The sequence below is a fragment of the Ranitomeya variabilis genome, chromosome 3 (assembly GCF_051348905.1).
Source record: "Ranitomeya variabilis isolate aRanVar5 chromosome 3, aRanVar5.hap1, whole genome shotgun sequence".
Lineage (NCBI taxonomy): Eukaryota > Metazoa > Chordata > Amphibia > Anura > Dendrobatidae > Ranitomeya > Ranitomeya variabilis.
In genome coordinates this window covers 67,295,488-67,367,576 of record NC_135234.1, presented here as the reverse complement: position 1 = coordinate 67,367,576, position 72,089 = coordinate 67,295,488, and positions in this window count along the sequence as shown.

Below are 72,089 nucleotides of genomic sequence, written 5' to 3'. Positions count from 1 at the left end.
GTGATGGCAGTATCTTCTCTTTTAATATACAGCAGTCTATCTGAGAATTCAATGATACCATCAACGAAATGAAGCTCCATGACACCGACAGCACTCACGCAGCCACACATCAGCACACTGCCATCACAATGTGTCACTGTATGCATGGTGCCTAAAGTGACACGTGGTGGTGATTGTGTCATTATGTGGAGTTGCATGAGAGCTCCAGGTTTTGTGTTGTGACTTCACTCCCACATTCCAACCCCTTCCCACCCCAGCTTTGCCCATTTTGGCAAAACTAACATGAAAACTTTGCTAAATGTTTGCATAACCACAAGTTAAGTAAAAAAAAAATCAACTTATTAAAGTGCTTTGTGACTGATTTGTGGCCAGGTGAAATCTTGGTAATCAATGTATGCTTAAATAAAAAAATCATTGCACTTCAAATTGCATATACAGCTCTGGCAAAAATTAAGAGACCACTGTAAAATGTCCAGTTTGTCTGATTTTTTTTTATAGGTATATTTTTGAGTAAAATGTAAATTGTTCATTTATTCTATAATCTTCTGGCAAAATGTCTCCGAATTTCCAAGCAATACATTTTGTATTTTTTCTGAAAAGGAGAAATGGTCAAAATAAAAAAAAAAACAGTGCTTTCAGACCTCAAATAATGCAAAGAAAACAAGTTTATAATAATTTAGAAACAAAAATACTAATGTTTTAACTCAGAAATCAATATTTTATGGAATAACCATGATTTTTAATCACAACTTTCATGCGTCTTGGCATGCTTTCCACAAGTCTTTCACACTGAATCTGGTGCAAAAATGTAAGCAGTTCTTCCTTGTTTGATGGCCTGTGACTATCCATCTTCCTCTTGATTACATTCCAGAGGTTTTCATTGGGGTTCAGGTCTGGAGATTGGGCTATATACAGTGAGGGAAAAAAGTATTTGATCCCTTACTGATTTTGTAAGTTTGCCCACTGACAATGACATGAACAGTCTATATTTTTAAGGGTAGGTTAATCTTAACATTGAGAGATAGAATATCAAAAATAAAATCCACAAAATCACATTGTATAAATTATATAAATGTATTTGCATTTTGCAGTGAGAAATACTGTAAGTAGTTGATACCCCACCAAACATTAAGAATCCTAGCTCCTACAGACCAGTTAGACGCTCCTAATCAACTCGTTACCTGCATTAAAGTCAGCTGTCTTACATGGTCACCTTTATAAAAGACCCCTGTTCACAGAATCAATTAATCAGCCAGATTCTAAACTCTACAACATGGGCAAGACCAAAGAGCTTTATAAGGATGTCAGGGCCAAGATCATAGACCTGCACAAAGCTGGAATGGGCTACAAAACCAAAGGTAAGATGCTGGACGAGAAAGAGACAAAAAAAGGTGTAATAATAAGAAAATGGAAGAAATACAAAATGACTGTCAATCGACATTGATCTGGGGCACCATGCAAAATCTCACCTCGTGGGGTATGCTTGATCATAAGGAAGGTGAGAGATAAGCCTAAAACTACACCGGGGTACTTGTTAATGATCTCAAGGCATCTGGGACCACAGTCACCAAGAAAACCATTGGTAACTAGTGTTGAGCGATACCGTCCGATACTTGAAAGTATCGGTATCGGAAAGTATCGGCCGATACCGGCAAAATATCGGATCCAATCCGATACCGATACCCGATACCAATACAAGTCAATGGGACTCATGTATCGGACGGTATCCCTGATGGTTCTCAGGGTCTGAAGGAGAGGAAACTCTCCTTCAGGCCCTGGGAACCATATAAATGTGTAAAAGAAAGAATTAAAATAAAAAATATCGCTATACTTTACCTCTCCGACGCAGCCGGGACTTCAGCGCAGGAACCGGCAGCGTTGTTTGTTTAAAATTCCCGCTTTTACATGGTTACGCGAAGTCCCGGCTTGTGATTGGTCAGGGCGGCCATGTTGCCGGGCCGCGGACCAATCACAGCAAGCCGTGACGAAAATACGTCACGGCTTGCTGTGATTGGTCCGCGTCGCGGCAACATGGCCGCCATTAACCAATCACAAGCCGTGACGTCACGGGAGGCTGGACACGCGCTCATTTTAAAAAGGGCGCGTGTCCAGCCTCCCGTGACATCACGGCTTGTGATTGGTTGCGCCGCGATCAACCAATCACAAGCCGGGAGGCTGGACGCGCTCATTTTGAAATGGGCGCGTGTCCAGCCTCCCGTGACGTCACGGCTTGTGATTGGTTGCGCCGCGATCAACCAATCACAAGCCGGGAGGCTGGACGCGCTCATTTTGAAATGGGCGCGTGTCCAGCCTCCCGTGACGTCACGGCTTGTGATTGGTTGCGCCGCGATCAACCAATCACAAGCCGGGAGGCTGGACGCGCTCATTTTGAAATGGGCGCGTGTCCAGCCTCCCGGCTTGTGATTGGTTGACCGCGACGCAACCAATCACAAGCCGTGACGTCACGGGAGGCTGGACACGCGCCCTTTTTAAAATGAGCGCGTGTCCAGCCTCCCGTGACGTCACGGCTTGTGATTGGTTAATGGCGGCCATGTTGCCGGGACGCGGACCAATCACAGCAAGCCGTGACGTATTTTCGTCACGGCTTGCTGTGATTGGTCCGCGGCCCGGCAACATGGCCGCCCTGACCAATCACAAGCCGGGACTTCGCGTAACCATGTAAAAGCGGGAATTTTAAACAAACAACGCTGCCGGTTCCTGCGCTGAGGTCCCGGCTGCGTCGGAGAGGTAAAGTATAGCGATATTTTTTATTTTAATTCTCTCTTTTACACATTTTAACATTAATGTTGTTGCGATACCCGATATCCGATACCACAAGAGTATCGGAATCCCGGTATCGGAATTCCGATACAGCAAGTATCGGCCGATACCCGATACTTGCAGCATCGGAATGCTCAACACTATTGGTAACACATCACGCCGTAAAGGTTTAAAATCCTGCAGTGCCCACAAGGTCCCCCTGCTCAAGAAGGCACATGTGCAGGCCTATCTGAAGTTTGTGGATGACCACCTGGATGATTCTTTTAGTGATTGGGAGAAGATGCTGTGGTCAGATGAGACAAAAATTGAGGTCTTTGGCATTATCTCAACTCGCCTTGTTTGGAGGAAGAGAAATGCCTCTGATCCAAAGAACACCATCCCCACTATCAAGCATGGAAGTGGAAACATTATGTTGTGGGCGTGTTTCTCTGCTAAGGGCACAGGACTACTTTACCACATCAATGGGAGAATGGATGGAGCCATGTACCATAAAATCCTGAGTGACAACCTCCTTCCCTCTGCCAGGACATTAAAAATGGGTCATGGCTGGGTCTTTCAGCAAGACAATGACAAAGATACAGCCAGATCATCTCTAAATCATTAAGATTTTGAGGCTGTTGCTTGGCACCTTGGAACGTCAATTCCCTCCATAAGTTTTCTATGGGATTAAGGTCTGGAGACTGACTAGGCCACTCCATGACCTTAATGTGCTTCTTTTTTTGCAAAGAGGAGAGGATCAAAATTCTTCCTGACATGTGCGCAAACCTCATCATCACCTACAAAAAAACATCTGACTGCTGTGCTTGCCAACAAAGATTTTGCCACCAAGTATTAAGTCTTGTTTTCCAGAGGGATCAAATACTTATTTCTCACTGCAAAATGCAAATAAATTTATACAATTTATACAATGTGATTTTCTGGATTTTATTTTTGATATTCTATCTCTCAATGTTAAAATTAACCTACCCTTAAAATTATAGACTGTTCATGTCTTTGTCAGTGGGCAAACTTACAGAATCAGCAAGGGATCAAATACTTATTTCCCCCACTGTATATATCCATAGAGTCTGTGAATCCCTTGACAGGAGCTGATGACAGGTGATGCCCCAGGGAGAAGCAATCGTAAAGAAACGCGCGTCGTGGTTTGCGGAACACATCATGCCTGATCTGTCATCAGTAGTGTTGAGCATTCCGATACTGCAAGTATCGGGTATCGGCCGATACTTGCTGTATCGGAATTCCGATACCGAGATCCGATATTTTTGTGATATCGGGTATCGGTATCGAAACAACATTAATGTAAAAATGTGTAAAAGAGAGAATCAAAATAAAAAATATTGCTATACTCACCTCTCCGACGCAGCCTGCACCTTACCGAGGGAAGTGGCAGCGTTCTTTGTTTAAAATTCGCGCTTTTCTTTCCTTTACGTGAGTCCCGGCTTGTGATTGGTTGCGTGCCGCCCATGTGACCGGGACGCAACCAATCACAGCAAGCCGTGACGTAATTTCAGGTCCTTCAGGATTTTAAAATTACGTTCCGGCGTTGTGATTGGTTGCGTCGCAGTCACATGGGCGACGCAACCAATCACAGCAAGCCGTGACGTAATTTCAGGTCCTTAAGGATTTTAAAATTACGTCCCGGCTTTGTGATTGGTTGCGTCGCAGTCACATGGGAGACGCAACCAATCACAAGCCGTGACGTCACGGGAGGCTGGACACGCGCGCATTTTAAAATGGGCGCGTGTCCAGCCTCCCGTGACGTCCCGGCTTGTGATTGGTTGCGCCGCGATCAACCAATCACAAGCCGGGAGGCTGGACACGCGCGCATTTTAAAATTTTAAAATGCGCGCGTGTCCAGCCTCCCGGCTTGTGATTGGTTGACCGCGGCGCAACCAATCACAAGCCGGGACGTCACGGGAGGCTGGACACGCGCCCATTTTAAAAAGCGCGCGTGTCCAGCCTCCCGTGACGTCACGGCTTGTGATTGGTTAATGGCGGCCATGTTGCCGGGACGCGGACCAATCACAGCAAGCCGTGACGTAATTTCGTCACGGCTTGCTGTGATTGGTCCGCGTCCCGGCAACATGGCGCCGTGACCAATCATAAGCCGGGACGTCACTGGAGGCTGGACACGCGCCCATTTTAAAAAGCGCGCGTGTCCAGCCTCCCGTGACGTCACGGCTTGTGATTGGTTAATGGCGGCCATGTTGCCGGGACGCGGACCAATCACAGCAAGCCGTGACGTAATTTCGTCACGGCTTGCTGTGATTGGTCCGCGTCCCGGCAACATGGCCGCCCTGACCAATCACAAGCCGGGACTTCACGTAACCAAGTAAAAGCGCAAATTTTAAACAAACAACGCTGCCGGTTCCCTCGCTGAGGTCCAGGCTGCGTCGGACAGGTGAGTATAGCGATATTTTTTATTTTAATTCTTTCTTTTACACATTTATATGGATCCCAGGGCCTGAAGGAGAGTTTCCTCTCCTTCAGACCCTGGGAACCATCAGGAATACCGTCCGATACTTGAGTCCCATTGACTTGTATTGGTATCGGGTATCGGTATCGGATTGGATCCGATACTTTGCCGGTATCGGCCGATACTTTCCGATACCGATACTTTCAAGTATCGGACGGTATCGCTCAACACTAGTCATCAGCTCCATGGAGACATTCACCTTTAAGCATGCGAGGTGATACTATGTACAATTTTATTTGAAAGCAAAAACATACACATCTGACAAGTGATCATATTTCATAAAAGAATTATCTGGACCATTTAGAACATATAAGTGTTTATACACAAGTCTAGCACTGAACTCGTCTATATATGGCTATGAACATGAAGTCTAGTATATTTTAGATTTGGCTTTGAAAGTGATGGCTAATCATAAGAACGTATTATGATGCATTGACAGCTGTAGTGAAATGGGTAGATATACATACACTGTACATTGCTTGTTTCATATGTATAGCATTAATTCCCATATCTATAGGAAAATAAGCATATGTAACCTTACTAAGTCAGTCTTATAGATTTTTTGGTCTTATAGATATTCTGGTCTGTTATGTCCCTTGAGGTATTCCTTGTTAAATGACATTTGGTGTTCAAGCATTTTATGTGAATTTTTTCAATAAACGTTTGAAGTTTTCATGGCATAGATCTCTTTTTTGTGCGTCCTGCCCCTTAGTTCACAGACTCAGTGGGTATACAGGTGACATCTTGGTGTTCTTTTCTACCACTTTTCTTATGGAAAAAAAATGCTGGACAATATTCACATATAAATTATGTCTCATGACTATGTATGACTCCGTGCCCTCTTCTGTCAACTCTTTCCATTTGTAGGATAATGTGTACACCTTAAAGATAATCTGGCATCAGGTTTTTGCTACTTTTCTGGGAGTAGCATAATGTAGAGAAAGAGATTCTAGTATATTACTTACTGGGCTACTTGCTGTAGTTTTTTTAATCACTATTTTTTCAGCAGGAGATAATTACTACCTCTGCCCATAACATTGATTGTCAGCTTCCTGCCTATGTACAATCAACACAGAAAGCTGTCAATCAGTGATGTGGGCAAAGTTATCCAGAGCTCAGCGTTCTGAGAACTGTTAGATCTGCAGAAGATAAAGAAACAGTGATTTTATTAAAATGACAGCATGCAGACCAGTAAGTGACGCACCGTTGGAGTCTCTATCCCTATATTATGTTGCTCTCAGATGGGGTGGCAAAAATCTAGTGGCACAGTCCCTTAAAGTAAGGCCTGAATGTTCTTTTTTTAAATGTACGTATTTCAAAAAGCTAAATAAATGCATTGAAAAATCAGTCCCAATGTTGTTTAGCAAGTTATCTCACTCATATGCTGGTGTTCTTATAGACAGATTATAAATTATATAAAAAAAATCTCAATTCTGACATTTTATTCATTCCACTGGTATTGTGTTTTGTATATACTTTACTTAATTATATTATTATATTAAATGTGTTGTAAATATTTAAACATCAAAAATATTCATTATATTAGTTTAGTCTCCTAGAAAGAAATTTCCATCAGAGAAGAACAATAATATTGAAAAAGTAATCGTGATTATTCAACATCTTAAATATTAATATGTTTCATATTACTCCATTATTTCTCTATTTGGACACTGGCTTTTTTAGTCAATAGAGGATATCTTCCTGATAAAACAATGTATGCGCAAAAGATAAATAATTTAATGTAAATTCAGAATAAAATAAGAGGGAAATGAAAAAATGAAGAGCAGAACATTTATTGCCATTGTTTGTATCATTTGCTTGCCCTGTACATTAGATACTAGAATTTAAGTGCTGATAACAGGAGGGTACTCATAAATCTACATATATACTTCAATTTTACAAACAGAGTTTTCTAAAAAAAAAAAATAGCCTTTCTCTCTTAAAACCAAATAAGAATTTAAGTAGCTATACCCTGCGGTGAGATCACAGCCATCTGTCACCTAAAATATTCACAGAAAGGAAATATCTCTTACTTTTAGTGGTTTACTTTTATGGATCATCTCAGGGGCCGGCTAACTTTGAGCCTTCGGGACCAAGCAATTTTGTTATTGACTCATTTCAAAAGTCTTAACTTTTACATTTTCCATTCTTAGAAGGTAAAATATACAATTATTGTTTAACTGAATGTCACAACGGTAAATACATTATTTATTAGCATCACATCTATAAGGCAACACCTTTAATGAGAGTGTAATCTATTGCCTATCATCACATTGGGCTACAATATAATTAAGAAGCATATCTATCTGACTATAGATATATTTTTAAAGGGAACCTGCCACCTCGGAAAACACTATTTACCTACATTTATTGGGATAATCTGCAGGGACAAAGCGTTGCAAGTACAGAAACCAGAGGAAAATGAGCTTACTGTATTTCCTACTAGGAGCCAATGACTTTTAGAAATTAGGGTGGGCTCCCTATAGCATGAGCGGCAACGGTAAACATTCTCCGACAGCTCACAATGCAGTACATCTTTGCAGAAGGAGCTGTCAATCTAAGTGCTGGGGTGTGCGTACAACAGCCGTTCACAGTATAGTGAGTGGTGCTGTGAGCGGTGACTGTAGCCGCTCTGTGTCCACCCCATGACTAACAGCTGGTGCCTCCCGGGAGTTAATACGTTCACGACGGTGAAACGCACGTCGAGGCCTCTCCCTGCTGCCAGCACGCTGACATTTTCTGACAACATGTCCCAAGGTAATTTTGGACCTTTATGATCGGCGCACACACATATTATAGCCGCCTGGGTTTGCTATGAGTGTCTGGTCTCTCTGTTTAAGATTTAGGGATTATTCCCCATTTATTGACCAAACTCTTATGGATTGATCTTGTACCTTGTTATATATTTTTCATTTATAGTATCCTTATTCAGTTATGATCAATCCCGTTATGACCCCATAGCATCTGCCGGTGTGCTGTTTCAGTAGGGTCTCTTTTCGGATTTGTTTGTGTCCTGTTCCAGTATCACTTCCACCATCTGTATATGCTGGATGTCTTTCGGTTGTTTTTCTCTACCCACTATTATGTGTCTATATATTTTGTATATGCATTATTTTTGATATGTATTCGATATTCCAATAAATTGTACTTATATTTTCTTGATACGTCTGTTTGTTGGCGTTTGTTTTTTTGGTCATAATTTATCTTCTGGATATTTGTTATTACTCCATAGCCACATGCTGTCGTATAGGTTCATATGTTTAGGCCTAGAGGTACACCCTCTGGTGGCCGAGAGGGTATTTTTTGCATAGGTGTTGTAGCCATCCTTTCAGGAAGGCAGTTGAAAATCATTGTAATGCTATTTACCTTCAAATTATCCCTATATCTGCAGGAAAATAGCATTTTTCGAGGTGACAGGTTTCCTTCAATATAATTAGAATTATTCCCTTGTTTTGCTATGGTGAGATCAACATTTACTTTTGTCCTGCTGGCTTCTTCCTTTAGAAATAAAATTTAGTTTCATCTGAATACAGATAATATTTTCATTAGAGAGGACAATGCGAGATGCACATTAACAAAAAAAACAGCTCTTGGTTGGTTGCTTAAATACTTCTAACCAATGGATAAAGATTTAAGAGTCCATTAGATAAGATCTACATCTCATTCAGACATCCATTTTTCATGTATTCAGGTGTTCTATTGGTTTAATTCAAGCTTCAAAGACGTAGACAATATGGTCTATGTGGTTGTTCATGTTTGTGTTTTTTTGTGAACCACTCACACTATTGCTCTATTCTCACAGTAGACATTGGACCCATTTCCTTGATACCATTTATTGCCTTAGTGGTTGAACCTCCAGAGATCATACATTTATAACCTACCCTGTGTATTAAATTGTTGGTACCTTTCTGTTAAAGTAAGAAAAACCCACAAAGGTTACTGAAACAGCTTGAAACTGAACAAGCAATTTTCAATTTAAATTTACTGAATATCAGCTACTGAGAATCAGACATTGTTTCTGCATTAAGGTTCAACAGAAACATTTAAACAATTATGAAAATGGCCTAGACAAAAATTATGGTAACTCTAGAAAAGATTGAAAATAGTTTGACCATAGAGGAAAACTAAGGTTTGTCCTGTAAATAATATCACATGTGTCTACAAACATATAATTAGTCAGTTTGCCTATGTAGAGGGTAAAAAGTAGTGTCTGTGCTGTTTGGTATCATGGTGTGTACCACACTGAATATGGACCAAAAAAGTCAAGGAGAGAGTTGTAACAGGAGACTAGATAGACAATTCTAGACAAACATGTTAAAGGTAAAGGCTACAAGATAATCTCCTGTTCCTGTTGCTAAAGTTGCACATATTATTCAGAAGATTAAAGGCAATGTGTCATCTGAAATAATGCTATTAACCTGCAGGTAAGGGGATAATCTGTAGTTTAATAGCATTTTTAAGCTATGCAGCCGCCGCACTGCAAGACTTACTGCCCGTATAGTTGCAGTCACTAGTGATGAGCGAATATACTCGTTACTCGAGATTTCCCGAGCCCGCCTGGGTGACGTATTTTTTAGTGCTCGGAGATTTAGTTTTCATCGCCGCAGCTGAATGATTTACATCTGTTAGCCAGCATAAGTACATGTGGGGGTTGCCTGGTTGCTAGGGAATCCCCACATGTAATCAAGCTGGCTAATAGCCATAAATCATTCAGCTGAGGTGAGGAAAACTAAATCTCCGAGCACTAACAAATACTCGGAGGACACCCGAGTGTGCTCAAGAAATCTCGAGTGACGAGTATATTCACTCATCACTAGCAGTCACCACTCATTATGCTGCGCCTCTATGACTGAAAGCCCAATGCTGCCAGAAGGAATAAAGTTTATTTTCTCCCAGTAGCCGTAGTTTCAGAATGCAATTAACCTGCAGATTAAGAAAGTGTGATAAAAAACAACTTTTATTCTACCTGCCTTAAAATTATGCTCTACAGACATATATTTTACATACTATTAAAATCCATCAATTTAGTTAGCCAGCAATCTAATGTTAATAGAGCACCTAGCGTTTTAAATCTGTCACTGCTGGGATAACAAAGAGAGATATAGCATATTGTGAAGAGGAAAGAGAAAACTCATAACATCTTAGTCATATTAAAGGTTAAGGGAACAATCTAAAAAAAGTCGATGAAGATTCCTATGGTTTGCTCAGAAGTCATGCCTCATATACAGTGGGGAAAATAAGTATTTGATACACTGCCGATTTTGCAAGTTTTCCCACCTACAAAAATGGAGAGGTCTGTAATTTTTTTCATAGGTACACTTCAACTGTGAGAGACAAAATATTAAAAAAATCCAAAAAATCACATTGTATGATTTTTACATAATTTATTTGCATTTTCTTGCATGAAATAAGTATTTGATTCAATAGAAAAACAGAACTTAATATTTGGTACAGAAACCTTACACAGAGATCAGACATTTCCTGTAGTTCTTGACCAAGTTTGCACATACTGCAGCAGGGATTTAGCCCACTCCTCAATAGAGATATTTTAGGGGCTGTTGCTGGGTAACATTGCTTTTTAGCTCCCGCTGAAGATTTTCTATTGGGTTCAGGTCTGGAGACTGGTTAGGCCACTCAAGAAACTTGAAATGCTTCTTACAGAGCCACTCCTTAGTTGCCCTGACTGTGTGTTTTGGGTCAGTATCATGCTGGAAGACCCAGCCATGACCCATCTGCAACGCTCTTACTGAAGGAAGCAGTTTGTTTGCAAAAATCTCACGATACATTATTCCATCCATCCTCCCTTCAATATGGTGCAGTCGTCCTATCCCCTTTGCAGAAAAGCACCCAGAAAGTATGATGTTTCCCCCACCATGCTTCATGGTTGGTACGGTATTTTTGGGCTTGAACTCATCTTTCTTCTTCCTCCACACACGTCGAGTGAAGTTAATATAATAAAGTTCTATTTTAGTCTCATCTGACCACATGAACTTCTCCCATGCCTCTTCTGCATCATCCAGATGGTCATTGGAGAACTTCAAATGAGCATGGATATGTGCTGGCGTGAGCAGGGGGACCTTTCGTGCCCTATAGGATTTTAATCCATGGCGGCGTAGTGTGTTTATAATGGTAATTTTTGAGGCTGTCATCCCAGATCTCTTCATGGCATTGTGCAGGTCCTCCCGTCTAGTTGTGGGCTGATTCCTGATCTTTCTCAGAATCATCCTTACCCCACAAGACCAGATCTTGAAAAAAGCCCCAGACCGAGGAAGATTGACAGATTGACAGTCATCTTGTGTTTCTTACAATTTGTAATAATTGTGCCAACAGTTGTTGCCTTCTCACCAAAAGGCTTACCTATTGTCCTGTAGCCCATCTCAGTCTTGTGCAGGTCTACAATTTTGTCCCTGGTGTGCTTAGACAGCTCTTTAGTGTTGGCTATGGTGGAGAGGTTGGAGTGTAATTAATTGATTGTGTGGACAGGTGTCTTTTATACAGGTAATGATTTCTAACAGGTGCAATTAATACAGGTAATGAGCGCAGAGTAGGAGGGCTTCTTAAAGAAAAACTAACAGGTCTGTGAGAGCCAGACTTCTTGCTGGTTGGTACGTTATCAAATACTTATTTCATGCAATAAAATGCAATTTAATTATTTAAAAATCATACAATGTAATTTTCTGTTGGGTTTTTTTAGATTCTGTTTCTCACAGTTGAAATGTAGCTATGATAAAAATTACAGATCTCTCCATTCTTTGTAGGTGGGAAAACTTGCAAAATCGGCAGTATATCAAATAGTTATTTTCCCCACTGTAATTGGGGAAGGTGGAGGTCAATTGTCACATGTCCACAGTACACTTTCAACCAGGAGCCAAGTGCCACATATATATGGGGGTATTGTGAAATTGCGGAATTGAAGCATTTTCTTCTGCAGCAAAAAACATAGAGATGACAGGAAAATAATACATTATTTTTTGTTACTTTTTTATGCGCATTTTTTGCACAGACCATTTACTTGCATTTTTCACCCTTTCATTTAAATGGGCGAAAGGAGCTGCACAAATGCTGAAAAGATTAACATGCTTTGTCTTTGCAAAAATGCAGCAGAGGTCAAAATATGTGTTAAAAAAGCAATAAGAGTACATAATTTCAGAAATCTCACTAATTAAGTGGGTACTATTAAACACTTTGTATTTTTCATACCAAATATACTGCATAAAATACATAGCAATGATTATGCAAAAACTACATGTGTGATCATATCCAAAGTGTTACGTTTGTTTATATGAAAAATTAAGTATTAGCATTGCCTACTGTAATCAGTGGGATGTCCAAGTATGTATCAGGCAAGACCAGTGCCTGACTGGGGTGCCAAGGGCCCACCAGTAACCAATTCTAGAGCAACACTTACAGCTAAATGCAAATGTGACATTATCCTCAATTAGAAATTTATATAACAATGAGCTGGGCAGATTGTTACATGAATAAGATGCAGCCTTTGTCTGAACATAGTGATTCAAGTATATTGTGCTAAGAAATGCTCATATAAGAGGCTTGTGGCCCACTCCTTCACAGGAGCCCACCAGAGGATTCTCCTGCTCTCATGTGGGCCAGTCCAAGCCTAGATAAGACAGAGTGAAGGAAAACAGTTTAAATTAATTACTAATTTTCTCCAAGGGTATTTGAAATATTGTTTTTATAAACCAAACAATCATATGAATCATCTGAAAATCATAGGATCCAATTGTGAGTAGCGTAAATCAGTGGTGGATTATACTATGAGAAATAGTGAATAAATGATGGAATGAGATGAGACTTTTTAAAAAAATTATGGGTAGATAGATATATATTGTGAGTCAGTGAGGGGGCTCATATGCAAGGGTCAATATGTATCCCCCAGGATGCAGACGGAGTCCTATTAAGCCTGCTGGAGTGCCTTATGTTCACAGAAAAGCAGCTGTGAGTCACAAGGCAAAATAAAAGAAAGAGTGGATTGGGTCCAAGTAGTGACTCAATCAGTTTGTTAGGAAAACCCGTTAAAGGCTTTTATTTTAAGAGGGATTTGCAGGTTTGGTAGTGGGGTGGGTCTTTTTCCACGCTGGGTTTTGGAAGTGGCTCTATGGCCACAATTCCATTTAAATCTGTCAGTTTTTTGCTTTGGGTGTTTCAGTTTGGAGTTTGCAACCTGCAGAGTAGGTATCTCTGTGCAACCCAGGACTGTGTGAAGCTAACACAGAGCCAAGGACTTCCAGGTGGTTAACGCACCCGAAGGACATGGCGACCGCACCACCGGCCCCAATACATTCGGAGGCCTGGTACAAAGTTTGTTCAGCACTGTGAAAGATGGGTCCTGAGGACTATATGAAAGCTTTCCTCACCATGTTTGAGCGCACTGCAGAGTGGGAGAGCTTGCCATATTCCCAGTGTGCTGAAGTGGTGGTCCTCTTCCTGACGGCATATGCCCAGAAGGCCTAATTTGACCTCAATCGGGACGATGTCCTGAAATATAGGAAATTGAGAGGTGAGATCCTTGCCCAACTGGGGGTTAATTCATATGTGTAGGCCCAATGGATGTTTCAGTGGTCCTTTGTGGAGTCTCTCTCCACCAGGTCTCAGGCATATGACTTGCTACAGCTGGTAAAAATGGTTTCAGCCTGAGACCTTAACCCCTTACCAGATGGTGGAGAGGGTGGTGGTCGACCGGCTAGTAAGAACTCTGCCAGCAGCTATTCAGCTTTGGGTGGATGAGCTGATCGAGTGACTAGGGCAGACCCAGTACTTTACCATGCTCAATCAGACCAAGGGTTACTGGCAGGTAACTCTCTCAGAGTCAGCAAAGGAGAAGACTGCCTTCATAATATCAGAGTGTCTGTACTACTATATTGTCTTGCCCTTTGGACTACATGGGGCACCAGCCACATTCCAGAGACTGATGGACATAGTCCTAGAACACAATCAAATGTATGCGTCAGCGTACTTTGATGACATCATCATCTTTAGTACTGACTGGCATACCCACTTGTCCCAGGTACAAGCAGTAGGTCCAAGTAGTGACTCTGTCAGTTTATTAGGAAAACCAGTTAAGGGCTTTTATTTTTAGAGGGATTTGCAGGTTTGGTAGTGGGGCGAATCTCTCGCTACACGCCGGGTTTTGGAAGTGGCTATATGGCCATGATTCCATTTAAATCTGTCAGTTTTTTGCTTTGGGTGTGTTGGTTTGGAGTTTTCAAGTTGTAGAGCAGGTGTCTCTGTGTAACCCAGGTCTCTGTGTAGCTAACACAGTGCCAGGGACTTCCAGGTGGCTGATGCACCCAAAGGACACACTGGTGCCATTGTCCATGGCAACAGGTTCTGAGTTCTGGACCGTGTTTACAGAAACCCGGCTGCGATACGGAGGACATCATTCCTTTGTGTGAGTTTTTTGGAAATTAAAGACATTTGTTTTGAATTTTCCTGTTGTCTCTGCCTATCTGTCACACTGCACCTACTCCATCGCACTACAATATATATATATATATATATATATATATATATATATATATATATATATATATATAGTGCCTACAAGTAGTATTCAACCCCCTGCAGATTTAGCAGGTTTACACATTTGGAATTAACTTGGCATTGTGACATTTGGACTGTAGATCAGCCTGGAAGTGTGGAATGCACTGCAGCAAAAAAGAATATTTCTTTGTTTATTTTTTTTTAAATTGGGAAAAGTTTTTTCAGAGGGTCATTTATTATTCAACCCCTCAACCCACCAGAATTCTGTTTGGTTCCCCTAAAGTATTAATAAGTAGTTCAGGCACAAAGAACAATGAGCTTCACATGTTTGGATTAATTATCTCTTTTTCCAGTCTTTTCTGACTATTTAAGACCCTCCCCAAACTTGTGAACAGCACTCAAACATGGTCAACATGGGAAAGACAAAGGAGCATTCCAAGGCCATCAGAGACAAGATCGTGGAGGGTCACAAGGCTGGCAAGGGGTACAAAACCCTTTCCAAGGAGTTGGGCCTACCTGTCTCCACTGTTGGGAGCATCATCCGGAAGTGGAAGGCTTATGGAACTACTGTTAGCCTTCCACGGCCTGGACAGCCTTTGAAAGTTTCCTCCCGTGCCGAGGCCAGGCTTGTCCGAAGCATCAAGGCTAACCCAAGGACAACAAGGAAGGAGCTCCGGGAAGATCTCATGGCAGTGGGGACATTGGTTTCAGTCAATACCATAAGTAACGTACTCCACCGCAATGGTCTCCGTTCCAGACGAGCCCGTAAGGTACCTTTACTTTCAAAGTGTCATGTCAAGGCTCGTCTACAGTTTGCTCATGATCACTTGGAGGACTCTGAGACTGACTGGTTCAAGGTTCTCTGGTCTGATGAGACCAAGATCGAGATCTTTGGTGCCAACCACACACGTGACGTTTGGAGACTGGATGGCACTGCATACGACCCCAAGAATACCATCCCTACAGTCAAGCATGGTGGTGGCAGCATCATGCTGTGGGGCTGTTTCTCAGCCAAGGGGCCTGGCCATCTGGTCCGCATCCATGGGAAGATGGATAGCACGGCCTACCTGGAGATTTTGGCCAAGAACCTCCGCTCCTCCATCAAGGATCTTAAGATGGGTCGTCATTTCATCTTCCAACAAGACAACGACCCAAAGCACACAGCCAAGAAAACCAAGGCCTGGTTCAAGAGGCAAAAAATCAAGGTGTTGCAGTGGCTTAGTCAGTCTCCTGACCTTAACCCAATTGAAAACTTGTGGAAGGAGCTCAAGATTAAAGTCCACATGAGACACCCAAAGAACCTAGATAACTTGGAGAAGATCTGCATGGAGGAGTGGGCCAAGATAACTCCAGAGACCTGTGCCGGCCTGATCAGGTCTTATAAAAGACGATTATTAGCTATAATTGCAAACAAAGATTATTCCACAAAATATTAAACCTAGGGGTTGAATAATAATTGACCCACACTTTTATGTTTAAAATTTATAAAAATTTAACTGAGCAACAAAACTTTTTGGTTTGTAAGATTTATGCATCTGTTAATAAATCCTGCTCTTGTTTGAAGTTTGAAGGCTCTAACTTATTTGCATCTTATTAAACCTGCTAAATCTGCAGAGGGTTGAATACTACTTGTAGGCACTGTATATATCTCAAGCAGGAACATTGACTTTTTTTCTTTTCTACAGAATTTAATTTGTAATATTCTTTTTATGGCGCTGAATTTTAATGGCATGCACATCCTGTGAAACGTTAACAAATTCATTTAAAATCTAATTATAGCTCTCAGTAATGTCTTATCTGGTAATGAAGTTTAATTTAAGGCCACACATATCACCTATTGTATTAAACATGGAGTCAGCTTCTAGCTGATGTATGGCTGTCGCATTAACACTCTGTTAAATAGGTAATTTGATGATGGAATAGAAAAATGAATGACTTCTTAATGTTATTGAGAAATACAGAAACAATATGTGAATTGGGTTAGAGAAATGATTTAATCAAAATGTAACAGAGCTGAAACAGATGAGGAAATTATATAAAAATATAACATCCCTCAATAATAAATTACATAACTTACATAGACTTAAAAGGGGTTTATGGGTTTCCAGGAAAGGTCCTCAATATTATGTGTGGGGTGTGGTCTAACAACTGGCACCCACCCATCAACTGTTATCTGCTTTTTAGTTAGACACCTATACTATTGATAGGTCATCAATATGTAAGTCTCTGACAAACTCTTTAAAGCATACTCAAAGTCTTCTGTTACACCACATTTTTACCATCTCTCATTTACTTTTTAAACTAAACAATTTGTACACTTCAATTTTTTTATGAGTTTACATAAATGTCTCTATTTACAATGGCTAACTATTGCTGATAAACTTACATTGATCAGCTATCCATTAGCCAATTGGCAGTGGTTTAAAGGGGTTGTCCAGTCTAACATCAAAACTCTGCAGTCACTGTGTGACTGCAGACTGATGAATCCTCCACAGTGCTTGCACTGTGCGCTGCAGGAATTCGCCAGCTTCTTTGCCAGAAATGGTGGTGATGTATGCATTTTGCATACTCCTTACCAGAACCGCTTGTATTGACCGAGGCCACTCCCTCTCTGGTGATATGGCCATCCAGTGGGCGTAGCTCTCTAGTGGGTGTAGCCTTTCTAATTATAAGTGTATGGAGTGAAGCCGCGCTCACTAGTTGCGTTCTGGCCAGGAGTATATATAATGAATAAGTCATCACGGTTCAGAAACTGGTGAATGCTCGCAGAACACAGTGCGTATGTTGCAGGAATTCATAAGTCTGCAGTTACACAGAGTGACTGCAGACTTATCATTTTAGACCAGACAACCCCTTTAACATCCTGTGTAGACAGGTCAACCTCACTTCCATGCACACAGAAGGATCCTTAATATGCAGTTTGGACGTTATATCTCATATATGGATCGTGAAAATGGATATCTAAACTTGATAATATGAGAGGCAATATTCTAAAATTGTTATTTTAAGGCAGATTCAAGTCATTATTACTAAAACCAACATGTTAAGGCCACATTTACACGTTCAGTATTTGGTGAGTTTTTTACCTCAGCATTTGTAAGACAAAACCAGGAGTGGAACAAGCAGAGGAAAAGTATAATAGAAACATGTCACCCTCACCACTTCTGCATTTATCACCCACTTCTCATTTTGGCTTACAAATACTGACATAAAATACTGACTTGTGATGAATGGATACATTCGGCACTATTCACTGCTTGCACGAATAGTACGCTATTTGGGCTATTCGTTACTTGGCAAGTAATTTGGTATTAGCCTCGGTATATTAGGGTGACCTGCCCAGCATGTTTGGTGCTATATTTGCTTGTCAATCATGGTAATGCCGGCACCATCTTTGGTGTGGCACTACTATGATTGGCTGCCTGAATATTAGGTGTTTGTGGCGCTGTCATATGCATGACAGCACGGCAAACAACGCTTCTGAATGGCGGAGAAATCATCCCAGCCAATCAGACAACTGCGGTTCCCTCACTGTCAAAAGACAGAGTGAGCACACTGCTGTGATCGGAGGTATAAAGTTTTCCTCCAGTCATTTGGTGGCAGATGTTGGGACTACAGCTCCATTCAGCCGAAACCTGCTGCCGCTAATAACAATAAGAGCAGGAGCGGCCGATGGTTGTATTCAATAGCCGACTCCTGCACTGTAAATAAATAATAATTAAAAAATGCATAGGTCTCCCTGTATTTTTTATAACCAGCCAGGCAAAATTTACAGCTGGGGGCAACCCTCAGCTGTCAGCTTCTGCAAGGCTGGTTATCAAGAATAGAAGGGTCCCTATGCCATATTTTTTAATTATTTAGCAACTTACCTTGCTAAAGCAGACAACTGGGGGCTGGTATTCTCAGGCTGGTAAGGGGCCATGGATTCCCCCCCCCCCAGCCAACAAATAGCAGCTTGCAGTCACCCAGGAAAGGCACATCTATTAGATGCACCATTTCTGGTGCTTTGCCCAGCTTTTCCCACTTGCCCAGTAGCAGTGGCAAGTGGGGTTCATATTTGTGGGGTTGATGTCAACTTTGTATTGTCAGGTGACATCGAGCGCATGGCTTAGTAATAGAGAGGTGTATATAAGCGCCTGTTTTTATATGGTAAATAGCGTTAAAACGTGAGACAGAATGATGGAGAGGCAAGAGATATTGTTGCTTTTTATTTTTTTTCTTACAGGAGACGAGGGATTCAGCGGAATTATGCATTAGTTGAGTATAACTTCGCTTGTTATTTTTAAATAAAACTGGAAAAGTGTGTTTTTTGTTTTATTTCTAATAAAAGACTATATTCTTGCTGTGTCTTTATTTACCATATAACTATAGGATTAGTAATGGATGTCACCTGACAATACAAAGGTGACATAAACTCCATAAATATGAACCCCATTTGCCACTGCTAGAGGGCAAGTGGGAAGAGCCAGGCAAAGCACCAGAATTGGTGCATCTAATAGATGTGACTTTTCTGGGCAGCTGCAGGCTGCTATTTTTAGGCTCAGGAGGCCAATATCTGTGGCCCCTTACCAGCCTGAGAATTACATACCCCAGCTGTCTGCTTTAGCAAGGCTGGTTGTCAAAATGGGGGGACCAAAGCTGTTTTTAAAATTATTTATTTAAATAATTAAAAAATTCAGCATGGGGACCCCTCTATTCTTGATAACCAGTCTTGCTAACACTGACAGCAGAGGATTGCAGCCCCTGCTGTCAGTTTTGCCTGGCTGGTTATATAAAATACAGGGGAACCCACGCTGCTTTTTTAATTCATTTACCGTATATACTCGAGTATAAGCCAACCTGAGTATAAGCCTAGGGTGGAAAATGCAGCAGCTACCGGTGAATTTCAAAAATAAAAATAGATGCTCCATACCATTCATTATGGCCCCATAGATGCTCCATATAAAGCTGTGCCACATATAATGCTCTGCACCATTCATTATGGCCCCATAGATGCTCCACATAAAGCTATACCACATATAATGCTCTGCACCGTTCATTATGGCCCCATAGATGCTCCATATAAAGCTGTGCCACATATAATGCTCTGCACTGTTCATTATGGCCCCATAGATGCTCCATAGAAAGCTGTGCCATATATAATGCTCTGCACCGTTCATTATGGCCCCATAGATGTGCCATAGAAAGCTGTGCCCCATATACAATGCTCTGCACCATTCATTGTTGCCCCATAGATGTGCCATAGAAAGCTGTGCCCCATATACAATGCTCTGCACCATTCATTGTTGCCCCATAGATGTGCCATAGAAAGCTGTGCCCCATATACAATGCTCTGCACCATTCATTGTTGCCCCATAGATGTGCCATAGAAAGCTGTGCCCCATATACAATGCTCTGCACCATTCATTGTTACCCCATAGATGTGCCATAGAAAGCTGTGCCCCATATACAATGCTCTGCACCGTTCATTATTGCCCCATAGATGTGCCATAGAAAGCTGTGCCCCATCTATAATGCTGCTGCTGCAATAAAAAAAAAAAAACAACATACTCACCTCTCTTGCTTGCAGCTCCTCAGCGTCCCGTCTCGGCGTCTCTCTGCGCTGACTGTTCAGGCAGAGGGCGGCGCGCAGATTAGTACGTCATCGCGCCCTCTGACCTGAACAGTCAGAGCAAGAGGACGGGAAGACGGAGCCGCGTCCAGCGTGTGGAACGGGGACAGGTAACTATGTAATACTCACCTGCTCCTGGCGTCCCTGGCTCCTTATCCTGGACAGCTGGTCTCCGGGTGCCACAGCCTCTTCCTCTGTCAGCGGTCACCATTACCGCTGATTAGAGGAATGAATATGCGGCTCCACCCCTATGGGAGTGGAGTCCATATTCATAACTTTAATGAGCGGTCCCACGTGACCGCTGAACAGGGGACGAGCTGCGGCACCGAAGACCGTGGGACAGGCAGGGGGAGTGCCGGGACTAGGTGAGTCCTCTATCCCCCTCACCCACCGACCTCACCGCCGATCATGACTCGAGTATAAGCCGAGAGGGGCACTTTCAGCCCAAAAATTTGGGCTGAAAATCTCGGCTTATACTCGAGTATATATGGTATTTATTTATAGAGCAGGCGGCGGCTGATGAATACTCCCATACTCCAAGTAATAGTCCCATCAGCCACCACCTGCTCTCATTATGCTCACTTGAATACAACTGTCATCATTCTTCCCTGCTCGTGCTGATTGTTGTTTTTAGCACCGTGCAGCAGGAAAAATGCTTACTGTACCACTGCTTCCCTGGTGCCAGCCCAGTGGTACTGATGTGGCACACGGTTGCCATATATGTGCCAAACATATTACACACACGGACACTGACATCTCTGGTACACATTTGATGTTAGCGCCATATGAAAATATCTAATGGCGCACGCGCTACAATCAGAAAGATGAAGTGAGTTCATTGGCTGTGAACTCCCAAGACCTTTCTGATTTCACCGAGTGTTTTGAGAACTTTCTCACGCTCATGGTGACATCAGACAGGTCTTACCAGATCACCGCAAGACACTGGGAAGCAAGGAAGCAAACGCTGCTCAGTGTCTCTGCTGCATGGCAGGCTGCATGTTCACATCATGTAACCATGCCGCCTGCCATCTAGATGGAGCAGAGCTAGACCCATCGTTAGACAAAGGGATTATAATCTTCACTGCTGAAAGGTGAGGAATGTTGATTTTTAATTTAACTCTTTTATAGAAGACAATGGTGTCAGTAGAATGCGCAATGCGGTAAGTATGATTTAATTAAGATTTATTAAAGGAGTCTGCGCCATTCTTTCAATTAAAAAACATAGAAATACACCTTTTCTGGAGCGGCTGAGAGCTGATGTTTTGAGACCGGGGGGCCAGTATTCGTGGCCCATTCCTAGGTAATTAATATCAGCCCACAGATGTCTGTGTAGCCTATGCTGGTTATGAATTATAGGGGGACCATATGCCATATTTTTGAGGGTCCGCATTTTAATAGCCAGTAAAGGCTATGTATACAGCTGTGAGCTGAAATTAATAGAATGGGAAGCTCCATGGGTATTACCCCCTTCCCAGACTGTAAACTCTGCTCCTAGCCATTGTCTTTCCCTCTGCTGGTCAAGAAAGTTATGCGGGAGCCAACGCAATTTTTTCCTAAAAAATTAATCTTTTAATAATTAAGTACATGTATGCAGCGCCCCAGAGTCCTGGTCGTTGCAGTACTGATGCTCCACCGCTAGTGTTGAGCGATACCGTCCGATACTTGAAAGTATCGGTATCAGAAAGTATCGGCCGATACCGGCAAAGTATCGGATCTAATCCGATACCGATACCCGATACCAATACAAGTCAATGGGACACCAAGTATCGGACGGTATCCTGTATGGTTCCCAGGGTCTGAAGGAGAGGAAACTCTCCTTCAGGCCCTGGGATCCATATCAATGTGTAAAAGAAAGAATTAAAATAAAAAATAGGGATATACTCACCCTCTGACGCGCCCTGGACTTTACCGCCGTAACCGGGAGCCGTTGTACCTAAGAATGCGCGCTTGAAGGGCCTTAGATGACATCACGGCGCTCTGATTGGTCCGTAGCGGTCGCGTGACCGCTACGCGACCAATCACAAAGCCGTGACGTCACCTAAGGTCTTTCAAGCGCTTGAAAGACCTTAGGTGACGTCACGGCTTTATGATTGGTCGTGTAGCGGTCACGCGACCGCTACGGACAAATCAGAGCGCCGTGACGTCATCTAAGGCCCTTCAAGCGCGCATTCTTAGGTACAACAGCTCCCGGTTATGGCGGTAAAGTCCAGGGGCCACAGGAGAGGTGTGTATATCCCTATTTTTTATTTTAATTCTTTCTTTTACACATTGATATTAATCCCGATACCGATTCCCGATACCACAAAAGTATCGGATCTCGGTATCGGAATTCCGATACCGCAAGTATCGGCCGATACCCGATACTTGTGGTATCGGAATGCTCAACACTAGACCACCGCTAAGGGGAGTGTTGCTACGTCTGATGGCACTGAAGGAGTTCACCTGACCAGGTATCACAGACACCAATACACTTCATAGTCTGGCCTCCAGGGGGAGCTAAGGGTGCTATGTATTAGGCCACTCCTCACAGTCTGGTAAAACTTGGGGTTAGATAGGAAGTTAGATAGAAGCTGACTGGGTTGGAACCAGGCAACATCCTGTGGCAGAGGGTGTTGCAGGGGAAGATTCAAGGGGGTCCCTGTCAGGGGTGGGATCCTGACAGAGGCCTAGTGAACAGAAAGAACGTTACGGGACCGTGCCTGCACTTCATTGCGGCGGTACCCCAAGAGAGGACAAGAAGCGAAGTTTATTGTGAAGAGTGAGAAACGAGATCAACGCAACAAGGAGATAACACCAGTAGGAGTCGTGCTGTAAGACCGAGGCAACATCCTACTGAGGCGAGTAGCCGGTGGCCGGAAACGCCGAGGAAGTATTGAGCTCCAAGCCTTACTTCAAACCAACGGCAGGACAGTCAGTTATAGGCGGGCTGTCTCACCTAAATCACCTAAGCAGACATAGGGGGCAACAGTTGGAGAGGGGCGACACTAGGGTCCCGGAAGAACTCCAGGCCTACCCGTCATATGGGTGCGTCCTAGCCATATCATCTGGGGGGACGGAGAAGAACATCAGAATCAGTTGTGAGGGAACTTCAGAAACAGACACAACAGTTGTGAGGACTATCCCGTGGTGCTCAGCAGGGAAGGACTACAACACACAAGCGCTAGAAGGAAGGCACAGATTTCCACCTGCAAAGGGAACTCTGGAGGTGCCATCGGACCGGCCGGTCTCAGACAGCCCAGTTAACCGTACTCCGGATTGAGGATCCTGAAGCCTTCAGTAAAGAGGTAAAGAGACTGCAACCTGGTGTTCTCGTTATTCATCGCACCCTGCACCACACATCATCACTCTCAACTTTCATTGGACGCCCCTTAGCAGGGTCACGGACCGGGTCTAGCCACCGTGACAATCCCAGAACCGAGACAGAGAGGCCCGGTACCGGGTACCCCTCGGCCCTGCGACAGTGGGGGTGCTCCAACTTGGCGTCATGAACAGGATTCCACTCAAGCCTGAAGAATCAGGTCATGTGTGCCTTGGAACTGTGATTTATTGTGCTTGGACTGTGACTTATTGCAAAGACTGTGTATTGCCACTTGCCGCCAAAACCACTGCCATTACAGCCTTGCCGCCAAAACCACCGCCATTACAGCGCTAAGGAGAGCGCAGGAGAAGAAGAAGGGCGTGGAGTTGGCGCAGCTAAGCTGAAGAGTGCAAAAGGCAATCGCCGCCCAGTCTATATATCTCTGTATCCTGAGGACGTGCCCGTCAGCAGCTGAGGTCCACCTTCTCTTCCTATTTGGAGGGTGGAGACCATGGAGATGGGGCCGCCCACGAAAGAGAGCGCAGGAAGAAGATACCGAGGAGGAGGCAAAGATGGCGACGTCGGAAGCACCACATTGGGACGACCCGACCCAGCATGAGGCTGCACTACCTGTCACAGCCCCAGACTCGCCATTGTTGCAGGGGCTGGCCCTCACAGAGATACCGCCGGGCAGACCCAACTGGCCGCCGTCTGAGGAGTGTGTGGCTACAGCTGAGGCCCGGCAGATAGCACGGCACCGGGAGCCGACGCTCGTGTGACCACTCGGCTGGGTCAGCCTACGGAGGTCCGCCTAACTCCGGTGTCCCCTGCTTCCTCCATCCCGGCCACGGCAGAGTGTGAGCTGCAGGCAAAGGGCCTGAGGATCCTGCCGGAGGCAGAACACTTGCGGCGCCTGATGACGGCATGGCGGAGCAGACCCCAACCTGCGGCCCAGGTCGACCTGACGGGCGTTGAGGAGGTTCCGCCATCACAATGGGGTGTGGTGGTGTTCTTCAACTCCCGGGAAGGAAGGGGAGTCATCCAAGAAATTGGAGAGCCACTGCAGGTCCGTGTTGACCGGAAAGAAGTGGAGCCCTGCGGAGGAAGGTATGACCACGACCTGGAGCCCGGAGATGCAGTAACCTACACTGTTGTGAACTCTATTTCTGGGCTCCCTCTTGTGGTCACAAGTGGTACTGTGTGAGTGCTGTCTTTCTGCAGGTTTGTGACTGGCATCAGCTGTCTCGCTATCTGTGGGCTGGTTTTCTATTTAAGCTCACTTGGACTCTCAGTCTATGCCTGCTGTCAATGTATTCAGTGCTATTCTGATTCCTTCTGACTACCTTGCTCCCAGTCTCTTCAAGATAAGCTAAGTTTCCGTTTTGTTCATTTTTTGATCATCAGTGTTCTAAATGTTTCTTGTCCAGCTTGCTAATACGTGATTTCCCAGCTTGCTGGTAGCTCTGGGGGGCTGAGTTTCTCCCCCCACACCGTTAGTTGGTGTGGGGGTTCTTGATTTCTCAGCGTGGATATTTTGGTAGGGTTTTTTACTGACCGCACAGTTCGCTATCTCTGTCTTCTGCTATCTAGTATTAGCGGGCCTCATTTGCTGAATCTGTTTTCATTCCTACGTGTGTCTTTTCTCCTTACCTCACCGTTATTATTTGTTGGGGGCTTCCTATATCTTTGGGGTTATTTCTCTTGAGGCAAGTGAGGTCTTGCTTTCTCTTTAGGGGTAGTCAGTTTCTCAGGCTGCGTCGAGACGTCCAGGATTTTAGGCACGTTCACCGGCTACCTTTAGTGTGTTTGGATAGGATCAGGTTTTGCAGTCAGTCCAGTTACCACCTCCCTAGAGCTCGTGTCTATGTTTAGTTTCTTAGCTAGTATTTCCTGTGATCCCCAGCCACTGGGATCATAACAGTACAGTAGGCCAAAAAAGTGTTTAATGCATCACATGAAGTGGGATAAAAGAAGTCCTGAGTACAATTTTTTTTTTCCTCCTTTGCTGCAGTCTGTCTAGCTTCTCTCATCCCCTTAATCTCTGGGTGGTTTTGAGCTCAGCTGCAGACATGGATATTCAGAGTCTGACTTCTAGTGTGGATCATCTTGCTGTAAAGGTGCAAAATATTCAGGATTTTGTTGTTCATAGCCCTATGTCTGAGCTAAAGATACCTATTCCTGAGTTGTTTTCTGGAGAGAGATCTAGGTTTCTGAATTTTAGGAATAATTGTAAATTGTTTCTATCTTTGAGACCTCGTTCCTCTGGTGATTCCGCTCAGCAAGTTAAAATTGTTATCTCCTTGTTACGCGGCGACCCTCAAGATTGGGCTTTCTCTCTGGCGCCAGGAGATCCTGCATTGCTGAATGTGGATGCGTTTTTTCTGGCGCTTGGACTGCTTTATGAGGAACCTAATCTTGAGAACCAGGCAGAAAAGGCTTTGCTGGCTATCTCTCAAGGTCAGGATGAAGCTGAGGTGTACTGTCAAAAATTTCGGAAATGGTCAGTGCTTACTCAATGGAATGAGTGTGCCCTGGCTGCAAATTTCAGAGAGGGTCTTTCTGAAGCCATTAAGAATGTTATGGTGGGGTTCCCCACACCTGCAAGTCTGAGTGATTCAATGGCTTTGGCCATTCAGATTGATCGGCGTTTGCGGGAGCGCAAATCTGCGCATCCTCTGGCCGTGTTCTCTGAACAGAGACCTGAGTCAATGCAATGTGACAGAATTCTGACTAGAATTGAGCGACAAAGTCATAGACGTCAAAATGGGTTGTGCTTTTACTGTGGTGATTCTACGCATGTTATCTCAGCATGCTCTAAGCGCTTAAAAAAATCGCTAAACCTGTCACCATTGGTACTATACAGCCTAAGTTCATTTTGTCTGTTACTTTAATATGTTCTTTGTCATCCTTCTCGGTTATGGCTTTTGTGGATTCAAGTGCTGCCCTGAATCTTATGGATTTGTCGTTTGCCAAGCGCTGTGGTTTTGTTCTGGAGCCTTTGGAATTTCCTATTCCACTGAGGGGAATAGATGCTACGCCATTGGCTGAGAATAAGCCTCAGTATTGGACTCAAGTGACCATGTGCATGACTCCTGTACATCAGGAGGTGATTCGCTTTCTTGTGCTGCATAATTTGCATGATGTTGTAGTTTTGGGTCTGCCATGTGTTATGACCCCAATGGCAGAGGGTCTCAAAAGTACATACCAAGTCTGCAAACACAAAAAAAACAGCTCTTAGGGCAGTGGTAACTGGGCTGACCATATATCTAATCCTAGCACCACAAATAGCAGCAGCCGGGGAACGTGCCTACGTTGGTTCTAGACGTCTCGCGCCAGCCGGAGAACTAACTAACCCTAGAAGGGAAAAGATAGACCTTTCTTGCCTCCAGAGAAAAGACCCCAAAAGTTGGATACAAGCACCCAACAAATAATAACGGTGAGGTAAGGAGAAAAGACAAACGTAAGAATGAACTAGATATTTAGCAAAGAGAGGCCCACTGACTAATAGCAGAATATAGTAAGATGACTCATACGGTCAGCAAAAACCCTATCAAAATTTCCACGCTCGATATTCAAGAACCCCCGAACCGTCTAACGGCCCGGGGGGAGAACACCAGCCCCCTAGAGCTTCCAGCAAAATTAGGAATCACATTTAGTACAAGCTGGACAAAAAATAAGAGCTATGCAAAACCAAAAAACAAGGAAGCAGGACTTAGCTTAATTTTGCAAGATCCAGGACCAGCAGACAGGAGCAAACAGAAAGGAACTGATTACAATGATGCCAGGCACAGGACTGAGAATCCAGGAAGTTTATATAGCAACACCCCTGGACTAACGACCCAGGTGGGTGCCAAACTGAGGAAAGACAATCCCAGAGTCATATCACTAGTGACCACAAGAGGGAGTTAAAAAAGTCTAATTCACAACAGTACCCCCCCTTTAAGGAGGGGTCACTGAACCCTCACCAAGACCACCAGGGCGATCAGGATGAGCAGCGTGAAAGGCACGAACTAAATCGGCCGCATGCACATCAGAGGCAACCACCCAGGAATTATCCTCCTGACCATAGCCCTTCCACTTGACCAGATACTGAAGCCTCCGCCTGGAGAGACGAGAATCCAAGATCTTCTCCACCACGTACTCCAACTCGCCCTCAACCAACACCGGAGCAGGAGGCTCAACAGAAGGAACCACAGGTACAACGTACCGCCGCTACAAAGACCTATGGAACACGTTGTGAATGGCAAACGACACCGGAAGATCCAAGCGAAAGGACACAGGATTAAAGATTTCCAATATCTTGTAAGGACCGATGAAGCGAGGCTTAAATTTAGGAGAGGAGACCTTCATAGGAACAAATCGAGAAGACAGCCATACCAAATCCCCAACACGAAGTCGGGGACCCACACCGCGGCGGCGGTTGGCAAAACGCTGAGCCTTCTCCTGTGACAACTTTAAGTTGTCCACCACATGATTCCAGATCTGCTGCAACCTATCCACCACGGAATCTACCCCAGGACAGTCAGAAGGCTCCACATGTCCCGAGGAAAAACGAGGATGGAAACCAGAGTTGCAATAAAATGGCGAAACCAAAGTAGCGGAACTAGCCCGATTATTAAGGGCAAACTCAGCCAACGTCAAGAAGGTCACCCAATCATCCTGATCTGCAGAAACAAAACACCTCAAATAAGCCTCCAGAGTCTGATTAGTTCGCTCCGTTTGTCCATTAGTCTGAGGATGAAAGGCAGACGAAAACGACAAATTAATGCCCATCTTAGCACAAAAGGATCGCCAGAACCTGGAAACAAACTGGGATCCTCTGTCAGACACAATTTTCTCAGGAATGCCGTGTAAACGAACCACATTCTGAAAGAACAAAGGAACCAGATCGGAAGAGCAAGGCAGCTTAGGCAAAGATACCAAATGGACCATCTTGGAAAAGCGATCACATACCACCCAGATGACAGACATGCCCTGAGACACCGGAAGATCTGAAATGAAATCCATGGAAATGTGTGTCCAAGGCCTCTTTGGGACAGGCAAGGGCAAGAGCAACCCGCTGGCACGAGAACAGCAAGGCTTAGCTCGAGCACAAGTCCCACAGGACTGCACAAATGACCGCATATCCCGTGACAAGGAAGGCCACCAAAAGGACCTAGCCACCAGATCTCTGGTGCCAAAAATTCCCGGATGCCCTGCCAACACCGAGGAATGAACCTCGGAAATGACTCTGCTGGTCCACTTATCAGGAACAAACAGTCTGTCAGGTGGACAAGAGTCAGGTCTACCAGCCTGAAATCTCTGCAACACATGTCGCAAATCCGGAGAAATGGCTGACAGGATAACTCCCTCTTTGAGAATACCAACTGGTTCTGCGACTCCAGGAGAGTCAGGCACAAAGCTCCTTGAAAGAGCATCAGCCTTCACATTCTTTGAACCTGGTAAATACGAGACCACAAAGTCAAAACGGGAGAAAAACAATGACCAGCGGGCCTGTCTAGGATTCAGGCGTTTAGCAGACTCGAGATACATCAGATTTTTGTGATCAGTCAAGACCACCACACGATGCTTAGCACCCTCGAGCCAATGACGCCACTCCTCAAATGCCCACTTCATGGCTAACAACTCCCGATTGCCAACATCATAATTCCGCTCAGCAGGCGAAAACTTCCTAGAGAAAAAAGCACATGGTTTCATTACAGAGCAACCAGGGCCTCTCTGCGACAAAACGGCCCCAGCCCCAATCTCAGAAGCATCCACTTCAACCTGAAAGGGAAGTGAGACATCAGGCTGGCACAAAACAGGCGCCGAAGTAAACCGGCGCTTCAACTCTTGAAAAGCTTCCACGGCTGCAGGAGCCCAGTTAGCAACATCAGAACCTTTCTTGGTCATATCCGTCAAAGGTTTAACAACGCTAGAAAAATTAGCGATAAAACGACGGTAGAAGTTAGCAAAACCCAAGAACTTCTGAAGACTCTTAACTGACGTGGTTGGAGTCCAATCATGAATAGCTCGGACCTTGACTGGGTCCATCTCCACCGCAGAAGGGGAAAAAATAAACCCCAAAAAGGGAACCTTCTGTACTCCAAAGAGACACTTTGAGCCCTTAACAAACAAAGCATTCTCACGCAAAACCTGAAACACCATCCTGACCTGCTCTACATGCGAGTCCCAATCATCAGAAAAAAACAGAATATCATCCAGATAAACAATCATAAATTTATCCAGATACTTCCGGAAAATATCATGCATAAAGGACTGAAACACTGAAGGAGCATTAGAGAGCCCGAAAGGCATCACCAAGTACTCAAAATGACCTTCGGGCGTATTAAATGCAGTTTTCCATTCATCTCCTTGCTTAATGCGCACAAGGTTGTACGCACCACGAAGATCTATCTTGGTGAACCACTTGGCACCTTTAATCCGGGCAAACAAGTCCGACAACAGAGGCAAAGGATACTGAAATTTAACAGTGATTTTATTCAGAAGCCGATAGTCAATACAAGGTCTCAAAGATCCGTCCTTCTTGGCCACAAAAAAAAATCCCGCACCAAGAGGGGAAGAGGATGGACGGATATGCCCCTTCTCCAGAGATTCCTTTATATACGAACGCATTGCGGTATGCTCAGGTACAGACAGATTAAATAATCTTCCCTTAGGAAATTTACTACCTGGAATCAAATCTATAGCGCAGTCACAGTCCCTATGAGGAGGAAGAGCACTGGACCTGGACTCGCTGAATACATCCTGGTAATCAGACAAATACTCAGGAACTTCCGAAGGAGTAGAGGAAGCAATAGACACCGGCGGGGAATGACCATGAATTCCCTGACAGCCCCAACTTGACACAGACATTGCCTTCCAATCCAAGACTGGATTATGGGTTTGTAACCATGGCAGACCCAAAAGGACCAAATCATGCATTTTATGCAGAACAAGAAAACGAATCACCTCCCGATGTTCAGGAGTCATGCACATGGTTACCTGTGTCCAAAACTGCGGTTTATTTTCCGCCAATGGCGTAGCATCAATACCTCTAAGAGGGATAGGATTTACCAACGGCTCAAGAACAAAACCACAGCGCTTGGCAAACGACAGATCCATAAGACTCAGGGCAGCACCTGAATCCACAAACGCCATAACAGGGTAGGAGGACAATGAGCAAATTAAACACAGACAAAATAAATTTAGGTTGCAAATTACCAATGGCGACAGGACTAACAACCCAACCCTAGTTAGGCGTTTAGAGCATGCTGATATAACATGTGTAGAATCACCACAGTAAAAACACAACCCATTCCGACGTCTATGATTTTTCCGTTCATTTCTAGTCTGAATTCTACCACATTGCATTAAATCAGGTGTTTGTTCAGACAACACCACCAGAGGATTCGCGGCTTTGCGCTCCCACAAACGCCGGTCAATTTGAATAGCCAGCGCCATGGAATCATTCAGACCTGTAGGAATGGAGAAACCCACCATCACATTCTTAATGGCTTCAGAAAGGCCATTTCTGAAATTCGCGGCCAGAGCACACTCATTCCACTGAGTAAGCACGGACCATTTCCGAAATTTTTGGCAATACACTTCAGCTTCATCCTGACCCTGAGAAATAGCCAGCAAGGCTTTTTCTGCCTGAATTTCAAGATTGGGTTCCTCGTAAAGCAATCCGAGCGCCAGAAAAAACGCATCAATATTTGCCAATGCCGGATCTCCTGGCGCTAGCGAGAAGGCCCAATCCTGAGGGTCGCCCCGTAAGAAAGAGATAACAATTTTTACTTGCTGAGCTGAGTCTCCAGATGAACGGGGTCTCAGAGACAGAAACAATTTACAATTATTCCTGAAATTCCTAAACTTAAATCGGTCTCCAGAGAACAGTTCAGGAATAGGTATTTTAGGTTCAGACATTGGACTACTGGTAACAAAATCTTGTATGCCCTGCACACGAGCAGCAAGCTGATCCACACTTGTAATCAAAGTCTGGACATTCATGTCTGCAGCAAGCACAAGCCACTCAGAGGTAAAGGGGAGGAAAAAAGAGAGGAAAAAAAAAAAAAAACTCAGACTTTCCTTTCTTGTAATCCCACTTCTGCAATGCATTAAACATTCAACCTTGGCCTGGCATACTGTTATGACCCCAATGGCAGAGGGTCTCAAAAGTACATACCAAGTCTGCAAACACAAAAAAACCAGCTCTTAGGGCAGTGGTAACTGGGCTGACCATATATCTAATCCTAGCACCACAAATAGCAGCAGCCGGGGAACGTGCCTACGTTGGTTCTAGACGTCTCGCGCCAGCCGGAGAACTAACTAACCCTAGAAGGGAAAAGATAGACCTTTCTTGCCTCCAGAGAAAAGACCCCAAAAGTTGGATACAAGCCCCCAACAAATAATAACGGTGAGGTAAGGAGAAAAGACAAACGTAAGAATGAACTAGATATTTAGCAAAGAGAGGCCCACTGACTAACAGCAGAATATAGTAAGATGACTTATACGGTCAGCAAAAACCCTATCAAAATTTCCACGCTGGATATTCAAGAACCCCCGAACCGTCTAACGGCCCGGGGGGAGAACACCAGCCCCCTAGAGCTTCCAGCAAAATCAGGAATCACATTTAGTACAAGCTGGACAAAAAATAAGAGCTATGCAAATAACCAAAAAACAAGGAAGCAGGACTTAGCTTAATTTTGCAAGATCCAGGACCAGCAGACAGGAGCAAACAGAAAGGAACTGATTACAACGATGCCAGGCACAGGACTGAGAATCCAGGAAGTTTATATAGCAACACCCCTGGACTAACGACCCAGGTGGGTGCCAAACTGAGGAAAGACAATCCCAGAGTCATATCACTAGTGACCACAAGAGGGAGCCAAAAAAGTCTAATTCACAACAGCCATGGCTGCAGGCCCATAATCCAGTTCTGGATTGGAAAGCTATGTCTGTGTCAAGTTGGGGTTGTCAGGGGATTCATGGCGATGTCCCTTTGGTGTCAATTGCTTCTTCCACTCCTTCTGAGGTCACTGAGTTTTTGTCGGACTACCAGGATGTATTTGATGAGCCCAGATCCGGTGCCCTGCCTCCTCATAGGGATTGTGATTGTGCTATAAATTTGATTCCTGGCAGTAAGTTCCCTAAGGGACGACTTTTTAATTTGTCTATACCAGAACATGCCACGATGCGGAGTTATATAAAGGAGCCTTTGGCGAAGGGACATATTCGCCCATCCTCCTCCCCTCTTGGTGCAGGAATTCTTTTTTGTGGCCAAGAAGGATGGTTCTCTGAGACCTTGTATAGATTATCGTCTTCTAAATAAAATCACGGTCAAATTTCAGTATCCTTTGCCATTATTGTCTGATCTGTTTGCTCGGATTAAGGGATCCAGTTGGTTCACCAAGATAGATCTTCGTGGTGCATATAACCTTGTGCGTATCAAGCAGGGGGACGAATGGAAAACAGCATTTAATACGCCCGAAGGCCATTTTGAGTACTTGGTGATGCCTTTTGGACTCTCTAATGCTCCTTCTGTGTTTCAGTCCTTTATGCATGACATTTTCCGAGAATATCTGGATAAATTTATGATTGTGTATCTGGATGACATTTTGGTCTTTTCTAATGATTGGGAGTCCCATGTGAAGCAGGTCAGGATGGTGTTTCAGGTCCTGCGTGCTAATGCTTTATTTGTGAAGGGCTCAAAATGTCTCTTCAGAGCACAGAAGGTTTCCTTTTTGGGTTTTATTTTTTCTCCTTCTACTATTGAGATGGACCCAGTCAAGGTCCAGGCTATTCATGACTGGACTCAGCCTACATCTGTTAAGATTCTTCAGAAGTTCTTGGGTTTTGCTAATTTTTACCGTCGCTTCATCGCTAATTTTTCTGGCGTGGTTAAGCCCTTGACGGATTTGACCAAGAAAGGTTCTGATGTGACTAATTGGTCTCCTGCGGCAGTGGAAGCCTTTCGGGAGCTGAAGCGCCGGTTTTCTTCAGCTCCAGTCTTATGTCAGCCTGATGTCTCTCTTCCTTTCCAGGTCGAGGTGGATGCTTCTGAGATTGGAGCAGGGGCTGTTTTGTCGCAGAGAAGCTCTGATGGCTCTGTGATGAAGCCTTGTGCCTTCTTTTCAAGAAAGTTTTCGCCTGCCGAGCGGAATTATGATGTTGGTAATCGGGAGTTGTTGGCTATGAAGTGGGCATTTGAGGAGTGGCGACATTGGCTCGAGGGAGCTAGGCATCGTGTGGTGGTCTTGACTGATCACAAAAATCTGATTTATCTCGAGTCTGCCAAGCGCCTGAATCCTAGACAGGCTTGTTGGTCATTGTTTTTCTCCCGTTTCGATTTCGTGGTCTCGTACCTGCCTGGTTCGAAGAACGTGAAGGCTGATGCCCTTTCTAGGAGTTTTGTGCCTGACTCTCCGGGAGTTTCAGAGCCGGCTGGTATCCTCAAAGAGGGAGTGATTTTGTCTGCCATTTCCCCAGATTTGCGACGAGTGCTGCATAAATTTCAGGCTGATAGACCTGACCGTTGCCCACCAGAGAGACCGTTTGTCCCAGATAGATGGACCAGCAGAGTTATTTCCGAGGTTCATTCTTCGGTGTTGGCAGGTCATCCTGGGATTTTTGGTACCAGAGATTTGGTGGCTAGGTCCTTCTGGTGGCCTTCCTTGTCGCGGGATGTGCGTTTCTTTGTGCAGTCCTGTGGGATTTGTGCTCGGGCTAAGCCTTGCTGCTCTCGTGCCAGCGATTTGCTTTTGCCTTTGCCTGTCCCGAAGAGGCCTTGGACGCACATTTCCATGGATTTTATTTCAGATCTTCCAGTATCTCAGAGAATGTCTGTCATCTGGGTGGTGTGTGATCGTTTTTCCAAAATGGTCCATTTGGTGCCCTTGCCTAAGTTGCCTTCCTCCTCCGATTTGGTTCCTTTATTTTTTCAGAATGTGGTTCACTTGCACGGCATCCCTGAAAATATTGTGTCTGACAGAGGATCCCAGTTTGTGTCCAGATTTTGGCGGATTTTTTGTGCTAAGATGGGCATTGATTTGTCTTTTTCGTGGGCCTTCCATCCTCAGACGAATGGCCAAACCGAGCGAACTAATCAGACGTTGGAAACTTATTTAAGAAGTTTTGTTTCTGCTGATCAGGATGATTGGGTGACTTTTTTGCCATTGGCCGAGTTTGCCCTTAATAATCAGGCTAGTTCTGCTACTTTGGTTTCGCCTTTTTTCTGCAATTCTGGTTTTCATCCTCGTTTTTCCTCGGGTCAGGTTGAGCCTTCTGACTGTCCGGGGGTGGATTCTGTGGTGGATAGGTTGCAGCAGATTTGGAACCATGTGGTGGACAATTTGAAGTTGTCACAGGAGAAGGCTCAGCGCTTTGCCAACCGCCGTCGCGGTGTTGGTCCCCGACTTCGTGTTGGGGATTTGGTATGGCTGTCTTCTCGGTATGTTCCTATGAAGGTTTCCTCTCCTAAATTCAAGCCTCGCTTCATCGGTCCTTATAAGATTTTGGAAATCCTTAACCCGGTGTCTTTTCATTTGGACCTCCCAGCATCGTTTGCCATTCATAATGTGTTCCATAGGTCTTTGTTGCGGAGGTATGTGGTGCCTGTGGTTCCTTCTGTTGAGCCTCCTGCTCCGGTGCTGGTTGAGGGCGAATTGGAGTACGTTGTGGAGAAGATCTTGGATTCTCGTATTTCCAGACGGAGGCTTCAGTATTTAGTTAAGTGGAAGGGCTATGGTCAGGAGGATAATTCCTGGGTTGTCGCCTCTGATGTCCATGCGGCCGATTTGGTTCGTGCCTTCCATGCGGCTCATCCTGATCACCCTGGGGGTCTTGATGAGGGTTCGGTGACCCCTCCTCAAGGGGGGGTACTGTTGTGAACTCTATTTCTGGGCTCCCTCTTGTGGTCACAAGTGGTACTGTGTGAGTGCTGTCTTTCTGCAGGTTTGTGACTGGCATCAGCTGTCTCGTTATCTGTGGGCTGGTTTTCTATTTAAGCTCACTTGGACTCTCAGTCTATGCCTGCTGTCAATGTATTCAGTGCTATTCTGATTCCTTCTGACTACCTTGCTCCCAGTCTCTTCAAAATAAGCTAAGTTTCCGTTTTGTTCATTTTTTGATCATCAGTGTTCTATATGTTTCTTGTCCAGCTTGCTAATATGTGATTTCCCAGCTTGCTGGTAGCTCTGGGGGGCTGAGTTTCTCCCCCCACACCGTTAGTTGGTGTGGGGGTTCTTGATTTCTCAGCGTGGATATTTTGGTAGGGTTTTTTACTGACCGCACAGTTCGCTATCTCTGTCTTCTGCTATCCAGTATTAGCGGGCCTCATTTGCTGAATCTGTTTTCATTCCTACGTGTGTCTTTTCTCCTTACCTCACTGTTATTATTTGTTGGGGGCTTCCTATATCTTTGGGGTTATTTCTCTTGAGGCAAGTGAGGTCTTGCTTTCTCTTTAGGGGTAGTCAGTTTCTCAGGCTGCGTCGAGACGTCCAGGATTTTAGGCACGTTCACCGGCTACCTTTAGTGTGTTTGGATAGGATCAGGTTTTGCGGTCAGTCCAGTTACCACCTCCCTAGAGCTCGTGTCTATGTTTAGTTACTTAGCTAGTATTTCCTGTGATCCCCAGCCACTGGGATCATAACACTACACACGGTGGAGGAGGGAGGTCGGCTGGGTGGCTCAGGGTGTCCAGCGGTGCATCGCACTCCAGGCCGCTGCCGGAACGTCGGAGGACAAATCCCATGCGGAGAAGGCGACGGAACCTGCCCCCGCGGAACCCCAGGAAATCCAGACCCACCGCGTATCTATGAGTCTTGGTCGCTCCCGATTGAGGAGGGCGTCCCAAAGTGGAATCCTGTCGTTGCTGAGACCAGGACCGGTCCTTGTTACGCCACCACGACCCGTCTGCCAGGTGAGGCCTGGAAGGAGGCCACCTCTGGCTCAGCCAGAACCTGAGTAAGCATAAATGCTTTACAAACTGTATATAGTTAACTGTTCGTCTTTCTGTGTCTTTCTGCTGCTACAACCCGACTAGGGTTAACTCTTAAAGGGATCCCTTAGTTTACCCGGGATCCCTATTTTTCCCTTTTTGTTTTGATTCCTGTTTATCACCGTTGAAAAGAACTGCTGGATTATGAACACTGCATGATTACAAACTTATTGTAAATAGTTTGCACCTTCTTAAAGGTGCTCCCTACTGGTTTTACAAGGGAAAGGACTCTTTGCGAAGAAACAGTTCCTGGAAACAGTACAGGAGTCCCTGCCTTACACGAACTCGCAGCTTGAGAAGTTGCACTACCTCCAAGAGACTTTGTTCTCTCTTAAAGGGAACGTTCACCAATAGCACTTAAAGTATAATGTTGCCTTAAAAGAAGTAATGATAATATTTATATGTACAAGTTATATGTAGTCAGTTAGTTGATTGTAGGAAATGTTTAATAATGTGTTAGAGAATGAGGACAGGAAGTGAACCCATACGGGGTTAATTGGTGAGTCCTCCTAGGAGCCATACAGAGATGGCTCAGTGATCTTGTGCTGAGAGAAGGTTGATAAGTCCTATACTGTGTATAGAAAGAGAAAGGCAGTAGGTCCAGACGAGGAATGGGGCGGTCCTGCAAAAGAGCGAGAGGCAGTAGGCCTGGGGCAGATAGACAGGCGGTCCTGCGAATGTAAAGTTGGAAAATGAAGAAAAGTTGATTAACATTGTAGTGTTTTATGAGTAAGCCTTTAGTGGATTCAGCTTATACATCCTTAGAGGCAAAGTTAAATTATTGTTCAGTGATTGCACTGTAGAATACCCAGTTGGGTAATAGAAGTTATTTATAGTCTGTTATTTAAAATATTTAACCATGTTTGTAACGTTTAAGAGTCCTCACCTCCCATAAAGGGAAGCACTGTTCTTATTACTTATTACTTGTTATTGCATTTCAAAAATTGTGTGTCTTTTTGCTGACATGTATTGTTGTTTTCTTCCCAGTCCAGGAGTACTGAATTTAACCGGGGGGAGTGCAGCGCCCCAGAGTCCTGGTCGTTACAGTACTGATGCTCCACCGCTAAGGGGGGTATTGGTACGTCTCATGGCACTGAAGGAGTTCACCTGACCAGGTATCACAGACACCAATACACTTCACAGTCTGGCCTCCAGGGGGAGCTAAGGGTGCTATGTATTAGGCCACTCCTCACAATCTGGTAAAACTGGGGGTTAGATAGGAAGTTAAACAGAAAGGTGAATGGGTTGGAACCAGGCAACATCCTGTGGGAGAGGGTGTTGCAGGGGAAGATTCAGGGGGGCCCTGTCAGGAGTGGGATCCTGACAGAGGCCTAGCGAACAGAAAGAACGTTACGGGACCGCGCCTGCACTTCATTGCGGCGGTACCCGAAGAAAGGACAAGAAGCGAGGTTTATTGTGAAGAGTGAGAAACGAGATCAACGCAACAAGGAGATAACACCAGTAGGAGTAGTGCTGTAAGACCGAGGCAACATCCTACTGAGGCGCGTAGCCGGTGGCCGGAAACGCCGAGGAAGTATTGAGCTCCAAGCCTTACTTCAAACCTATGGCAGGACAGTCAGTTATAGGCGGGCTGTCTCACCTAAATCACCTAAGCAGACATAGGGGGCAACAGTTGGAGAGGGGTGACACTAGGGTCCCGGAAGAACTCCAGGTCTACCCGTCATACGGGTGCGTCCTAGCCATATCATCTGGGGGATGGAGAAGAACATCAGAATCAGTTGTGAGGGAACTTCAGAAACAGACACAACAGTTGTGAGGACTATCCCGTGGTGCTCAGCAGGGAAGGACTACAACACACAAGCGCTAGAAGGAAGGCACAGATTTCCACCTGCAAAGGGAACTCTGGAGGTGCCATCGGACCGGCCGGTCTCAGACAGCCCAGTTAACCGTACTCCGGATTGAGGATCCTGAAGCCTTCAGTAAAGAGGTAAAGAGACTGCAACCTGGTGTCCTCGTTATTCATCACACCCTGCACCACACATCATCACTCTCAACTTTCATTGGACGCCCCTTAGCAGGGTCACGGACCAGGTCTAGCCACCGTGACAATCCCAGAACCGAGACAGAGAGGCCCGGTACCGGGTACCCCTCGGCCCTGCGACAGTGGGGGCGCTCCATATATACTGTATATATATATATATATATATATATATATATATATATATATGTGTGTGCCTCTGATGTGTATATATCTATTCAATCTATTCTAACCTGTCACGCTATGATTTTACTGTATACGGCAGATAAATTGCCGGCTTTTCATCTATATCTATCTATCTATACCATCCATTTCAGCTTTTTTCCCATGTTTCCAGACCTGTTTGTTGGGTCCAGCAGAAAAATATTTGTCTTTTCCATTGACTTGTATTGGATCCATTATTCGGTGCGAATATACGGATATTATACGTGGAATGTAAGTCAGCAAGGACAGGGTCCTCTCCCCTCTGCACCAGTCTGTCATTCTAAATTTGTTTACTGTAAACGTCATCTATAACCCTGTACGTAACCCCTTTTCTCATGTACAGAACCATGGAATTAATGGTGCTATATAAATAAATAATAATAATAATAATAATATTAGAAAGTATGTGTGCTGATTTTCCCGAATACAAATATTTCACTGTTCACTCATCTCTAATACTGACCAAATACTGAATGTGTAAACGCTGCCTAAGGTTATTCAAAAGTCATATTTTGGCTTTTGATCAGTATATTATCAGTATTTCTATGCCAAAAATATGAGGGTCTCCAAAAGACAAAACAGGTGTTAGTATTTCAATTATATTTTTTGTCTGTAAGTTCCATTTTTGGTTCAAACACTGATGGAAAATACTGACAGGTGAACAAGGCCCTAAATCAATAAAAAGCAAGCATCTTAAAGTGACAGTGCTTGGTTCTGTTGTTTAATCCCCCATTATAGTTCATTAATGAGGTTGGCTTAAAGCTCCTACACCTGCAATATAGTAGGAGCATCTGTCAGGCACAGCTGGGGACTCGGGAGTTGAAAATGCTTCTATAGGACCTGGTAATTATATGATCAACAGGTGTCTGCAAGCATAGCACAACCGGCGGTTGCTAGGTCCTAGCAGACACAGATCAGCTCTGCTAGTGAGTTATGTCATGCTAATGTGCTGGCTTTACCTCTTAAATTGAACTTGTCAGCAGGATTTTACTAAGTAACTACAGACAATGTAAGGTTGGCAGTGATAAACTGATTAAAATGATACCTGGGGTGAAGAAACCTGTCTTGTGGTTCTTGTGTAATCAGTGTTAGAAATTTTCAGCTAATGATATGAGCATGCTCCATGACAGGAACTGTAGTCAGAGTCTTATCTTCCTGCTCTAAGCAAGAGAAACCAGGGAAAGACCTGCCCACAGTCCACCCCTAAGCACAAACAGTCTATCTCTATGATGAGGAACATATTTTTGCACATAGGTATGCAGGTCTTTCCTTGGTTCCTCTGGCTTAGAGCAGGAAGATAAGACTCTGCTTACAGTCCCACCCCAGGGCACAAGTATCTCATTAATTGAAAACTTCTAGCACTCATTATTCAAGAACCACAAGACTGATTTCTTCATCCCAGGTATTATTTTAATAAGCTTAGCACTGCCAACCTGACAATGCCTGTAGTTTACTTATCAAAATCCTGCTGACTGGTGCACTTTAAGAATGACCCAGTTACAGTGGAAAAAATGATCAATAAGGAAAAAAATAATACCCTTAGATATTTGATGATCTCTTGGAAGACAAATTATGTAAGAAATAACCACATATCAAACATTTTCAAAAATAAAAAGTAATAAAAAGTAAAGCAGTTTCTTTGCAAAAAAATAGGAAAAAAACTTTTTTTTTGCAAATATACCTTACTTTATTGCACATACTCAATAAACTAAAACCTATACACATTAGTTATCCACATGACCATAATAACCTGGAAAATTAATTCAATAGGTTATTTTGTGTGAAAAGTGAACAGTAATAAATATAACTTAAAAAATAGCTTTTTTCTATAATTATGTTGTAGAAAAATTATGTAGAAATTACATAGTAATTTGCCCTGCGTAAAGCAGAGCCTTATACAGCCACTGAAGTGAAAAATTAAATACCGTAGTTCTGGCTGCTGAACAGAGGAGAGGCAAAAATTTATAAAACTGGCCAGTCATTATAATACTTTATGGTATAGTAAAGTACATTTGTTTCCTTTATTGTCTTAACAATTTTTCATTATCATTAATAATTTACGCCTTATTGTTGTGACAGTTTGCAACACTTATGACTGTATGTATTCAGTTCTTGCTTCATGTTACTCTGTGGCGAGGTAAACCAACCTATTCTCCAAGACTATAGAATTTGCTGAATGTGGTGATAGTGGAAAACAGTGGAGCAAAATATATGACTTAACTCATGTTGAATGTGACATAACAGCATATCACAAAAGGGATGCAATTAGAGATCAACGGATCTGTCAAACTTCATTTTTGCCAACTCCCATGGATTTTATTGGGAAATTTGATTTGCAGCAAAGTTATTCTTCATGAAATTAATGTCAAACCCGAGAGCATAGTACACATAAGATATAAAAAAACAAAAAAACAAAGTGATCTCCAAGTCTTGGTCAAGGTCCAAAGTCACGGCATAGACTGAAAACATTAGAGATGAGGCATGACAGCAGACAGAAGAAGTATGGAGGACTGGATGGTAGTCATTGAGCAACAGTATACATTTTTTGTTTGTTTTTAACCTTTTGCCAACTCTACGAAAAATACTGTTTTTATAGACTTGAGTAAACTTAAATTCCTCTTGAAAAAGTTCTCCAATCTCTAACTGCAGCATAACATGTTATCAAACAAGGATGAACATGATGAAATGTGTCTGGCACTCTAGCACTTGTGCACCTAGAGGTACATATGTTCTTTGTAGAGATAAGCAAATCACATGAAATAAATTCAGCAAAAGAGCAACAGGCTGAGATGTTGTTGGAAACAAAAGTTTTAAGAAAAAGGTTTAAATAGAAAAAGCATATCACTCCACTGGTCCTCAACTCTTTTCTGTGGTCCGTTCCCACATGTGGTCCTCATTGAGCCATCATCATTATCTTCCAGGCATCTGTGACATCTGATGCACTGTGTGGCCCATGATGTTGTACCACTTCATATTGTGACAGCTTTGTCAACACAAGAGTTATTGAAGTTCATGGGAGGCCACAAAACACTGAAGATTCTAGGACGATGATGTCATGATCCGGTGAAAACTACACTGGTGATCATGCTAGAGAAGAGGACCTGATCATATCATCTATGCTTTCTATAGTCACCCATGTAGTCTTTACTCAGCCGTCTTCACCATCTTCCAGACATCTTTTGATGTCTTTTGCACTAAGTAGCCCATTTTGTTGCACCTTGTCATAGTGCCACAGCCTTGTCAGCACAGGAGTTGCTGAAGATCATGAGGGCCAGAAGAACTGAAGATTTTAAGTGCCGGAAGAAGCCAAAGATGGCTCAGTGAAAGCTGCACTGATGATGGGACAAAAGATGAGGACTTGATCTGAGTAAGACTGTGCAGTAGAACAAGTTAGGGTGACAATGAATTTCAAAATTTTGAATTTTTTTTTACATAAGTTCATTGTATTGTATGATCTGGAGAGAGTTACAGTACAGTATATTTGATTTGCATCAAATAAATGTGATGCAAATTGAATTTGCTAGCCAAATTTGAGAAAAGTGCCAAATATTAATTTCAGCAGATCATTTCATCAATATTGCTCCTCTTCCTCTCTGAAGAGACAATTTGCATAATAATCAATATTGCTAGCATGTAACTGTATAATATATTGGTCTGAAATTATCCCCAGGAAAAAAATAAAAAATAAAAAACTGAACACATAATTTTTTAAAAATTATTTGTTTAATTAATAGTGATAACATTTTTGTCCGGCACTGCAAAGTTTTTTTTCGGTGATACCAAAGAAAAAAGATTTTTTTCATTCAAAAATAAAAAAAATTGCAGAAAGAATATACAGTATGAAGATACATTTAAATAAGCGTAATAAACGCAATACAAGTATTCTTAGCTTCTCAAACTAAGCTTGCTGTTCTGAATCCTTATGCTAATTACTTTCAAATCCTCCAAAAATAATGAGACATTTTAATTTTTCAGAAACAAAGCAATGACTTTTCTTCTAATACCGATACAGAGTGTAATGTGGTTCTCTTTTGTATAATAAATAGCTTTATCACTGAGGGAAATGAATTATTTTTTGTCTTATAGAAGCTTTTTTTCTCGCACACAACAGATGTTGTTGCCACAAATTAGTTCATAATTTCTTTCATAACTCAGTCAGAACAACCCTTCAATTTATTGTCAGGAAATGGATTTAGCGCTGCATATAATGTTTGTAATTATGTAACAAAACTGCGCTTTGCTAGATGAAAAGCTCAGGCATCAATCATTCAGTTTAGTGCATGGGTAACTTAATCTTTGGTACCAGCTGTGCATTGCCCGGCTGCATTCACAAAGGTATATTGCTGATGTGTGAGGGGTATTTACAATATTTACATGATAGCGATAACAATTAAACATACCCATAAGATACGGCAAGTTACTCTGCCCGGTACATTACTCCAGCCCGGTATTACTCTGTGATTTACTATTATTATGCCTAATGTGTATGTGTAGTTACACTGTACTAATTATGATAGATTCCGGGGTTGCAATCTAATTTATAATAAAAGAAAAGCAATCATGATCATGCAAATTTTGATATTTAGAAATCTATTCATCAAAAGTGTTTATTTATCTCATGAGACAATCAACCGCCTGTTGCGTTTTTCTAGCTAATAACAAAAAGGTAATCCATTTTCAACCCAAGTGACCTAATGTCAAACTATGGTATTAAAGGGGTTCTTTGAGATTAGAAAAAAATACAAACTAACAATAAGAAATAAAAACAAGATGAAAAAATAAAACAATAAAAAGTAATATGAAAAAGTAAGCATTACTCAACTGATAAATCCTGCATCACTCTAGTGCATAAAATCTATAATAGCTAATTATCCTACATTGGCGATGTGTCGTAAAATTCAGCCAAGTGACCACTGCAACCAATCTTAGGCTTCATTGGTGCTGTACCATGCATTCTAAGGTCCTCACGGTAATCAGTGGTTGGCTGCAGCAGTCAAATGAATAGTGCAGAATATTGAAGAGGACTTGTCAGATTTTCATAGTGATCTTTTCTAATATTGTATTGAATTTATTTTGTATAAAGGATATGGACACTAATTCTTTTTTTCTTATTTAACACCTTCACGACATTTGACGTACATCTACGTCATATGTCATGTCCCTGACTTTGATGTGAGCTTGCAAACTGTGCCTGCTTCTTTCCCAGCTGATTATGGCTGACTTAATCAGCCACCATCTGCCTCTAACAGCTGCAGGTGGAGCAGAGCTCCGCCCATGGCTAATAACCTGTTAAATACTGCAGTCATTTTCTGACAGCAACATGTAATAATTGCTGGCAGATGGGCTCCTCATTTCATACGCCCATCTGCATCCTCATGAAATGATCGCGGGGTGCCAATGGGTTGCCATGACAGCCGGGGATCTGCTGAAGACCTTCTGCACTTGTCATGAGGATTCTCCTATGAAAGCGAGCTTTTAGCTGGCGTTCATAGATCGTGATTTTTTAAAGAAAAAAAAAAGAAGGGGAGGAAGAAACAAAGATGAAAAAATGTAAATAGGCCATGGCATGAAGTGATAAAAGGGGTTTTATTGGCATATATTGAAAATATGGCACGAGTCTACATTAGGTCCCACCTCCCCTCTCCCACCACAAAAAAAATTCTACAGAGAAGGCCCAGTCAAAGCATATAGGGGTAGTTACAGAACACAATGCTTCCCAACTTTTAGACACAGGAAGAGAGACATGTATTCAACACATAGTATTCTCACCAACCACAACACTCCTTTTATATTATACACTACACAGTATAGTATGATGTCCTCACAAATGTTACCCAAGCACAGTATGAACCTCAACAGTGAATTTTCCCATACAATTTGCCCTCACAGCACTTCACACACGTACAGTATGATGACCTCACTGCAAGACCCCACAGTATTATGCCCCCACTCTAACGCACCATAATGTAATGCCTGTGTAGTGATCCGCTTCATAATTTGATGCCCCTCTAGTTTTCCCCACAGACCACACAGTGTCAATCCCCACAGTACATCCACTCACACAGTATAATGCCTGCACAGTGACCCACTTCGCAGTATGATGTCACCAGAATTATCCCCTCACAGTGGTAAGGTTCCAAAGCCTCCCAAAGTTACCCCTAGTTTGATGCCCCACAGCCCCCACTCAGTATTATGGTCCCACAGATACACAAATAGTATAATGTTTCCACAGTCCCCTAAACCATATGATGGTCCTACAGCCCCCAAAACAGTATCATGTGCATACAGGCCTCACACAGTATGATGTCACCACAGTATGATGCTATCCACATCTATCCACACAGAATGATGAACCCATAGCCCACATATAGACTGGTGTCCATGTATCCTCAATGGGCAAAGAATGGGAAAAAAATACTACCACTGTTCTAGTGCTTTGGTCTGTGTATAGTCTGGACTAAGACTCCATACAGCAATCGCAATGTAGTAATGTCATTGTGCCTGCCATACGCACAGGTGGGATAGTGGCACAGAGTCAGCTGACAATTCCATGTCCCATCACTGTATTCAATAATAATTGCCTCCTGAGTATCTACTGTAGATATCACTGAAATCAAGAGATCTCACTGAAGGATGCAGGAACAATGGTGTCGGTTGGCACAATGCTCCCTGTTATGGTTCTCAATGGCAAGAGAACATAGCCCAGCATACATAGGAACTAGCTCTTGGAAGGATGGAAACTTAAACTGACCATGAACTAAACCTGCCGCACAACTAACAGTAGCCGGGTAGCGTAGCCTGCGTTTTATCCCTAGACGCCCAGCGCCGGCCGGAGGACTAACTAATCCTGGCAGAGGAAAATATAGTCCTGGCTCACCTCTAGAGAAATTTCCCCGAAAGGCAGACAGAGTCCCCCACATATATTGGCGGTGATTTAAGATGAAAATGACAAACGTAGTATGAAAATAGGTTTAGCAAAATCGAGGTCCGCTTACTAGATAGCAGGAAGACAGAAAGGGTACTTTCATGGTCAGCTGAAAACCCTATCAATACACCATCCTGAAATTACTTTAAGACTCTAGTATTAACTCATAACATCAGAGTGGCAATTTCAGATCACAAGAGCTTTCCAGACACAGAAACGAAACTGCAGCTGTGAACTGGAACAAAATGCAAAAAACAAACAAGGACAAAAGTCCGACTTAGCTGGAAGTTGTCTGGTAGCAGAAACATGCACAGAAAGGCTTCTGATTACAATGTTGACCGGCATGGAAGTGACAGAGGAGCAAGGTTAAATAGCGACTCCCACATCCTGATGGGAACAGGTGAACAGAGGGGATGATGCACACAAGTTCAATTCCACCAGTGGCCACCGGGGGAGCCCAAAATCCAATTTCACAACAGTACCCCCCCCTCAAGGAGGGGGCACCGAACCCTCACCAGAACCACCAGGGCGATCAGGATGAGCCCTATGAAAGGCACGGACCAGATCGGAGGCATGAACATCAGAGGCAGTCACCCAAGAATTATCCTCCTGACCGTATCCCTTCCATTTGACCAGATACTGGAGTTTCCATCTGGAAACACGGGAGTCCAAGATTTTTTCCACAACGTACTCCAACTCGCCCTCAACCAACACCGGAGCAGGAGGCTCAACGGAAGGCACAACCGGTACCTCATACCTGCGCAACAATGACCGATGAAAAACATTATGAATAGAAAAAGATGCAGGGAGGTCCAAACGGAAGGACACAGGGTTAAGAATCTCCAATATCTTGTACGGGCCGATGAACCGAGGCTTAAACTTAGGAGAAGAAACCCTCATAGGGACAAAACGAGAAGACAACCACACCAAGTCCCCGACACAAAGCCGAGGACCAACCCGACGCCGGCGGTTGGCAAAAAGCTGAGTCTTCTCCTGGGACAACTTCAAATTGTCCACCACCTGCCCCCAAATCTGATGCAACCTCTCCACCACAGCATCCACTCCAGGACAATCCGAAGATTCCACCTGACCGGAGGAAAATCGAGGATGAAACCCCGAATTACAGAAAAAAGGAGACACCAAGGTGGCAGAGCTGGCCCGATTATTGAGGGCAAACTCCGCTAAAGGCAAAAAAGCAACCCAATCATCCTGATCTGCAGACACAAAACACCTCAAATATGTCTCCAAAGTCTGATTCGTCCGCTCGGTCTGGCCATTAGTCTGAGGATGGAAAGCAGACGAGAAAGACAAATCTATGCCCATCCTAGCACAGAATGCCCGCCAAAATCTAGACACGAATTGGGTTCCTCTGTCAGAAACGATATTCTCCGGAATACCATGCAAACGAACCACATTTTGAAAAAACAGAGGAACCAACTCGGAAGAAGAAGGCAACTTAGGCAGGGGAACCAAATGGACCATCTTAGAGAAACGGTCACACACCACCCAGATGACAGACATCTTCTGAGAAACAGGAAGATCCGAAATAAAATCCATCGAGATGTGCGTCCAAGGCCTCTTCGGGTAGGCAAGGGCAACAACAATCCACTAGCCCGAGAACAACAAGGCTTGGCCCGAGCACAAACGTCACAAGACTGCACAAAGCCTCGTACATCTCGTGACAGGGAAGGCCACCAGAAGGACCTTGCCACCAAATCCCTGGTACCAAAGATTCCAGGATGACCTGCCAACGCAGAAGAATGAACCTCAGAAATGACTTTACTGGTCCAATCATCAGGAACAAACAGTCTACCAGGTGGGCAACGATCAGGTCTATCCGCCTGAAAATCCTGCAAGGCCCGCCGCAGGTCTGGAGAAACGGCAGACAATATCACTCCATCCTTAAGGATACCTGTAGGTTCAGAATTACCAGGGGAGTCAGGCTCAAAACTCCTAGAAAGGGCATCCGCCTTAACATTCTTAGAACCCGGTAGGTATGACACCACAAAATTAAACCGAGAGAAAAACAACGACCAGCGCGCCTGTCTAGGATTCAGGCGTCTGGCGGACTCAAGATAAATTAAATTTTTGTGGTCGGTCAATACCACCACCTGATGTCTAGCCCCCTCAAGCCAATGACGCCACTCCTCAAAAGCCCACTTCATGGCCAAAAGCTCCCGATTCCCAATATCATAATTCCGCTCGGCGGGCGAAAATTTACGAGAAAAAAAAGCACAAGGTTTCATCACGGAGCAGTCGGAACTTCTTTGCGACAAAACCGCCCCAGCTCCGATTTCAGAAGCGTCGACCTCAACCTGAAAAGGAAGAGCAACATCAGGCTGAAGCAACACAGGGGCGGAAGAAAAGCGGCGCTTAAGCTCCCGAAAGGCCTCCACAGCAGCAGGGGACCAATCAGCAACATCAGCACCCTTCTTAGTCAAATCAGTCAATGGTTTAACAACATCAGAAAAACCAGCAATAAATCGACGATAAAAGTTAGCAAAGCCCAAAAATTTCTGAAGACTCTTAAGAGAAGAGGGTTGCGTCCAATCACAAATAGCCCGAACCTTGACAGGATCCATCTCGATGGAAGAGGGGGAAAAAATGTATCCCAAGAAGGAAATCTTTTGAACCCCAAAAACGCACTTAGAACCCTTCACACACAAGGAATTAGACCGCAAAACCTGAAAAACCCTCCTGACCTGCTGGACATGAGAGTCCCAGTCATCCGAAAAAATCAGAATATCATCCAGATACACGATCATAAATTTATCCAAATAATCACGGAAAATGTCATGCATAAAGGACTGAAAGACTGAAGGGGCATTTGAAAGGCCAAAAGGCATCACCAAATACTCAAAGTGGCCCTCGGGCGTATTAAATGCGGTTTTCCACTCATCCCCCTGCTTAATTCGCACCAAATTATACGCCCCACGGAGATCTATCTTAGAGAACCACTTGGCCCCCTTTATGCGAGCAAACAAATCAGTCAGCAGTGGCAACGGATATTGATATTTAACCGTGATTTTATTCAAAAGCCGATAATCAATACACGGCCTCAAAGAGCCATCTTTCTTAGACACAAAGAAAAAACCGGCTCCTAAGGGAGATGACGAAGGACGAATATGTCCCTTTTCCAAGGACTCCTTTATATATTCTCGCATAGCAGCATGTTCAGGCACAGACAGATTAAATAAACGACCCTTAGGGTATTTACTACCCGGAATCAAATCTATGGCACAATCGCACTCCCGGTGCGGAGGTAATGAACCAAGCTTAGGTTCTTCAAAAACGTCACGATAGTCAGACAAGAATTCAGGAATCTCAGAGGGAATAGATGATGAAATGGAAACCAAAGGTACGTCCCCATGCATCCCCTTACATCCCCAGCTTAACACAGACATAGCGTTCCAGTCGAGGACTGGGTTATGAGATTGCAGCCATGGCAATCCAAGCACCAACACATCATGTAGATTATACAGCACAAGAAAGCGAATAATCTCCTGATGATCCGGATTAATTCGCATAGTTACTTGTGTCCAGTATTGTGGTTTATTACTAGCCAATGGGGTGGAGTCAATCCCCTTCAGAGGTATAGGAGTTTCAAGAGGCTCTAAATCATACCCACAGCGTTTGGCAAAGGACCAATCCATAAGACTCAAAGCGGCGCCAGAGTCGACATAGGCATCCGCGGTAATAGATGATAAAGAACAAATCAGGGTCACAGATAGAATAAACTTAGACTGAAAAGTGCCAATTGAAACTGACTTATCAAGCTTCTTAGTACACTTAGAGCATGCTGATATAACATGAGTTGAATCACCACAATAAAAGCACAACCCATTTTTTCGTCTAAAATTCTGCCGTTCGCTTCTGGACAGAATTCTATCACATTGCATATTCTCTGGCGTCTTCTCAGTAGACACCGCCAAATGGTGCACAGGTTTGCGCTCCCGCAGACGTCTATCGATCTGGATAGCCATTGTCATGGACTCATTCAGACCCGCAGGCACAGGGAACCCCACCATAACATCCTTAACGGCATCAGAGAGACCCTCTCTGAAATTCGCCGCCAGGGCGCACTCATTCCACTGAGTAAGCACAGACCATTTACGGAATTTTTGGCAGTATATTTCAACTTCATCTTGCCCCTGAGATAGGGACATCAAGGCTTTTTCCGCCTGAAGCTCTAAATGAGGTTCCTCATAAAGCAACCCCAAGGCCAGAAAAAACGCATCCACATTGAGCAACGCAGGATCCCCTGGAGCCAATGCAAAAGCCCAATCTTGAGGGTCGCCCCGGAGCAAGGAAATCACAATCCTGACCTGCTGAGCAGGATCTCCAGCAGAGCGAGATTTCAGGGACAAAAACAACTTGCAATTATTTTTGAAATTTTGAAAGCAAGATCTATTCCCCGAGAAAAATTCAGGCAAAGGAATTCTAGGTTCAGATATAGGAACATGAACAACAAAATCTTGTAAATTTTGAACTTTCGTGGTGAGATTATTCAAACCTGCAGCTAAACTCTGAATATCCATTTTAAACAGGTGAACACAGAGCCATTCCAGGATTAGAAGGAGAGAGAGAGAGGAAGGCTGCAATATAGGCAGACTTGCAAGTGATTCAATTGAAAGCACACTCAGAACTGAAGGAAAAAAAAAAAAAAAAAATTTTTCAGCAGACTTCTTTTTCTCTCCTTTCTCTGCCAATTAATTTAACCCTTTGTGGGCCGGTCAAACTGTTATGGTTCTCAATGGCAAGAGAACATAGCCCAGCATACATAGGAACTAGCTCTTGGAAGGATGGAAACTTAAACTGACCATGAACTAAACCTGCCGCACAACTAACAGTAGCCGGGTAGCGTAGCCTGCGTTTTATCCCTAGACGCCCAGCGCCGGCCGGAGGACTAACTAATCCTGGCAGAGGAAAATATAGTCCTGGCTCACCTCTAGAGAAATTTCCCCGAAAGGCAGACAGAGGCCCCCACATATATTGGCGGTGATTTAAGATGAAAATGACAAACGTAGTATGAAAATAGGTTTAGCAAAATCGAGGTCCGCTTACTAGATAGCAGGAAGACAGAAAGGGTACTTTCATGGTCAGCTGAAAACCCTATCAATACACCATCCTGAAATTACTTTAAGACTCTAGTATTAACTCATAACATCAGAGTGGCAATTTCAGATCACAAGAGCTTTCCAGACACAGAAACGAAACTGCAGCTGTGAACTGGAACAAAATGCAAAAAACAAACAAGGACAAAAGTCCGACTTAGCTGGAAGTTGTCTGGTAGCAGAAACATGCACAGAAAGGCTTCTGATTACAATGTTGACCGGCATGGAAGTGACAGAGGAGCAAGGTTAAATAGCGACTCCCACATCCTGATGGGAACAGGTGAACAGAGGGGATGATGCACACAAGTTCAATTCCACCAGTGGCCACCGGGGGAGCCCAAAATCCAATTTCACAACAGCTCCCACATAGGTGGTCTGCCAATTTTCAACAGTATACCTCTGATTTCAGTCAGTAGACCTGGGAATAGTAAGAATTCCACAATTGGATGTTCTTAAAAAATTGGTGCTGTATTGAAATAAGCTTAGAAAGGCACGGGTGTTGTATACTGTGTAGATAGCTGTGTCCGACCATGTACAGATGCAGCAGCTGATGGTCACACATACACAAACTGTGGCAAGGGGAGGATGCATAAGTGAATATACTGATGCCATGGGCAAGCACTGTTTGAGCTGCTTTTTTATGTGAAACAACACAATTCATTCCCTACTTGTTTTATCGAAGGAGCAATTGTATCTGTAATTTTACTGGTCCTGTCTGCTTATCTAAATAAATCAAGTCATCAGAGTAGGAGCTCAGCTGCAGCAAGACAACTAAACCAAGCACCCAATTCACAATTACAGTAAAACCTGAGAAAACAATGAGTGCAGCCCTTGGGTTGGTCAAAGGTCCAGTAAAATAGCATTTAGCTTTGGTTCTCAGATAAAAGGAAGAGGAGTAATGTCACTCATAAAGCAGCTGTGATAAACTCAGAAAACAACAGATAAAAGATTTACAGACTCTGTCAGAACAAGCTCACTGATGAATAGTTAACTCATTCTGCCGTCAGCCTCTTTAAAAGAGTTGTCTCATGAAGACAATGACTATTTAGGTTGAAGTTTTACCAGTGATCACCAAGAGTCTTATTCCACATGCTCAAAGCAATCCGCACATTGCCATTTCAGCAGCCAGTGCAGTGGATATGTGTTATAACATGCAAACCATTCACATTAATTTCTGACTATGTAATAAATACACATAACAAATGGCCCACCAAACTGAGATGCACTGTGTGATTATCTCCCAATTTCTGTTCAATGAGCATGTGCAAATGCCACTTCTATAGACAGTAAACGCAACTCCTTTCACACAGGAGAGTTGTTCACCCCTATTCTTGTAATTTGTGGGGGTCCCAATGGTATTCTAACATTTATCCCCTATCTTGTAGATAGATTATACAATCTATGTTCTCTATGGGTCTTAGTCATGGTCTTGAATGAGTACTGCCTAGATAATGTACTGTATTTGTCGATGAGATGTTCCTTTAGTAACGGAGACTATTAAATACATTTAAACTGCATAAATAACTAATTATTTCATCATTTTTATGATCTTATTTGTTAATTAGCCAGAATACTCTGTGATTTCATCTTTTGGACCCTTTTGTCTGCCCAAGTTCTCTTGTACTTACAACCCAAACTCTTTATCACTGTAACATGCATGATTAGTCTTAAAAGGTCTCTGTGGTGATTTTCGTTTTTAATGAACTGGTCTGAATTCATTAAACAGTAATTGTACAGAGGTATTAGCGCCAAGCTTCTGTCTTAGACTTTCTGCTGTTAACAGCCTGTCATTTTATGCTGGAAAAAAGACAAATCGATACACATTTTGTCTATGATAAATGACCAAGATGTTAATGGGGAGCTACCTAAGAGTAAAGAGTGCTGAGTTCTTTTTCGTGAATTTGCTGAACTATTCATTTTTGTAACCATGGTTAGAGATGGGTAAATCTTTTGAAATCCATATTTGCATGTATTGTTTAACCCCTGTACGACCTAAGCCGTACTAGTGCTCTGGAGGTCGCTTCCTTCCCTTTGATGTGGGATCCGGTGCTGAGCCCACATCTTTCCTGGGACATGTCTGCTGTTTTGAACTGCTGACATGTGCCTGGAATACCGCGGGTGGAATTGCGATCCACCTGTGGCTATTAACTATTTAAATGCTGCTGTCAAACTCTGACAGCGGCATTTAACCTGTGATTCCGTCCATCGGGATGGAAATCCTCCCACCGGTGACCACTGTCACCTCTTCTGTCTTTGTGCCTCATTACTTTCACTGATCATGGAAACAAAAAAACTACACATTCATAGAAACCAAAAGAGAAAAGACCTAAATATGTAGTTCACTCACAACATGTCTAGCTGTCAGTGATAAGCAGAGCTGCAAAACTGAAATTCGCCAGATCACACAGATCTTCCCAGGAAATTTCATTTGTTATTCACTGCAAATTGAATGCCTCTTAATATGATATGGGGTTTCGCCAGACCCCAGAGCATGATAGACATGTAAAAAAAAAAACTTATACTCACCTCACTGCTCACCTCTCCAGCTCCTCCGCTCCTACCTATCCTACATCTGGTTAACAGAGCATTTTCTTATTACTGCCATGACCTCTGAAATCCCGGGTCTCATCAAGCTAGGCTGGCTGTGATAAGGCCCGGGACAGTTCAGTGTATGTGCGTGTAAGGTCATGGTGGGGCATTGTGACCTTACATGCTATGGAGCAGACCAGTTCCAGGCTTCATCAGAGTCGGAATTCCCAGACTAGCGCGGACACGCCAATGATTTCAGTGCCTATGGTGACAGTAAAATGATGCGATGAGGACCAGACAGGAGACAGTAAGGACTTGAACGGCTGGAGAGGTAAGTGGAAAGGTGAGTATAATTTTTTTTAACGTTTTGTTCAGCAAAATGGTGGCCAGTTGAATAAATACAAATGGGAATTTAAAGAAGCACTACCATAAAGGTTTTTATTCTTTTAATGTATTTCACTCATCATATTAAATAGCACTATACTTAAAATTGCTCATTTTGCCTTTCTATCCAGTTAATGCTTCTCTTTTCCATTAGGACGTGATTAAAAACAGATCAGCTGAATCCTTCTAAGCGCTATGTAGGAACAGGAAGACAAAAACTCTCTGCATGAGTCATCATTAGAACTACAATTCTACTCACTGCAAAGTCCCTGACAGGGTTATTAGATGAGCAGGTGGGTCAGGAGTTGAAGAGGGAGATGACTCATGCAGGGAAAATAGACTTCCTGTCCCTACATAGAGCAGAGAATAGAGAAGTAGAATTAGCTGAGGAGAAAGGCAAGATGAGTAATCATAAGTACACAGTGCATAGAGGATAAAAACTTTGATGGGAGTGCTTCTTTAAGAAAATCCAGCATTTTGACAAATGTTGATTTTTGTAACATTTGTGTAGTATTCAGTTCCATGTGAATAAACTCTCTCATCTCTACTTAGTTGTGTTCCATATAAAAAGCGTAAGAACCATGTATCAAGATCAGTAATCTTCACCATGGACTTTTGGTAAAATTTGACTTGTACTTTTTATTTTCTGGCTGATATTCCTAAAGTCTTTTCTAGTTTTGTCACCAGAAATATATATTATGATATGATATACATAACATGAAATGCATAATTAACAGCATTTATCTTTTCATTTTTCCTATTATCTTTCTACAGTTTAATTTCCCCGACATCCTTATATCTTCCTGGCAGACAATAATGCTGTATCAGTAGAATCTTATCGGAAGTGGAAAAGATTCTATTTTACACATTTATACTGTGGAATCTGCTTCAGCTCATCGAGATAATGTATTGTCTTATTACATTCCCTCTGCAGCTGCCACTCTGCCAGATATTCAAATTTATAAATGAACTGTGACAAGTCATTTAGCTGGTAATTCAGTGACAAAATGTAAAAATACACTTCCTGCTCCATATAGTATTCATTTTCCTAGGAAACGAGAAGTTAAAATAAAGACTGTGGCTCGGCATTAGAATTCTGGGATATATAGACATTGCTTGGAAGGAAGCGTTTAGTCAACATGCTATTGACAGCACATTGTGAAGCAAAGTCATTGACCGGAGGTCAGAACTGTGATTTTTCTTCTTGCATTCAAACAAATATCATTGGGACAATGTGATCATTTAACATTGATTTCTGGGGCTCCTATAACAGCAAACAATCAGTCATTTCTCAAAAGTGATTTATCAGGCATTCCTATGGGACTATGTTTATTTTTCTACAAGAGGCATAATTGAAGGACTTGTATGTGCACATCTCATTCTTTCGTATATATGAAATTTTGTCTGCTATGCATGCCATATTTTTTTTCAACAGATTAGTAACAAAATTTATATAAATTTATTAACAAAAAAAGTTCTTTTGTTTGCAGTTGTAGAATGAATATTTGGAAAAAGCATTCAACTGTATGGCTCTTTCTTTTGCAATTAAACAAACAAGGGAATTCTTGATCTTGCACCTTCTTCCACTTTCGAATAATAAAAAAATAAAATAAATAAATACATGTGCTGTGGATTAGCTATATTCAGCTACAATGGAGCTAATCCATTTATAACATAAGCTGGACAATAAGCTCTGCAAAATCCTGGGGGGAAATGGTTTTGGCAAAATCAATTTTACATGAACATACTGTACTCTCCATTTTGCTTGAACATGGCTAAAAGTAGTACCCTAGTAAGACTCAAAAGGACTGCCTATGAATCAAGCACTGTTGATTTAATCCTAAGCATTATTAAAAGTTTATGATTGTTAATAATTATGATTATAATTTTTTGATATCAATCACTGTGGCTGTGCTACAAATTTTACTTTAATTACTTGTGCTCCCATACTCAAAACAAACACCGGGGGAAGCGGAGACCCCGGAGAACATGATTTGGGTCGGTTTTACAGTACTTAGTGTTGCGATCACCGTTATTCACCGAATAACGGCGAATGCAAAAAAAAATTTGATTTCCCATTCATTTCTCAAACATGATCTAGTATACCAGAGGAGGGATAAATGGGGTCCCCCGAACCTCCCCCGGTCCCTCCGGCATCCCCCCGGTCCCTCCGGCTCTGTCCCCCGGCCCTCGGCATCTTCTTCCAGGAAGAAAATGGCGGGCACATGTGCAGTGCGCCTCCCAAGACCTGCTGGCCGGTAACAATAGGAAATTTTTCCTACTGGTTCATTTTGATCACCGTGGTAGACTCTGGTGCTCCCTCCCTTCTGAGCCCTGCCATGTGCCCAAACAGTGGCTTTCCCCCACACATGGGGTATCGGCGTACTCCGGAGAAATCGCACAACAAATTTTGTGGTACACTTTCACCTGATAACTTTGTGAAAATAAAAAAGTTTGGTTCCAAAGTAATTTTTTTGTGAAAAAAGTAAAATGTTAATTTTTTCCTTCCACATTGCTTTAGTTCTCGTGAAGCACCTGACGGGTAGTGTTGAGCGATACCTTCCAATATTCAAAAGTATCGGTATTGGATTGGATCGGCCGATATCCAAAAAATATTGGATATCGACGATACTGATACCCGATACCAATACAAGTCAATGGGACACAAATATCGGAAGGTATCCTGGATGGTTCCCAGGGTCTGAAGGAGAGGAAACTCTCCTTCAGACCCTGGGATCCATATTCATGTAAAAAATAAAGAATAAAAATAAAAAATATGGATATACTCACCCTCAGATGGCCCCTGGCTGTCACCGCTGCAAGCGTCTGCCTCCGTTCCTAAGAATGCAGTGTGAAGGACCTTCGATGAGATGACGGCTTGTGATTGGTCGCGGCCGCTCATGTGACCGCTCACGCGACCAATCACAAGCCGTGATGTCATCTAAGGCCCTTCACGTGCTCATTCTTAAGAAGGAAGGCTGCCAGAAAGAAGCAGGGCGCGTCCGAGGGTGAGTATATACCTAATAGGAATATACTCACCCTGGGCTTCTTTCCGGCAGCCTTCCTTCCTAAGAATGAGCGCGTGAAGGGCCTTAGATGATGTCATGGCTTGTGATTGGTCGCGGCCGCCAATGTGACCGCTCACGTGACCAATCACAAGTCGTGACGTCACCGCAGGTCATTCACGCGCTCATTCTTAGGAAGGAAGGCTGCCAGTTAGTATCAGGGCGCATCCGAGGGTGAGTATATCAATATTTTTTATTTTGATTCTTTATTTTACACTTAAATATGGATCCCAGGGCCTGAAGGAGAGTTTCCTCTCCTTCAGACCCTGGGAACCATAGTATCCCATTGCACTGCATTGGGTTTCGTGTTTTGGCCGACCCTGGCCCCGACTTTTTTATAGGATCGGCCGATTTCACTCGACCCGATTTTTGAGAAAGTCGGGTTTCGTGAAACCCGACCCGATCCTATAAAAATAAAAGTCGCTCAACCCTATTGTTCACCTTGCTAGATCCAGGCTACAAGGAAAACATTGCATCGCTCCTTACTGAGAAGGAAAGGTGTACTAAAACGGTGCTACAGCAGAATGCCATTGTGGAAAATATGTTGAAAAGATTCCCATCAGACAATGCTAGTGTCAAGGGCAAGCTTTTTTGCCTAACCAAGGAGAGGAGCCCAGGGAGAAACACAGCAGAGGCAGGGTTAAATTGTCAAAGACCTGGGCAAATTTCATGACACCATCCCAGAATCCAAGCCCTGATGACTGGGTATTTTTGACAAGGAGGAAAAAAAATTTAAACATGTTTAAGCAATACCTGGCCAACAAAGCCAGTGTACTCCCTAATTTCTCTGCAACCTTCTGTTAGGGTTTGCGGAACGCACCGAATATATTTATTGATGTGGTTGGTGCGTTCGCAACCCGGGATCCACCGTGCAGGAAATATCCTGCCGCTAAGTAAATGGCGGCACTATATGGCAGTATTAACCAGCTCTGTTAGCTTCACAGAGTGGCCGAGAAAGCAAAGCTCTGTGCCCTGTTAACGCTCACAGAGACACTGGCTAACTACCCAGAAGAGAGCAGTCAGTGGTCATGCATGCACACAACACTCCTCGCCGGAGGTGCCAGCATTCTAGGGGCTTATTTCAGCCGGGACCCTGAATACTCTCATACACAATCTCCTCGCCGGAGGTGCCAGCATTCTAGGAGCTTATTTCAGCCGGGTCCCTGAACACATTCACGCATATGACCACAGTGGCGCAAAGCATGTAACTTTAGAAGATACTAGCGCATGGCCGTGCGGCCATGCGAGCCTTAAATAGCTGCAGCACGTACAGGACCTTAAAGAAGAGGACCAATGAGAGACTGCTACTGAGTCTGCATACCTACAGGACCTTCCTAGAAAGACAAATAGACTTGGTTGCAGTACCTGAACATGTGACCCTTGATCTCCACTGATAGATCTTACCCTGGGCATGCTAAGTGTGTGCAAAGCAGGACTTAGTCCCAGAAAAGCATGTTCACTGTAGATCAGTGCAGGGGACAATAGCAGAGCCTGGAGAGGCAGCAAAAACCCTTTGCACTGAATCAGACTCAGTGAGACGCTGGGGCCAATGTCACCGCTGAGCAGGCTCCACCGCGGCCGAAGGAGAATGGGAGACCGCAGCAGAGGTGGATCAAGATTCCCCCTGTGCAGCAGAGGAAACTCGACTTCTAACACCTTCATCTATTGGGTCTCAAAGCTGGACACCCAGCATGAGTGGTCCCTTTATGCCTTAGAGGTGTTGTGCTGACCTGCCACTATCGTCTTGTCTGATTAGGTTTTTAGTGCCTCCCCGGGGGGGCAAAACAGACAGGCATTTTCTTCTGTCAACAGAAAATGCTGACAGGCTTAGGCTCATAAAAATTAACAAAGATTGGATTAACCCCAACTCTTCCACAACAACAGATGTAAGCAGCATATAACATGTTCTTAATATTCAATATTTGAATTAGGCCCTCCAGTTGTTGCCTTCGAAGGTCTATGGATGACTTTTTTACACTCCTTATCATTTTTTCATGGCTTAGCACTTTGTTCAGAGCTTTTATGAGTGTAGGATCACATCAACTACACTTTCTTAATATTTAATGAGGCCCTCCAGTTGTTGCATTTAAGGGTCTATGGATTAGCCTGCTTACAATTTTTTTTCCAGCTTTACAGTGTATAAAGAGCCTTTTTTTGAGTGGGGAATATCACAACTACACTTTGCTCACAATATTTGAATAAGGTACTACAGTTGGTGGCTTCAAGGGTGTATGGATGACCCTGCTTGTAATTTTTGGTTGTCTTTGCACTGTGCAGAAGTTTTATGAGTGTAGGAGGACCAAAATTATACTTTATTCAGAATATTTGAATGAGGTACTACAGTTGGTACCTTCAGTTGCATATTTTTGACCCTGCTTGAAGTTTGAGGCACACTTTGCACTTACAGCACAACCTTTATAAGTCTAGGAGTACCACTGCATGATCATTTGAACAAAATATGCAAGAGACCTTCCTTTTTGTCAAATACAGGGTGTATCTGAAACCATCTTCCATTACATTTTGGCAGTTCTTGCTTCCTTCATAAATTACACTCACATTTCCAATTTGTTATAAAAAATGTGTCTTACTTAAATTATTATTTTTTTAAATCCTTTTTAAATTTTGCCTTATAAATAAGTCATTATACAAGAAAGAATGTTTCTTATAATTTTTTTTCTGGTAAACTCCATTTTTTCATCAATTTTAAATGTTGTATTGTCAGTCCTTAAAGTGGATTGTGACACCATTGTTCTCAGCAGCAATCTGGGAGGCAGATATGGTGCCAGGGGTCTTCCTCATGCTGTTCTCCTTCAAGTCAATACTTTTTCCATCCATATCAACATTTTCACTGCACCCACAGACCTTTTTGCAGAGTCTGCAGCAAAAATGCTTGGATTTCAAACTGACTCCTGTAATGGGCTGGGTGGAGGAACCCCTATGCCGTGGACCAAGGAAAGCCTGGAGGGGCATAACTAGGCTCCTCATCAAATCCAACTTTGAACATATGGCAGCTGACGATACCATGGAGGGACTAAGGAGGTGTACCAGGTGCTAATCCAATTCTGACCTTAGGAAGATGACAGCTGACCCCCTACAGACGGTTAGCTGGCATGTCCCAAAGGAAGATATGGTAGATACAGGCAGGCACTGAAGGAACATGGGAACTACGGATATAGACTGGACTGGCTGACATAGAGATGAGACTGACAAGTGCGGTCTGGAATGTCTGAAAAGCAGGAGAGAACTGGCAGGTGCGGGCTTGGAATGGCTGATGAACACAAGAGCACTGGCAGGTGCGGACTGGACCAACTGAAGAGCAAAAAAGAACTGTCAGGTGCGGATTGGACCTGCTGATGACCAGAAGAGCTCTGGCATGGTGATAGGCAGGTATACGGGGACACAAGCACTGGGACCTAAGAACAAGTGTTACAGGAAACAAACTTACAACATTGCACAGGCACCTCCATGCTGGAGGAGGTGCCTTAAATAGTAAGTGTCCTCCAGCAACTGAAGGACACTGATGCTGACAATGCAGGCGTTACAACTCCCATTACACTCATTATTCGCAAAGAACATCCAAGCATTTGGAATTACTTGGTTAGATTAACAAGCATTCAAGCATTTTAGTGCACGCTGATCTCTAGCCTTGATCTTTTGTTGTAACTTATTCTATGGAAGAGTCACAGTACATCATTGACTAGGCCCGGATTGTTGTAGCTGGCCTTGTTCTTCTGAAAGACATTCCTCCGGGTAAGATCTTTGTTTCTGCTCCTGGGAGGCAAAGAATTCAATCCTTGGCACTGAAATCCAAGGTAGCCACTCATGTGTGCATATGCAAATTTGCTGAATTGATTGCTTGATGCTTTTTGTGGCACTCACGGGCCAAGGATGTTCAGGACTTCGTAGATGCTTGTACACAGTGCACAAGAAACAAGTTCCTTCGGAAAAAGCCTCATGGTCTCCTTCAGTCCCTGGCTGTTCCTTTGGCTCCCTGGCAACATATTGCTATGAACTTCATCACGAATCTACTTCTCTCTGAGGGTTACAACGGTTCTCTAAGATGGTTCACTTCATTCTTCTGGCCAATCTTCACTATCCAGCCAATCTTACCATGCAGTTCTTCCAGTATATGTTTCATCTCCCTGGTCTTCTTCTCCACATAATCTCTAATTGTGGAGTCCAGTTCATCTTGAAATTTTGGAGAGGTGTTTGCAAGCTGTGTAAGGGTGTGGACTGCCCTGCTACTGTGTGAATACTGTAAAGGTATTGTACATTGTGATTAACATTCACTCAGCTCAGGTGTAAGGAAAGTATAGGATATTACTTAGTGTTTAGGTTAAAGATAGATAGTGACTGGTGGTACCTTAGGGCTTGTGATAGATCGGCTTACTCAGCTGTGCATGGAGGTAGACATGGGAGCACACTCTTTTCAAGAACTTCCTTTGGTTTATTATAGGCAACATAAACCAAGGTGTAGAAAAACAAATACTGCCCTCTGGGCAAAACAGGAAAACAATACAAAATGGTAGCACAAAGAACAGTTCTTCTGAGAGTGGGGTTCCTCCCGCTCATTGCTAACAAAACACTTGCACTGTTCAGGTTGGCTCCAGCACAACAACTTCTCTGGACTGTTCCTCTCCAGACACTGAAAAACTACTGCCTCTGAAGGCCAGCTACTAAAGCCCCAGACCACTCCGTCGGGTGCAGATAAGGTGGACATCCTCTCACCTGCTCTATGAATGTCCACATAAAACTCAGTCCATTATACAAATTAGCTGTTAACACCTCACCGCCCTTAGTGTGCTGGAGGAAAAAATCTCTGGATTTTATACAACTGACACCATTACACACAGCAAAACATATCTCCCCAGCAGCACTTTACCAGTGACTTTGTCATAGGCAAGATGCAGTTAATTTTTTATGACTAGCCCAGATTTGGAAGGGGTTCGTGCAAGACCAAGGGGAACCACATCTTGGCTTTAGTTAGTGAGAGTATTAGTGAAAATGTTCATTGGAAGCAAGGTGAAGGTTATGATGCAGTGGGTTGAAAGCACGGTGAGGACAAAATGTTCTGCGGAATGAGGTCGTACAAAGTTAGGGGGAAGGTTTTTTCATCAGTCATGGCTGTAACTCACACAATGTCTTTGCATCATGCTGCTCATTATGTTCACTGCTCTGCGCTTTTCACTGAGTTGCCTCAAGCTGCTTTCCCAGCTCTCCTGTCCCCATCTGGATATAGGGAGGAATGCCCAGATCCTGCGGGAATTTAACTCTGCTGTATCCTGCATGGTTTGATTTCCCTAGCCTATTCCCTGCCAGCAGTGTCTGCTCCTTCCCCTATTCCATGCCTGAACTTAGGTTTGTGGTTCCTCTCTGTGTCTAGCAATCAGCTTAAGTGCTATTTTGTCTCGTCACTCCTGTTAAGGACTTGTTTACCCATTCTTTCTGGCCTCTCCACTACTGACCCCGGCTTTGCATTGTCAACTCGTGTTGCGTATCCTGACCTGGGACCAGTCTGACTACATTTTGTCTGTGCCCTCCTGTTCTCCGCATTCCTTTCTTGACCCATGGGTCAGATGCTGCAGGTCCAGAGACTGCCACCTGGGGTGGCAGCTGGTAACTACTTGCGGCCCAAAGCAATTGTCGGGCTCTAGTGAAAACCAGGTAGTCATTTTGGTATGCCCTTCCAGGGTAAGCCTGGCCCGTGGTGCAGTGGATCTACACCCACTGTTGCCATAGTGAGATTCAATCATGTCTGTTCATGTCCCTTTTGTTTACCTTTTGAAAATATACAAAAAAAGTGAACTTTGGAGAATAATTACAGAGGTTGTTATAGGTGATAATGGACCGGTTGTCAAACCAAAATAAGACTGGTAGATTTTTTCCTTTAAAAAGGGTTGTCAAGGACTAAGATAATGATAATCTATATCATCAATATCAGACCTTTGAGTGTCCAACACACAGAAGTTCTTATGTTAGTTTCATGTCCCCAAAGTAAAAAGCATATGGAGCTAAGACACCTCAGCTGTGTACATTATGTAACAGATGCTCTCAGGTACTCCTGATCAGCTCCTACTCCAATTCTATGACATATGAACATATCAATCATGGATAAGCCCTTTAAGGAGCTGTTTTTTTATGTTAATATAAAATAGAATTTTAAACATATGTTTTATTACTTAATAAAGGTTATATTTGAATTTGCCATAATTTAGATATACTTTTGATAATGCTTAAAACATAATATTATATATAAAAAAAGAATTTATAGATTTATCTACCATTTTTGTTTTTTTCTTGCAAGTTTGTTCTGTAGAATACCTGAACAGAGCAGAATGGCCATACTAACTCTAAAATTCATCCCACCAGATTGTGATGAAGATTGATTGAACTGAGAATGAAACTTATATTGTTTCTGTTGGCACTATGCTGATGTATGTCTGAGATAAAGCCTCCAGTCTAGTTAATCCATCATCCAAAATTATCCAAATTTCATAAAAGTCCTTAGAAAATATAGAAAACTAAGTTTATTGTGTGGGAGTCAGACGCTACAGAACTGTCTACATATAATGCTTTGTGCCAAGAAAATACATTTTCTGTTCCAGAGAAAACAAATAAAAAGGTTACATACAATTGTACAACAATCGAAAAAACTAAGGACTTTCTCATCATCATGAATGGTTAAAATTATAAAGTACTTGAAAAAAAGCAACTTTTCAATGTACCTCAAGAACGGAGATTGCAGTCTATCAGAAGTTGTGGGTTTCCTAGTTGAACACTTTCAAACTTTTTACTATGGAGTTTGCAAGGGCTGCTCTAAAACTTTCCAGATTGCCTGATTCAGCAAGTATCAAATTTTCTGTACTCTTTCCATGCTATGGAGGCAAAATTGTCTTTACTTGGAGCAATGGAGAGCACTTAATTTGAGATAGTAGCTTAACCATGCCGCCAGCCCAAAATGTCAATCAAGTCTACCTTGGTAGGAAACCAAGATTATGAAGAGTGGTGTGCTCCTTAATATAAACAATGATAAAACCCCTTTAAAAATTAGTGACATTTTATTTTTATGACTGAATGAAGAGGTTTGCATTTATTTATTGTTTATTATGGATGGTAATGTAATCTAAATGTTCCTCAATAAAGAAATTCTTTGATTCTTTTGCAACTTGATTGCATTGAAGTATTTTAATCATTGTCTGCAGCGCTGACATCATGTCCAAGACACTGCAGACAGTAACTGAGCTCAGCGCAGTGGCTCTGTCTGCATTAAGAGCATGAGACACTGAAGACCACTAAACTCATTGATTGGCTGCAGCGCTTCCAACATGATATCAGCACTGCACACAATAACAGACACTGGTAGCTCTGAGTAAAAGCATATATTTTTTAAATACACAACAGCTGGTGGTCAGTAGATTTCTACTCTAAATTCTGATACTTTCTGGCACAAATAATTTTAAATCTACCAGGCCACTGATTACCACATTCTCCCCTGCCAGACTGCGGCGACCCAATAATAACTACCAGCATGCCCTACAACCCACTACCAATATGTATAAGAAATAATACAACTAACACCAATTGAAGGGTGAAGGTCGGTCACAGCTTTATTAACTTATTTAACTTGAACCATTAGAAAGGCACTTAAATTTAATTAAACACCGCGCTCACCGTCAAATGCCCTGTTGCATTTTCACAGGCAAGTCAGCCGACGAGCCATAACAATGCGTCCTTTCTTTCTTTACATCCACGGACCATCATGTGTTCTCACACATGACTCCGACCCCCACCCATCAACAGAAATGCCTGTTCGATGCCATCTTGTAATCCAGATAGGAAAGTATCAAGCCCGATATCTGTTAGATGTACACCATTTGGCCTCAACAAAGCAACATCATCCCCTTCGAGTTGTTTGTGCCTTACAACCACACCAAATCTTTCCCTTACAAACTTTGATATTCGGGCACTGATTGTCCTCCTGTTCTGTTCAATAATGAAACCATCTCTAGCTCCTTGCCAAATAGCTCGAGGCACAATTTTGGACCAAACCAGTACAAGTTATTGAAAGAAACTGTGGAAACGTGCTACAGTGCCTTGCGAAAGTTTTCGGCCCCCTGGAACTTTTCAACCTTTTCCCACATATCATGCTTCAAACATAAAGATACCAAATGTAAATTTTTGGTGAAGAATCAACAACAAGTGGAACACAATTGTGGAGTTGAACCAAATGTATTGGTTATTTAAAATTTTTGTGGAAATTCAAAAACTGAAAAGTGGGGCATGCAATATTATTCGGACCCTTTACTTTCAGTGCAGCAAACTTACTCCAGAAGTTCATTGTGGATCTCCGAATGATCCAATGTTGTCCTAAATGCCTAATGATGATAAATATAATTCACCTGTGTGTAATCAAGTCTCCGTATAAATGTACCTGCTCTGTGATAGTCTCAGGGTTCTGTTTGAAGCACAGAGAGCATAATGAAGACCAAGGAACACAACAGGCAGGTCCGAGATACTGTTGTGGAGAAGTTTAAAGTCAGATTTGGATACAAAATGATTTCCAAAACTTTAAACATCCCAAGGAGCACTGTGCAAGCAATCATATTGTAATGGAAGGAGTATCATACCACTGCAAATCTACCAAGATCCAGCCGTCCCTCTAAACTTTCATCTCAAACAAGGAGAAGACTGATCAGAGATGCAGCCAAGAGGCCCATGATCACTCTGGATGAACTGTAGAGATCTACAGCTGAGGTAGGACAGTCTGTCCACAGGACTACAATCAGTCGTACACTGCACAAATCTGGCCTTTATGGAAGAGTGGCAAGAAGAAAGCCAATTCTCAAAGATATTCATAAAAAGTGTCGTTTAAAGTTTGCAACAAGCCACCTGGAAGACACACCAAACATGTGGAAGAAGGTGCTCTGGTCAGATAAAACCAAAATCGAACTTAACAATATATTTAGTGTAAAGGCAACACAGTTCATCACCCTGAACACACCATCCTCACTGTCAAACATGGTGGTGGCAGCATCATGGTTTGGGCCTGCTTTTCTTCAGCAGGGAGAGGGAAGATGGTTAAAATTGATGGGAAGATGGATGGAGCCAAATACAGGACCATTCTTGAAGAAAACCTGTTGGAGTCTGCAAAAGACCTGAGACTGGGATGGAGATTTGTCTTCCAACAAGACAATGATCCCAAACATAAAGCAAAATCTACAATGGAATGGTTCACAAATAAACGTATCCAGGTGTTAGAATGGCTAAGTCAAAATCCAGACCTCAAGCCAATCGAGAATCTGTGGAAAAAGCTGAAAACTGCTGTTCACAAACGATCTCCATCAAAACTCAATGAGCTCGAGCTGTTTGCCAAGGAAGAATGGGTAAGAATGTCAGTCTCTCGATGTACAAAACTGATAGAGACATATCCCAAGCGACTTGCAGCTGTAATCACAGCAAAAGGTGGCGCAACAAAGTATTAAGTTAAAGGGGCTGAATAATATTGCACGCCCCGCTTTTCAGTTTTTGAATTTCCACAAACATTTAAAATAACCAATAAATTTTGTTCAACTTCACAATTGTGTTCCACTTGTTGTTGATTATTCACCAAAAATTTACATTTGGTATCTTTATGTTTGAAGCATGATATGTGGGAAAGGTTGAAAAGTTCCAGGGGCCGAATACTTTTGCAAGACACTGTATATCTGACATCATCATGGTCATCAATTCAGCTAATTTGTAAAAGCAAAGGTCGTTCCCACCCACATGCAAAACCAAATTATAGGACCCCTGACCTCTCTTGCAATGTCAATTATTTCGTGAAATACTTGCGGCCACTGTAATCCTCTAATAACACGCCACATAAAGTTCACGCCTCTAAATCCTAAATTCCTCTCTCAAGGACGATATTCGGCTCGTTGACAAGCCCAAAAAATGTAGGAATGACCCATCAACCAAACTGTTGGACTGCTGGAACCTGTGGATAAAAGTAACAGCATTAATTTAACATCTTGGGCCTGATATATCTAGAAAAACATGCTGAACGCCATCGGCCTATCCTCTGTACTTCGGACTCAGGTAAACCCACTTTAGCGGCTTCTGTGGCTGCACCTATACGAAATTAGTGTGTCCTGTAATCCTTTGCTGACACCCCTGCAGCCGCTAAACATTTACAGAATATGGCTTGAAATTGGTACCTCGTTAGAGGTGAACTGTCTAAAGGCCCCGTCTCACATAGCGAGATCGCTAGCGAGATCGCTGCTGAGTCACTAGTTTTGTGACGCAACAGCGACCTCCATAGCGATCTCGCTATGTGTGACACGTACCAGCGATCAGGCCCCTGCTGCGAGATCGCTGGTCGTGTCGGAATGGCCTGGACCTTTTTTTGGTCGTTGAGGCCCCGCTGACATCGCTGAATCGGTGTGTGTGACACCGATCCAGCGATGTCTTCACTGGTAACCAGGGTAAACATCGGGTTACTAAGCGCAGGGCCGCGCTTAGTAACCCGATGTTTACCCTGGTTACCAGCGTAAATGTAAAAAAAAAACAAACAATACATACTCGCCTTCTGATGTCCGTCAGGTCCCTTGCCGTCTGCTTCCTGCTCTCACTGACTGCCGGCCGGAAAGTGAGAAGTGAGAGCACAGCAGTGACGTCACCGCTGCGCTCTGCTCTCACTGTACGGCCGGATCTCAGTCAGAGCAGGAAGCAGACGGCAAGGGACCTGGACACCGAAAGGCGAGTATGTACTGTTTGTTTTTTTTGGTAACCAGGGTAAACATCGGGTTACTAAGCGCGGCCCTGCGCTTAGTAACCCGATGTTTACCCTGGTTACCCGGGTGCTGCAGGGGGACTTCGGCATCGTTGAAGACAGTTTCAACGATGCCGAAGTCGTTCCCCTGATCGTTGGTCGCTGGAGAGAGCTGTCTGTGTGACAGCTCCCCAGCGACCACACAACGACTTACCAACGATCACGGCCAGGTCGTATCGCTGGTCGTGATCGTTGGTAAATCGCTATGTGAGACGGGGCTTTAAGTGTGTCAAGAAAAACTTCCCGCCATGCCTAACTGCTAAATAAGCATTAATTAATCTAATAGGAAAAGCTGCACCTTCTGAAGGAAGTATCAGCAACCAAGTACCCCTGCCTGATGGATCTGTTTTTGATTTGCGGATGCTAAGGCATATTGCATCGTTCAATAGTACTACATCATTGTATAATAACCCTCCTCCTGTGCTGGTCTTTGACTGAGGTACGAGTTTGCTGATACGAAGTGCACCAAAAAAGGCTAAACCAGATGCAGCAGATATTAGCAGTGATTCGAATTGGGAGCTACGTGTAAAAATTGAAAAACCTACGATGCATCTTAATAAAACTAAGGAAGCGGGGTGTCTGCATTCTTTGTTAGGTTGTTTTCTTTTCCACCGTTTCATCGCCTGTCTAATAATGAATGTTTTTGTTACCTCAACCCAGCCTAATAACTGAAAATAAAATGCTAGCCCCGAAAGTCGCTACTGTGCAGAGTTGCTCGATATACCCTTGTTCCTAAGCTGTGTGATGAATTCAATAGTTACTTCCAATCTAGCCCAATCAGAACCATGTCTGCCCCTTATCAATAGGCACCACTCCTCCCATGCCTTACACTTTGCTTGCCAGGTTGATGGGCAACTGAAGAACAAACTAGCAGCATCAGTTGTTTGCTACCACATCCCAGAGGGAAAGAGGTCAAGGCAAACCTGCCTGTTGAGCGTTGGGAAAAATATTCTTGAAGACCTGCCAATCAAATTGTGTCAACACGTTAGAAAGTATGTTATCCTGTACTGGTAAATGCTGAGCCCGGGGCCAGATATTGAATTTTAGACATAACATAGCCAATCGGCTGAGAAGACTCAATACAGGAAGAGACGTTGAAGTCATGTAATTTATACAATATGTGACCCTCGCAATTTTTGTCTGAAAGCAAATTTTTCTATTGGACAAACTAGTACCCAAATTTCAACCGACGCTGCTATAGGAAAAAGTTTGCAAAAAATATGATCTTGACAGAGTCCCTGGGTCTTCCAAGATTCTGGCCATTTGTCCCTGCACCATTGGCTTTCAAAAATTGCTATGAAACCCACAGAATTGTCAGCACCTGTAAATGATTTAAAATCTAGGCTCGAAATTTCTGGCAATATGAAGCATGTGTGACCATTGTAAGACCGCAGGAAAGTCTTCCACACATCTAAATCTGACAGCATGTGCCTGGTAATCCTTAATCTGTGGTTAGGATGTGAAAATCATTTTGTTGATAAGGACAACCCACGTGAAAAGACTCTGCCTACTGGCATAACTAGCAAGCGAAAAACCATCACTACAGTATCAATTTCTATACCTAGAAATGACAGTGTTTGAACCTGCCCGATCGTCTTTTCCGCCAATAAAGGAATGCCAAATTGGCTCGAGATTGTTTTAAATTTACTGATCAACTTGTGGTATAAATCTGAATTTTTGGGGCCTACAAATAAAAAATCATCCAAATAGTGAGTGACAGCAGTGCTGCCCATTTCATACCTCACTACCCAATCTAGGAAGGAACTAAATAGTTCAAAGTAGTAGCATGAGATAGAATAACCCATAGGGAAGCACATAACATAGTGGTATTTATCGTCAACAGGGCATCCTAATAGGTGAAAACAATCAGGAAGCATGGGTAATAAGCGAAATGCAGAGTCAATATCAGACGTCGCAAGCCAAGCCCCAGCTCCAGCCTCCCTGACCATCTTCACTGCTCTATCAAAGGAAGCGTAAGACACTGCAGCGTCCTCAAGCGAAATCCCATCATTGACCGAATTCCCTTTAGGGTATGACAGGTGATGAATAACACAAAATGTGCCTGGTTCTATCTTTGGTACGACCCCCAGAGGTGAAACCCTAAAATTTTGAAATGGAGGGGCTTGAAATGGACAGGTAATTCTGCCTAAAGCTACTTCTTTATTGATCTTTTCACAAAGGATATCTAGGTGCTCAATTTCAGAGTACAAATTTTTTGACATGTTTAATAACCGGAGAAGTGTAAAAAGAATGAAAAACCCATATGTAAACTCAAAGAGTAATTGGCCATCCTTTTTATGTTACTTGTCTAGCCACGGGCCCATCTCGACTATGCTCACCAGCGTCCTTGCGATCGGTTTGCTGGGATTTCATTGGTAATTTTCCTTCCGGGCGAGTGCATCGTACGGCAAGATTGGATCTTCCGCAAGCAGAGTATTCATGCTTGAATTTGCACAAGCTGTTAAACCGGCAATGCCCTTCATTAAACAACCAACAGGCACCAGGTCTGCGTACGACCACTGAATTTTGGCCTGTTGATGGTTGTCGCTGTTGAAAAGGGGAACTGTTTTTGTCATAACATTAATAATAATAATAATAATCTTTATTTATATAGCGCCAACACATTCCGCAGCGCTTTACAGTTTAACAGTTTCAAACACAACAGTCATAGGTAACAATGTTAACAATACAGTAATAAAGCAAAATAAGACAAAATAAAGACGACCCTGCTCGTGAGAGCTTACAATCTACAATGAGGTGGGGGAGATACAAAGCACAGGTGTGTATTTACAATGATGTATTTACAATGATGGTCCAGCCATCTTCAGGGGGTGGGGGGTAGATGGAGATAGTGAATGGGCTACACAAACACAAACCTAAAATGACTGATTAGGGAACGTGATAGGCCGCTCTGAACAAATGAGTTTTGAGCGAGCGCCTAAAACTATGCAAGTTGTGGATGGTTCTAGTATCTTGGGGTAGAGCATTCCAGAGGATTGGCGCAGCACGGGAGAAGTCTTGGAGTCGGGAGTGGGAGGTACGGATTAGTGCAGAGGTTAGTCGAAAGTTGTTTGCAGAGCGCAGCGGTCGGCTAGGCCGATAGACAGAAATGAGGGAGGAGATGTAAGGGGGTGCCGCACTGTGGAGCGCTTTGTGGGTGAGAACAAGTAGATTGAATTGTATCCTGTAATGAATGGGCAGCCAGTGTAACGACTGGCGAAGAGCGGACACGTCCGAGTAACGATTAGCCAGATGGATGACCCTAGCTGCTGCATTAAGGATAGACTGGAGAGGGGAAAGTCGCGTGAGGGGGAGGCCAATTAATAGAGAGTTGCAGTAGTCCAGACGGGAGTGGATTAGGGCGACAGTGAGAGTTTTTGTTGTCTCCATGGTGAGAAAAGGGCGTATTCTAGAGATGTTCTTTAGGTGTAAGCGGCACAAGCGGGCAAGAGATTGTATGTGGTAGGTGAAGGAGAGATCGGAGTCAAACATAACACCCAGACAGCGTGCCTGCTGCCTAGGCGTTATTATGGTGCCACCCACAGAGAGGGAGATGTCAGATTTAGGGAGGCTAGTAGAAGGCGGGAGCAGAAGAAGTTCAGTTTTGGAGTGGTTGAGTTTCAGATAGAGAGCGGACATGATGTTCGAGACTGCAGACAGACAGTCAGTGGCGTTCTGTAGTACAGCGGGGTTAAGGTCATGGGTTGACGTGTATAGTTGTGTGTCATCAGCATAAAGATGGGACTGAAAGCCAAATCTGCTGATGGTCAGTCCAATTGGGGCCGTGTAACCATTAGACCTAACCATACATTGGTTGCTTTTACACCCCAGCCAATTTCTGGCTGGAGGGCCAACCATCTCCTGAATTCCTCGTCATACCGCACCCAGGCGGTGCATCCGTGTACTCTATGAGAGGTATATATCATATCTTGATATATGAATAGTTCCGAACAGCTGTCCGGGTGCCTCTGACCCATAGCACAACCCAATACTGCTAATGCTTGCAACCAATTATTTATCACTTTGGCAGCCTTCTGCTTGGTCCTGTCAAATACCCTTTCCGTTCTTCTTCTTTCCTTATCAATAGTATGCTGATCAACTGAAATCAGGGACCGTATGTCAATATAATCATTACTCCAAATTTTACTAGTGTCTTTATCTAAATGAGATCCAAGCGCACTAACTCGGCAATAAAAAGCATCTTTATGTAAGCTAGCTAAGGGGGGTTGAATTTATTAGTGTCTCTTACTGTATTATCTGAATCAGGTATATGATCTAACATCGCCTTAAGGGTGGTAACTAGAGAAATACAGTGTTGACCACTTGATAAAGTACACTCACCTACAACTGTGGCCGGAAGAGGGACTCCCATTGAAGGAATCCCGAATATCATAGGGAGGGCCTCATGCACGA